This window comes from Macrosteles quadrilineatus, unplaced genomic scaffold (genome assembly GCF_028750875.1).
Source record: "Macrosteles quadrilineatus isolate MER2022 unplaced genomic scaffold, UCM_ALF_1.0 Scaffold_9__3_contigs__length_116548681, whole genome shotgun sequence".
NCBI lineage: Eukaryota > Metazoa > Arthropoda > Insecta > Hemiptera > Cicadellidae > Macrosteles > Macrosteles quadrilineatus.
In genome coordinates this window covers 52,123,484-52,195,572 of record NW_026542602.1, presented here as the reverse complement: position 1 = coordinate 52,195,572, position 72,089 = coordinate 52,123,484, and the positions used below count along the sequence as shown (strand labels likewise).

The 72,089-nt window shown below is 35.4% G+C and overlaps 3 protein-coding genes and 1 long non-coding RNA gene across 4 annotated transcripts in view; 3 read left to right on the top strand and 1 right to left on the bottom strand.

Moving 5' to 3' along the window:
* The window catches only part of LOC129003440 (uncharacterized protein DDB_G0271670-like), a 12,694-nt gene extending 9,169 nt beyond the window's left edge, over nt 1–3,525 (top strand). Inside the window, exons 3-4 of the mRNA XM_054431735.1 lie at nt 432–1,706; nt 3,512–3,525. Of these exons, the coding sequence (XP_054287710.1) occupies nt 432–1,706; nt 3,512–3,525 (1,289 nt within the window). The remainder of the gene's footprint in view (nt 1–431; nt 1,707–3,511) is intronic.
* Nucleotides 3,526–36,858: 33,333 nt separating this feature from the next.
* Nucleotides 36,859–64,640, top strand: LOC129003439 (uncharacterized). Its single transcript, XM_054431734.1, has 4 exons — nt 36,859–37,157; nt 54,471–54,553; nt 63,497–63,567; nt 64,375–64,640. Exons 1-4 carry the CDS (start codon nt 37,098–37,100, stop codon nt 64,638–64,640), a joined length of 480 nt encoding a protein of 159 aa, XP_054287709.1. The 5' UTR covers nt 36,859–37,097.
* On the top strand, nt 40,197–53,089 carry LOC129004290 (uncharacterized). Its single transcript, XR_008491693.1, has 4 exons — nt 40,197–40,389; nt 41,242–41,407; nt 42,583–42,693; nt 52,961–53,089. It is a non-coding gene; the product is annotated as an uncharacterized LOC129004290 (long non-coding RNA).
* A 5,622-nt stretch (nt 64,641–70,262) lies between the features above and the next one.
* On the bottom strand, nt 70,263–70,922 carry LOC129002737 (uncharacterized protein DDB_G0271670; the record flags this gene model as incomplete). The annotated part of the gene is made up of 1 exon (XM_054430762.1): nt 70,263–70,922. A coding segment is annotated over one exon (660 nt), but the record flags the coding sequence as incomplete, so codon positions are not given.
* Between the last annotated feature and the right edge of the window lie 1,167 nt (nt 70,923–72,089).

The window sequence follows — 72,089 nt, the reverse complement described above, 5'->3', positions numbered from 1 at the left end:
TCCTTCTTAAACGTGCAAACTGGAAAAACCATTTGCATTTCCTTAACACGCAGCAGTGGTAAACCCAAGCTGCCCCTTTCAAGCCCTTGCCTATGTTATATGTCTAAAGGTTCTTCATGCATGTACTGTTTAGTCTTTCTTGCTAGATAATTTGCTTTAGTAGTTGTGACTTGGTGTTAGTGGTTTGAATCTTTGCATGTTTTTTTTAAATAACTAATGACCTTGACCTACTTGTATTATTGGTTATTTGAAACTTTATCTTTAAAATAGTTTCTCTGCCCACATGCAACTCCTCCTTTTAGATGTACTTATTCCCCCCACCTCTTTACCACACCCATATCTTCCCCCACTCTGTCTATCTATATCCCCCACCACTTAGGGTGGGTATAAATGAGAGAGCATATTGGTTAATAACATCATTCTGTTGCCAGCCTGCAGAAAAGCCATGGACCCCTGCCTAAGAAAGACTACTAAGCCAATGAAGCCAGTGGCAGGCATCAAAAGATCGAAACTTCAGGAGGCGTTGACTGGAGGTATTAAGAAGACGAAATCATCAACTCCTTTTGAAACCCTTGTCAACAAGACTCTCTCGCAGCCGGGATCCTCTTCTTCTGCTTTGTCTGACGATGCAAAGAAAACAACTACAATATCTACTCAATCTTCCCAAGAGCCTGGATCTTCCCTTGCCACCAAGACTCAGTCGCAGCCGGGATCCTCTTCTTCTGCTTTGTCTGACGATGCAAAGAAAACAACTACAATATCAACTCAATCTTCCCAAGAGCCTGGATCTTCCCTTGCTGCCAAGACTCTTTCGCAGCCAGGATCTTCTTCTGCTTTGCTTGAAGATACCATAAAGAAATCTTCTTCTGGTAACACTTCATTGAAGCAACGGTCTGATTCATCGTCTTCCTCTTCTTCTTCTTCGTCATCGTCTTCTTCATCGTCCTCGTCCTCTTCTTCTACGTCATCGTCCAAAAATCAAACAATTAAGTCCCCTCTATCCATGCTTCTCTCTCCCATAATTCTCTCCTTGCTATCTCCTATTAAATCTCCAGAAAAGCCATCCACTCCCAAACGTAAGCCATCTCCAAAACCTCAACCACATAGCCTAACTCTTCCTAATTTAAATTCCTCCTCGAACCAAATGCCTGACATAGATTCTCCTGAAATTACCATTCCAAAACCCCCACCCAAATCCCTTCCTGCTGCACCCACCGTTGTTAGAAAACTCTTTACTAAAACTGAATCCTCAAAAGAATCCCTTCCCTCCCATTCAAACCCTTCTGAAAAATTGGAAAAACTCATGGCCAAAAGACGAGCTGCATTTAAGCCCAAGCCAAAATGTTCTTATATTTTCCAAAAAGGGGTGAAAAAAGGTGAGCGTTGTGAAAAGTCCTGCTTTTCTGATGCTAATGTGTGCAGCCTCCACACTAAGGGGAAAAGCAGGATGGTACCCACTCAACCTACAATTATTAGCAGCAAACCTGTCGCTACCAATCCTCAGTCATTTGAAAGACCATCAATAATTGTCAAAAGCCAGGCTCAGGAAAAATCTTGTACATCTGATCCAACACCGAGCACCTCACGTGTTGTTGTGATGGACAAGATTTTACCTAGCCAACCACGAACGTCAGGCTTTGCTCGACCCTGTCGTCCACCACAAATTCAAGCTAAAAAAACCAGAATTGATAGGCTACCCAAAAACCGTAAATTCGAAATTTTACTGATGACACCAAACGGTGAAGTCATTTTAAGAGAAGGAAATGACAGGTTCCGACTTAAATTACCCAGAGGCATGACCATCCCGAATACAACCCACCGATACTATATAATTCGTGATCGGTCTTCGGGATGGGCATCTGTAACATTATAAATTGGTTTAGTTTCAAATTGATCTTAATTATCCTCTAAATTCTCCTTTAGTATGCAAAAATTGGGAACGCATTTGTTATAGCCTAACAAATGCGTTCCCAATTTTTGCATTTAAAGAGTGACCTTGAGATTTTAGAAATAGATTATTTTAATCAGAGATTTCTATCTAATTTACTCATAAAACATTAGAATCAAATTTGTTATATCCTAACAATGTGTTCCCAAAGTTTCGTGTATAATATTTTGACAAAGTTATTTTAGAAAACATATTGATTGTTCAGGTTTTCCAATATTACATCAACATTTTTCTATATTGTAAAATTAACTATTCTAAGGACATTTAAAAGATATATTATGTTTATCTCGTGTTTTGCAAAGATCTTCATTGCCATTCTGTATAAATTAAGTGTAACACTTTATGATGTAACTCAATATATTTGCATAATCCTCAAAGGCATCTTGGTAAACAAACACAAAATTTATTTGCATTAACTTTTTAAGGTTAATTCCTTTACATTTAATCTTCGTTAACAGGTTTACTTGAATAGTAGTTGTACATTTTATACTTAAGTAGTGTTGAACTTTACAAGACATAGAAAACAAATATATAAATGGTTAGCAACCATAATACTTTGTCACCATTCGTTTTTTTAGCATGGAAATAAATATGATAGAAGTTTCTATGTTTGGTTTTTCTTATTACAAGTACTTGGGAGTGATATTGGATAGTAGGTTAAGATGGGAACCCCATATTGAATATTTGAAGACAAAACTTAGAAAATTAATTTATGTTTTTAGAAACGTATGCGACATTTTAAACATTGATGAGATAAAAACTGTGTACTATGCATTTGTCCAATCAATACTTCAATATGGAATTATAGTATGGGGAGGAGCTAGTAATAATATTTTAAATCCATTGTTCGTCATACAAAAACTAATTATTAAAATAGCTTTCCAATTCAACAGGCGTTTCTCTACAAATTTATTGTTCAAAAATACTCAATTACTTTCGGTGCGTCAACTTTTTATAAAAACTTTACTTATATATACCTATTCCAATCAAGATTTGATAGTGACGCCAATCACGCATAATTATCCCACCAGAGGAGCTGTTAATGTAGGTATGCAGGTACCCAGAGTTTTCAAATCTGCAAACCTCACCAATGCCTTTTATATTGCGAATTTTTTGTATAGGAATATACCATCAGAGATTAGAGATCTACAGGTATCTCTTCCAGTTTACAAACGTTCGATAAGCAGTTGGATTGGAAGAGGATCTGGGTGGTCTTTGTTAAGCGTAGACAGCTTAGATATACGTGTACATAAACATGGGTATGGTGATAGAGGTAGTAGTTTCATCCCACTGCCCAAAAAGATTGCTAATACAAGAACTTGCATAAATGTTCAAAATGAGGACAATGAGTGTTTTAAGTATGCTGTTTTAGCAAAGTTTGTTGAAGACAGGCATGCCTATAGACCAAGCCGTTATTATAGTGAAGTGGCTCATAAATATAATTTTACAGGTTTGGCTTACCCAGTGTCTTTAAAAGATATCAAGAAATTCGAAAAACAAAATCTTAATTCATCCGTTAATGTGTATGGATTGGATGAGTCTAATAATGTGTTTCCTATTCAGATTACATCTCATGAACGTAGAGACCATACAGATCTTTTACTTCTTACAAATGGTAAAATCTCACATTATGTTTACATAAAAAACTTTTACGCACTTTTATCAAGACAGTTATCCAAAAGGAAGATGAGTCTCACCATTTGCAAACGGTGTTTTTGCTACGCTGCCAAACCATTTCATTTGGGGGGTAAGGAATGGTTACTTGACCACCAACGTCTCTGCAATAGTAAGGACAAAGTAAGGGTTAAATTACCTCACCCTAATAGAGCTTTTATTAAATTCAACAAAACGGCTCAACAATATCGAATACCAATTGTTATATATGCAGACTTTAAGTCATCGTTAGTTCCTTTAGTTTTAGATGAGTGTGATCAAAGTAAAATTAAAAAAATTCAATTTCATGAACCAAACAGCTTTTGTTTAATGCTTAAATCAACTTTGGATGAAGATCATTTACGTCAGTACGGGTTAACAACCCAACCACTTGTATATCGCGGTGAAAATGCTGCTAAGTCATTTGTAGATAACTTTTATGATATAGCTAATAAGGTGGAAAAACTGTATAGTTATGTAGTTCCAATGATTAATCTTACACATGATGAATTGACATTCCATGAAAGTGCGGATAGATGTTACCTTTGTGACTGTAGTTTTACAGAAGACAACAGGCGTGTTCGGGATCATGATCACCTGACTGGTTTTTACAAAGGCCCTGCTTGCAACAGTTGTAACATTAATTTTAAATTACCAAAGTTTATCCCAATAGTGTTCCACAATTTAAGTGGATATGACTCTCATTTCATAATTCCTGAATTAGGTAGGGACAAAGGGGCGATTGATGTTTTAGCTACAAGTACGGAGAAATTTATTAGTTTTTCGAAAAAAGTGGGTAAAATAAAATTAAGGTTTGTAGACTCTTTCAGATTCATGGCTTCTAGTTTAGAGAAATTGACAGCTAATTTGCAAAGAGAACATTTTATTGAAACTCAAAAGATTGTCGCATCTGATCACATGGATTTGGTTCTTCGTAAAGGAGTGTACCCTTATGATTATATTGATAATCCTGAAAGATTTAACGAGACCTCACTACCACCCATTGAGGCATTTTACAGTCAGTTAAATGATTCTAATATTGACCCTGAAGACTATCAACATGCTTGTCAGGTATGGAGTGAGTTAAACATGAACACCTTAGGCGAGTATAGTGACTTTTATGTGAAGTTAGATGTAACACTTCTTTGTGATATAATGGAGGAATTCCGTAACACCTGTATAGCGGCCTACGGATTAGACCCTCTACATTCATACACCTCGCCTGGATTAGCTTGGCAAGCTATGTTAAAAGAAACAAAATGTACATTACAGCTGTTAACAGACATTGATATGGTGCTTATGATTGAATCTAGTATCCGTGGGGGACTTACCCAGAGTGTAACAAGGCATGTCAAAGCAAATAATAAACACATTCCAAACTTCAAGAAGGAGGACCCATCAGTTTATTTAGGGTATTTTGACGCCAATAACTTATATGGGTGGGCAATGTCAAACCCACTTCCATATGGTAATTTTCAATGGATTGATCCAATAATATTAGGTGATGTAACAAGTATCCCAAAAAATGGAGACACCGGATTCATAATGGAGTGTGATTTTGAATACCCATCCACACTTCATGATCATCACTATGATTTACCTCTATTAGCTAAATCTGAAATACCACCAGACGGAAAACATCCTAAGCTGATGATGACGCTTAACGACAAGGAACGCTATGTTGCACATTTTTGGGTTGTCCAACAAGCCATCGAACTTGGTCTAAAATTAAAAAAGGTTCACCGTGTTTTACAGTTTAATCAATCATGTTGGTTAAAAACATACATTGACTCAAACACAAAAAGAAGAGCTGCAGCATCATCGGCTTTCCAAAAAGACTTTTTAAAGCTGATGAATAATGCAATAGGCTATTTGGAAAGACCCTAGAAAATAAAAGAAAACATAAAAATGTTAAGTTAGTGTTGGATCCCAAAAAGGTAGAAAAACTTGTAAGACAACCAAATTTTAAATCATCTATTATCATAAATGAAAATCTTGTTTGTGTGTCAATGGACAAAACTACTATTAAAATGGATAGACCTATGTATGTTGGTATGTGTATACTTGACATTTCAAAAACACACATGTACGACTTTCATTATAACAAGATGGTTTCATTTTACGGAAGAGACAATATTGGAATTATATATATGGATACCGACGCATATCTTTATTGGATCAAAACTCATGATATGTATGAAGATTTACGAACATTTATGTATAAAGACGATTTCGATTTTTCTGACTACCCGGTAGATCACCCTAACTATGACAATGGTAAACACAAAAAGGTGTTAGGAAAATTTAAAGACGAAACAAACGGAATCCCATTAGAAGAAGTAGTAGCACTAATGTCAAAACTATACTCATTAAAATTATACACTGAAAGTACCGACAGCGATATTGGTGTAATAAAAAAGGCGAAAGGAATTAAAAGTTTATATTTGAAGAAGAAACTCAAGTTTGAACATTTTAAAAAGTGTTTATTTGAAAACCAAGTTCATATTGCAACTTTCAAAACCATTAGAAGCTTCAACCATAGACTATATACGATTGTGCAAGAGAAGATTGCAATAACATCCAATGATAACAAAAGATACATACTGGAAAATGGTATTGACACACTTCCTTTTGGACATTATTCAATTGTAACTAATTAACCTAATAAATCCAAGCTGTTTCTTAGCTTATCCTATCTATCACCTTTCTCTGTCTCAATATCCTCCCCGTAAAGAAGAGGGGGGGGGGATAACCCCCCCCTCTTTTTTACACATTTTAAAATGACCTTGACCTATATAAATAATTGATAAATATCAGAGATATCCATTACTCCGACTGAGCCGTACAACGGATGTTATGATTGAATATGGTTTCTAAATGGCAAATTGTATCTGAAATTCATAAACCTGCAAGGAAAAACTTTCCAAGGAGGAATACAATTCTAAAAGGAAACCAAGCAGATCTAATTGAAATGATACCTTACAGTAAATTTAATAAGGGATTTAAATATATACTGACCGTGATAAACTGCTTCACAAAAGTTGCTGATGCCATGCCTTTGAAGGATAAAACCGGAAGAAGTGTGACCAAGGCTATGGAGACTGTTATCCGGAGGGATAATAACGTTATCAAACATTTGCAAACTGACGATGGAAAAGAATATTTCAATAAGGACTTTTCAGTGTTAATGAAAAATATAATATAAATCATTATTCAACAAAATCTGAAAAACACTTTTTCAACTGAAACTTTTTTTTTTTTGAAACTTTTTTTCAAAAAGGCCGCAATTATCGAAAGATTTAATAGAACGATAAAAGGAGATTTGTTTAAGGAATTTTCAAATAGAGGTTCTTACGTGTGGATTGATATTCTTGGAAAATTGTTGAACAACTACAACAATAGGTTTCACAGAACGATAGGTATGACCCCAAGTGAAGTAAATGAAAATAATTCAGAACAAGTTTTGAACAACATTAAAAGAAGCACACGTCCAAAGGTTGAAAAGATTTTACCACATAAATTTGTTGAAGGTGACAAAGTCCGTATAAGTAAATATAAGGGGATATTTAGTAAAAAATACCTACCTAACTGGACGAACGAAGTTTTCACTGTTTATAAGAGTGCAACCAACGTACCCAGAAACATATATTTTGAAGGACAATAAAGGCCAAATTTTACATGGAGGTTTTTATGGTCATGAGATGTTAAAATCTTCTACAGGAGATATTTACCTTGTTGAAAAAGTTTTAAAACGTAAAAAAGATAAGGTTTTGGTTCGTTGGCTTGGTTTTGATAAAAGTGAAGACTCTTGGGTGTATAAAGAAAATATTATATAAAAAACGTCATTTATGAAACAACCTTCACAGAGTGATGTCATGGACATTATACACAATGGATATTCTTTTGAAATTGAAAATATAGACAATTTAACTGTGGATAATGTAAAACTCAAAGAAGGTAAACATGGTAAATTATTACCAGACAGTGTAAGGTCTATAGTAAGTGGGCCGTCCAATTGTGGGAAAACTAATGTTGTATTTAACTTGTTAACAAACCCACATGGTTTGCGGTTTAATAATGTGTATATATTTTCCAAATCATTGGGTCAACCTAAATACCAGCTACTAGATAAAATAATATCGGACGTTAAAGAGGTATCTTTATTCAAATTCGATGCAAGCAGTGAAATACTACAACCTGGTGAAGCTAAACCTCATTCAGTATTCATATTCGATGATGTGTCATGTGAAAACCATGACACGATAAGAAACTATTTTTCCATGGGGAGACACAACAGTATAGACTGTATATATATTGGTCAAACATATAGCAAAATTCCAAAACAATTAATAAGGGATAATGCAAATGTAATTATAATTTTTAAACAAGATGAGATGAATTTAAAACATATATATAATGACCATGTTGGTGTTGATATGTCATTTGAAATGTTTAAAAAAATATGTTGTAAGGCTTGGGATGAAAAATATGGATTTGTTGTAATTGATAAGGATGAAAGTATTAAAAACGGGCGATATCGAATAGGGTTTGATAGGTTCGTTATAATACACCAACAGTAATACATTTTATCTATTAGTAGATTGAATTTCATGTTGAGAACATGGGTAGCCAAGAAAAGCTCGTAAAGGAAATAAAAACACTAAGTGATTCCATTAGAAGAAAAAACAGGGCTCTAGGAATGGGTATAAGTGAAAGAGATAGGTATTTAGAAACAACATTTAAACCTATCATTGAACCCATAAAAGACCTGTCACACACGTTTTCAAAATCAATTCAACCTACAGATAGTGAAATGTTACTACCTGTATCGAAATCAGAAGTACAAGATGGTTTAGAACCATTAACGACCTATAATGACTACGAAGATTCAGAAGAATTTGAGGACGCTGAGGAGACTGATGAATCAGATCAAGATTCCAGAGAAGGGGACAAAACTTTGAAAATTCCTCAAGAATATGAAAGTATTAAGAATGCGGATATTAATTTATCTGAAATAAGTAAATTGGGAGAAGATATGACTTCAAAATCTGTGCTTGGAAGGAAGTACTTATTAAAAATGTTACATTCTACAAATGCTAACAGAAAATACCATGTTTATGGTGCTAGACTTGAAGACAACGGGCTAATGATTGGAAATAGTAAGCTAGACATTGATGAAAATGATGTTATACACGTAGGAAACAAAAAATATAAGGGGACACCTGGTTTATTCGAACTTATATTTAAAAACAAGCCTGGTAAATATAATAAAAAAGATTTAGTTTTATTTAAAAACATTTGTGCTAAAACAAACCTTCATAGAAAAAGTTACAACTCAAATTTACCAATACATAGAAACCAATCTGTTAAATACACAACTATCATTTCAGAACTATTCCCGTCACAAGTCAGAAGAGTTAAAAGAAGGGCAATGTCATCAATCGACATTGATACAATTCATAAGAGAAAACGGAAAGATGATATATCAACTTATTCTGGAGAAGGACTATTTAAAGACTGCTCCAACACTAACGTAATATATTACAACAATGCAAACAAATTAATCGATAGAATGAAATTGATACGTGAGGCTATTGAAGCTGGTCATTCAGGTTTAGAAAACGAATGGGTAGCTTTGGTTGATGAACTGCGCAATCGAGGGATAATTGAGTAATACTAATAAATGCTATATATTTATTAAAATAACAAAGAAGTAATTGTTGTGTTAATACACTGTATTGTTTGTGTAAAAAGCGTACATAGACAATTACCAGTGTTTATTAAACAAATCGTATAAATTAAAAGAAAAACTATTTATTAATCATTCGTTGAAACATATTTATAGAGTGCACTCTTCATTTGTGATTTTACTATAAAAACAAATGTTAAACCACAACCGTGCCATTCGCAATCGAGAGACCTTCAAGAGAGGAAGGGGAATAACATCGACGGCACTTTCTATATTGACTAAACCAGTTGGAGCATTAGTAAACAAAGCGATTGATTTACTGCCTGTGGAATTGCATTTAATTGGTGGTTATCAGTACTGTGGTCCTGGAACAAAATTAAAAAAAGCCTTGCTAGAGGAGATCCGGGAATAAATAAGCTCGATCAAGCTTGTAAAGAGCACGATATAGCGTATTCAAAATTTGGTAATTTAAAAGACCGATCAGTAGCAGACAAAATACTTGCTGAGAAAGCTTGGCAACGTGTAAAAGCAAGTGATAGTAGCATTGGAGAGAAAGCAGCAGCGTTAGCAGTAACGGCAGCAATGAAAGGAAAAACAGCTTTTGGTGGAGGAAAAGGAGAAAAGGAAGACATAGTAATGTTAAGAAACGTGGAGGAAATATAAGAAGGAAAAAAAACAGAACTTCTCATAGAAAAAAAAGAACAAACCTACAATTTGGTCTATGATAAAGAACGGAGGAGGGTTATACCTAAAGCCATACCGTGTTTATTAAACAAGAGGAATAAGTTGATAATTCCAGATAAAGCCTTAAGCAATATTGAACTTTTACGATACGCTAGCTGTTTACGCATACCTTTCTTCAGAGGTGTTTTTATGAAGGATGAACTACCATCTGTAGTAAAAAATAACGAGACTGGTATAGTGAATCTTGATAATGCTAACGGTCCTGGCACTCATTGGGTTTGTTACAAAAACTCGGTGAAATAGTTTACTACTTTGACAGTTTTGGAAACTTACCACCTCCGAAGGAACTTCTTGAATACTATCTTCAAAAATTGTATACTATAACTATGATGGACAACAACCAGAAGATACATCAATATGTGGCCATTTGTGTTTAGAATTTTTAAAGAAAAGCATTAGTTGTCTATAAATAATTGGTAATTAACCTATGAGCATTCAGTTATGTCTCAGACCCTAACACTATCAGGTAGGAGCTCTGTGCTCTCTATCGATTATTTCCCGCCTATTGAGTTGAGTTCTCTTGATGAGTATGAAATCGGTCTTCTCAGTTTTGAATCGTACAACTCAATACCAAACGTTGATGAAACAAACAACCTGTTTCATTTCGATAAAGATAAAGTAATAACTATTCCAAAAGGTGCGTATGAGGTGCAGGACATAAGAGACTATATACAAGAAAAATTCCAAAAAATAACAACAAAGGAAAAGAAATACTATATCCAACTAGGAACCAACAACAATACTTTAAAATCTATGTTAAAGTGTACTGTGGAAGTAGATTTTTCTAAGCCTAATTCCATCGGAAAACTTTTAGGATTCGGTAGTATTAAAGCTGAACCTGGAATCAGTTATTACTCAGAAAACGTTGTAGACATTTTTAAAGTAAACACAGTAAGAATAGATTGTAATATAGCCACCGGATCATTCATTAACAACAAACAAGGTCATATGATTTTCCAATTCTTTCCCGCTCTACCACCTGGTTATAAACTGGTAGAGATACCTAATCCTGTAATTTACTTGCCAATCACTACCCGGACAATCAGCAACATTATCTAAAAATCATGGACCAAGACAATAGACTGGTAGATTTCAGAAATGAAAGAATTACAGTTTGTTTACACTTAAAAAAAATAAGTAGTGTGAAAAAACCCTTTTTCAATTGTGTTTTAATATATAAGTGAATTTCTTTTGGAAAATCATTATTCTGTTTGTACACGTTGAAAGTTGAATACCTGAAATGATAAGGCATCACATTATTGATAAATTCGGCCACTCTTTGTATACACAAAAACGTGAGAGACGAGTAGAGCTGGAAGATGATAACGATGAAGATGATGAAGATACTAAAAGGTTTAGGGTTGCATCTGATTATGAAACAGCTAGTCAACCGGCAACAAAAGGTTATTTAAACCGTTACTATGTTAATAAACTAGATTTAAAAAGTGTAGAAGAAAAACTTGTTAACATAGATGAAAAGTTGGACAAATTGAATGAATTAAGCGATCAATTTTCCACATTAACACAAAACTTGAAATCTTCTAATGATGGTCTTGAGGAAGCAGTAGAAGAAGTAAAAAAGTCAATTTCTCCTCCTGAAGGATGTTGCTTTGATGCTAAAAATAGGAGAATCACTAATGTTGCTAAAGGAATCAACAAAGATGATGTAAGCACTGTAAGCCAAACATTGACATACGACCAGGAAAAAGACATATTTAAATGTGGTGATAAGGAATTCGACTTGGTTGTAAATAATCCATTAAATCCTGTAATAATAGCTAAAGATAGTAGTATAAGTGGATTTGCAACTTATCGTGGTGGAGAATACAAATTTCACACACATGTATATCGGGTAAGAAATCGGCTTATAACATACAAGGGATCAAAGTTTGTTTGGAATGAACAAGAACGCATTATCAAACCTGAATATGATGGTCATCAACCTAATAATTTATCTAAATATCATTCTGAACCCTCGATATCAAATTAGGGAAATTCTTGACATATCCTGTTAATAAGTAGAAAAAATCAGATACTTTACAGAATGAATAGTAGTTATATTATATCAAACATCTTCATTTATATTTTAGATGAAACCGGGACCCCTTTGATTCTAGAGGGTAAGAAAAACTTCTGTTCATTTTCTTATGTTAACCCAGTTTATGAATAATGGGACTATCGTTTAAAAAGAAGAGCACTGGTGATTTAAGAGTTAGTAGACCACCTGCATCAGAAGAGTTAACAGTTGAAAACATAAAATTTCTACAGGATATTGGTCTGCATGTAAAAAATAATGGATATACTGGATATAACGCACGGTCCAACTTTCGACGAGACTCTATGGGAAAAGGAGTATCACACCCACAACCCCTACGCTTCATCGAAATTAAACAATAACGATGAAATTTAGAATTCCAATCCAACAGCAAGATGTGTACACCCTTCCTTCTGAGAGTTGTTTGTACATCGAAGGAACAGTAACTAAAAAGGATGGAACTATTGGGACAACCATTCCTTTCGTTAATAACCCTATGACGTTTCTTTTTGATGAAATAAGGTATGAAATTTCAGGAGTTACCATAGACTCTACAAAAAGGGTAGGGATATCTAGTACACTGAAAGGACTATGCTCATTATCACCAAACGCAAGAAATTTACTAGAGGTTGCTGGGTGGGTTAACCCCAGTTCAGATTCCATAAAACCTAATGCAAATGGTAATTTTGATTTTTCTGTGCCGTTAAGGCTGTTACTAGGTTTTGCTGAGGATTACAATAAGATATTGATTAACGTAAAACAAGAATTGGTTTTGTTACGATCTTCAAATGACAAAGACCTTATTATAGCACCTCAATCAACGACTGAAGAAGCTTTGGAATGGAAATTATACTTGAATAAGATTGTTTGGAGAGTCCCACGCCTGAAACTGGCAGATGAACACAGGATTACACTTTTAAGGCAGTTGAAAGCTGATCGTGATATCGTTCTACCATTCAGAAGCTGGGAATTGCATGAATACCCTATTCTACCGGAGACAGAAAGACATACATGGACTGTAAAGACTTCTAATCATTTGGAAAAACCTAGATATGTGATAGTTGGGCTGCAAACGGACAGAAGGAGTAAAATAACTGCTGATGCAACATTATTCGATCATTGTAAACTTAAAAACTGTAAACTGTACCTTAACTCTCAATTCTTCCCATACGACAATTTAAATGTTTCTTTTGAAAAGAAGCGGTATAGTATTTTATACGATATGTATGCAAGATTTCAATCTTCATATTATGGCAAGGCGAACACACCTTTACTATCACCAACTGAATTTAGTTCAAAAGCTCCTATCGTGGTTATTGATTGTTCAAAACAAAATGAATCCGTTAAATCTTCTAGCGTGGATATAAAATTAGAAATGGAGTTTGAATCCAACATACCTTCTAATACAAGTGCGTACTGTTTGATTCTTCATGACAAAATTGTAACATACACACCTTTAACCGGTATAGTAAAGATGGTTTTATAAGCCTCAGCAAGACAAGGTATAAATAGCAGGCACTTAAGCAAGGATTCAGTTTATATTTGTCAGTTGTTGAAGCAACATATAATACGGTATACATGAATTCTGTAACGGACAAAGATAAAAGCAGTACCAAAGTGGAAGAAGAGGTGGTTGTTAGAGAAGAAGAACATGACGCAAATGTTAAGCTTTGCGAAGATGAATTATCAGAGTTTCTAAAATTCCATACTCAAGATAACAATGATATGGACAATTGTGAAAACAGTGTTTTTGTAACCAACTCAGCGCTAAAGAGGAAGAAACCCCCCGAAGACGACCTTCCTCTTAATATGTTGACGGATATTTTCCTCCGTATATTTTACCCCATTTCAAGATGTATGACTAAAGGCATTGCAATCGGATTAGTGAAGGATCTGTCATACGCACCTAACGCAATTTTAAATCATGGAGCAAAAATGTTGTTTTTTTCGGAGCATGCTTGGGACTCATTCATAAAACATTTGCACTTAATCGAATGTTATTTGGCTAAAAACATGTTTGGTAAAAAGACGGCTATTCGGTTATTGGATTGTGACATAGAAATAGATATTTATAAGTATCGTGGAGGACAGCAAATACGTTTCAGAGACCTATCAAAACACGATATTAAGATTCAACTAACAAAAGAAGAATTTTATGTTTTGAGTTGTGCCGCTTCACCTGTAACTAGATACATGAAACAACTAACATTCTCAAGCTCTGTAATAAAAGAATATTTAGTGGATGCTATGGATCAATACCCTGACTCCCAGATTCTACACGGACCGATCGATACATCAATTTTTAATCGAATCCCCTATGAGGTTGAAATGTGGCGGAGTATAAAAGACTACGTGATTAATAAGACTACAACGGATGATGTAAAAGAAAATATTGAAGAAACACAACCAATCTAAGTGTGTTATAGTTTGAAATAAAAAACTAATTTAAACTCGTGGGGTAGGCCTACTTGGGGATGATGCCCACGTTAAATATACATCAACGCGCCTTAACTGTACGGCCTGGTATAAATATAAAACCTACCGTGGTGTGGAAATCAGATACTTGACATTCTTACCATGAAGCAGAGGGTATGGTTCTCAGACAAAGTTAAAACAATAGAAGAGAAACCCTGTGTGATTGAGTTCCAAGCTTTTCGTGGAAATACAAATGAATATGTTGTTAAGGAGCTAGTAATTTTAGATTTATTAACGTACGTTGCATATCCCTTTATGTTTAAACCACCACATCCTTTTAAAAAACTAAATTCTAAAGCCAAGTTAACTAATAAGTGGGTTACTAGGAATTTTCATCACATTGCATGGAATGAAGGATTTTTAGATTACAACACTGTCGATGATGTAATGTATCACTTTTGTGCGAAATTCAACCGTATTTACACTAAAGGTTTGGAAAAACGAAGCTGGATTCAAAAATATACGATTGGTAACGTGATTGATGTAACGATTGACTCACATTTTAAAGTGTGTTATGACGGTATTTGTCTTGCAGGCAAAAACAAATGTCATCGTCAAGGTCAATGTGCTTTAAAAAATGCATACCGTTTAGCATCATTCCTAACCCAAAAGGAGAGCTGCGGTAGTGGGGGAATCGATGGGTATAAATATGAGGAAAGTGTGCAGACAACACATCAGTATTGTTCCAATCTAGGACAGGAAAACACCTACAGCTTGACCAATAAAGATGGCATCTCAACTGCAGAACCTTGTTGATCAGTTCAACACTCATTCAAAGTCAAGTGTTTTAATTACTAAAAAGTGTTCAGAACTTAAGGAACTAAAACATTATATTGTGCATAGAATGAAGAAAATGGAAACATCTATTGGGGACGCTATTCTAGTCTCCTTAAGCGATGCACCTTTTACTCCAGGAGATGAGCCAAAGTTCCAAATGTTTCTTCCAAAACGGTTTGTCAGCATGTTACAAAATGAGGATCTACGCAGCATCGAACCGGGCTCTCTCTATTTGGTATCTCATGGAGTTAGTGGGAACAACTCTACAGAACTCTCTTTGCACTGTTGTTAGAATAAGAATATTGTACATATGATTGTATATAAATAAAATATTATAAATTATCATGTTAGTATTTTGTCTAAAATACTAACATGATATTTTTTAAAAACTAATATGGATGACCTTGACCTAAATCAGAAACAAAATTTTTACAAACGATTACAAACGAGCTAACCCCCACCCCTCTTCTTTGCGTATAAAACGTTGCTAACAGTTGGGTTTTAATCATTTGGATTGCAGCGAGCCATCTACTCTCTTAATATGTCCGCAACCATTTTGAAGATTAAAATTGCCTTTCCGAACTATACTCACTTTCAAACTAGGCTAAATTCTTTTGAAAAAAGTTTACATAACTCTGTCGTAAACAATTCCAAATGGGAATTATCCGAAGCAGGGTTTTTTTACACGGGGAAGAATGATGAAACTATATGTTACTACTGTGGAGGAGGATTAAAGGATTGGCAAGAAGAAGATGATCCGTGGCAAGAACATGCACGATGGTTTCCAAGATGCCCCTTTGTGATTGTTAACAAGGGGCAAGACTTTGTGAACAAATATTCCAAGCGAATAAATAAAAATGTGATAGTTAAAAAGAGAAGCTCAACCAAAGGCGTAGGAACAAACGAACCGGTGCAAAAACAAGGATCGGATTGCATAGTATGTTTGTCCGCAGAGAGGGAAATTGTGTTTTTACCTTGCAAGCATTTTTGCAGCTGCATCATGTGCGGCCTAAGTGTTGACAATTGTGTTTATTGTAGAACCCCTATTATTTCTGTGATGAAAATATTTATGGTGTAATACGAGGCCCCTTTAAAAAGATTAGTGGTGGGGGTAGCTAGGAGGGGGGATGGACTTTACCTATAAATACAAGAAGATAGTCCTATGCCTTCAATCGTTCTTCGGACTTCCTAGAGGCAACTTCAGCTCAATACAACAATTATGTCTCTCAAGGTGAAGTTTGTCCAGCACGACGATGTTCAACTTTCAACCTACCATGATATAGATGTTTTTGCTGAAGAGTTGAGAGTTCTACTTGCAAGTGGGTATGCAGTTACAGTAACAACAACAGCCAACAGCACTCTGCTTCCAGACTACGGAGCTTACAAACCACCATGCCCCAATCGAAGAAAATTTGAAACCGACCATTCAGCATTCAACATATATGGAAGCAGCAGCTCTACGACGAAGAACGATTCCAACACTTCTTAGATTTAACTTAGATTTAACTACTGTACATTGTTATTACTATTGCTGATTGTAAAAAAATAAATGAATAAATAAAATAAAAAATATTCTGCACTATTTATCCATTAGTGCAGAATATTTTTTAAAAACAGATTCAGATGACCTTGACCTAATAACAATACCAACCAATCTACAACATACATTGCCAGAGTCGCTGCGTAATCCACGCTGCTCTACAATCTCAAAATACTTTCCAATTACCTAATTATGACGTCACGGGATCACCCCCGCGAAACAACCTACTCAGTTGTGATTTTTTACTTTGCACTTTACACAACTAACTGTTCTTGAAGCGCCGTCAATGAGTGGAAACCTTTGTAAGCTACGGTATTGGTGACGATGATTAAAAAAATGTAAGTTTCCTTGCACTAATACAACACTGATTCACGGTTGTTGGCTCACTGAGTTCACATTGTACTGTATCCAAGGTAGCAGCTGTGGACAAATCTTCCTGGATTTTTGTATCTCGTTTGGCTTTAACAGTCACCAAAGAAGACATAGACGAACACATTAAATCAATCTGTGGCGAAATACCTTTGGAAAATGTAGAACTGAAAACAAAGTTCCCAGGCTAACGGTCCTACAAGATTAAAGTGCCCTTTAAGAGTAAGGAAGACATTCTGAAGGCAGAAGTTTGGTCCAGTGGTATTCTAGTGAGCAATTTTCTGTTCCCAAGACTGAAGGAAGGTGATCGGCTACCAGCAGCTTCTTTCGGTAAGGAGTCTTTTTTAGAAATATCTCCCAGTCAGATAGAAACAAGGTAGGCCTAGGACTAGACCCAGCTCAGGTGCAACCCCCTAGTTTTAAGATATCTTTTATTAATGTACAATGTATATGGACAAAATGGGACCTTCTAGAAATGTTTAACGATTTGACAAAACCAGACATCTTATGTTTGAGTGAACACTGGATGACTAGCTCAAATGTTCAATCTTTTAGTGTGATTGGTGACAAAACCATGGCAAATGTTTTCACTAGGTCTGAAAAAAAGAATGGGGGCGTTGTCATATATGTAAATAACAACCTTAGCTGCAAGAAACTTGACCTTGAACAATTCTGTGTGGAACTTGTCTTTGAAGTAACTGGTATTGAGCTATGTAATCAATCCATCTCGATTCTTGCTGTTTACCACTCACCATCTGCTAATACCAGTCAATATTTTGAACTCTTGGAAAAGTGTCTAGCCTATGTTAGTAAGCGCAACATGCGAGTTATAATTGGAGGTGATTTTAACGTCCATTTGAACACTAACGCAACTGAAACCCTGCTTTTTACTAATATCCTCAGGTCCTATGGTTTTTACCTTACCAACCTGCAGCCAACCAGGGGGCTTGCCTGCCTTGACAGCACTGCGATCAATTTTGACCCTGAAGACTGCCTCACACTTGTTGAAGACCCTGTGATTGCGGATCACTCAGCAGTTACGGTGACTATACGAGGACATCAAGTAATTAAGCCCACCTCTCCATCTTGGCATAAGGATTATGTCTTTAATTATAGGACTGTAGATGTAGGTAATTTCTCTATTTTAAGTAACGAGCTCAAGGATGCCTCTTGGTACAATCTTTTGGTTCAGACTGATCCTGGTGGTGTTTTTCAGGCCTTTTTTGATCTTTTTATTAACGCTTTTGATAAAATTTTCCCTTTAAAACAAAGGAAAAGTTCTGGAATAAAATGTAGGCCTAATTCTGGTTCTATGAAGCCATCCAGCAGACCTGTTTTAAAGGACTGGTATACTCCCCCCCCCCCCACTCCAACATCATCGCAATATTGTGATCACTTTGAATGGTAGGTATAAGAGTGCGGCTACTGTAGACGAAAGGGAATTTTTCTACGGTATGTACCTAAGAGCCAAGAGGATTTACAGGCAAATGGTCGGTAATGCCAAGAATGCTGCAAATGAAAAATTTATCTCTGAAGCTCATAACCCCTGCAAAGCCGCATGGAGTATTGCAAATGGCCTGCGTAAAAAGACAGTTGACTTTTGTTGCGAGGACAGTCCTGATGAAATAAACAACTATTTCATCGATGTTGTATCACAGGTAGTAAGAAGTATGCCACAAACGGAAGCCGCAATCACTAACATAGCTGGTCTAACTGTCGGACTACCACTCAACTTATGGAGGCCAGTGACGGCAGAAAAGGTGAGGCACATTGTTTCCAGTCTTCGTTCTTCCACCAGTGTGGACATCTATGGAATGAGCTCTCAAGTCTTGAAGGGTGTGATTAATGATATTGCTGACCCCTTAACCCTGGTTATTAACACCTGTCTGGCTCATGGGATTTTCCCTGAAGAATTGAAGACCGCAAGAGTCGTGCCAGTCTATAAGAAAGGTGACAGGGCCTCTATCGCCAGCTATCGTCCAATTGCTATTCTTCCTGTGATATCTAAGGTTTTTGAGAGGGTCATGTACGATCAACTGGTTGAACATCTGGACCAGAATGAACTCTTCTCGGATTCTCAGCACGGTTTTAGGAGGGGCCGCTCGACTTCAACTGCCTTGCTTCGAGTTGCTGAAAGGATATCTGAGGCGTTTGAGAATCAAGAGTCAATTAGTCTGACACTCCTAGATCTGAGTAAGGCTTTCGATATTGTCTCACATGACATCCTTTTAGGAAAGCTTGAATGTTATGGAGCAACTGGTGTCGTACTGGAAACCTTAAAGTCGTATTTGAGAGGTAGGAAGCAGGTTGTTGTGATTAGGGGTGCTTCCTCTGGTGAACTTTTGGTCGAACATGGGGTCCCCCAAGGATCAATTCTGGGTCCTCTGCTCTTTCTCCTAATGATAAACGACTTCAGTGGTGGGGAGGAAGCTCTCCTTTATGCAGACGACACCACACTGATTAGGGGAGGAGCGAGCTTGGACGGAATCAGAGATGCGGCAGCTGCTGACCTCGCTTTGGCGGAGATATGGTTTAGAAACAACAAATTTCAAGTTAATGCCGATAAAACACAACAGATTGTCTGCAGTTTAAGTCAAGATTTGGCCGTATCACAACACCACCAACCCCAACAAGTTAAACTTCTAGGCTTCACCATAGACAGGAAATTAAGTTGGCAACCTCAAATTGACGAAACATGCAAAAAGTTATCTAGAGTTGTCTTTCTGCTGCGTAGGCTAAAGAGTAGCCTAAGTGATGCCTTTCTTATAAACATCTACCACGGACTGTTTCATAGTCACATCACTTACGGCATACTTCTCTGGGGCCATGCTTCAGGGTGTGATGAAGTGCTCAGACTACAAAAATCTGCCTTGAGAGCCATAACATCTAGCGCTCCTTTGGAACACTGTAAGCCAATCTTTAGAAGGCTAAAGGTGCATACTGTTATTGGTCAGTATATATTCTCCTCCCTTGTACACGTCAGGTCGAACATTGAGCTACCTACTAAAGACCAGAGGAGATGTTCACAGCTATAATACACGTAGCAGATGCAAAATTGACATCCCTAGATTCCGCCTCACGGGAACACAGCGCCGTTTTCCTGCCTTTTCTTGGAAGTTATTCAACAAGCTCCCCCCAGAGATCAGCAGTCTTCCAGAAAAAAAGTTTGCCAGGGTTGTGCGAGATAGGCTTCTTCAAGGAGCATACTCCCCTGAACCGGGTGAAGGGGATGTAGTCGTGTTTGCTGCTGGTAGACCTTGTTGCCAGTGGCCAACGCATCTGTTAGGCTGGTGCGGTCAGGACAAAGTCTCCTTTACATAACTAATATGCATTTGTTTATTGATACTATCATTATTATAGTATTTAAATGGGATAAGAGTAAGACTAATACAAAAGTAACCCGTGCTATATATTTGTATAGCATTTTTGCTACTAAGATAAATAAATCTGGTTTCTGCTTATTTTCTTAGAATAAAAAAATCCTTTTGTATTTTTTGAGGTTAATTACCCTTTTCGAAACCCTCCTACAGTAGGTGAATAATTTACTTTAAACTTTGCAATGTTAAATAAATATTTTAAAATCAGAACGATAATTAAACTTTTGGCCAGAAGATATCATAATAAGTTTTATTTTAAAAAAGGCAACTTAAATTTTTGGGGAATGCTATTATTGTATTAATTGTAATAATAGATGAGTGAACGAATCTTCTTACTACACTTATATTAACAATTGAGTTATTTGATTTTACAAGGAAATCATTGTAAAAATAAAGCTTGTTATACATAGCCGGCACTTATTGTATATGTATGGCTGAGTACCATACGAAACAACGCCTGCAAAAACTAGTATACCTTTTGCAAACTCCGCTGTATTGTGGGATGACAGGAACGCCTTTTCCATTCATTTAATCAATGGATTGTTAATCTTTGTTGCTTTTAATAATATTTTATTTATGCGCTGCTATGTTGTAGTTTTGTAAAATTTCTCAAAATGACATCATATTTTCAATTATTGTATTGTACTTATTAGAAACTAATTTTAAATATCTCTATTTGCGTCGTCAAGGCTCACTTACATTGCCGGTATTTATGCTCTCAGTTTTAACTGATGACTTCTAATGAATGCTAAACGATCTGCTTCAATTCGAGGTAACATGCTGCAACAAAGTGTTTCCAGAATCGAGAACTTAAGAAAACCTTATATGCCTTACTGATAACTTATGTTAAGTAATTTAAGTCGAGTCATTTTATTTCTTTGATTTGAGACATACACCAACCTACTCAAACGAATTTTCTCCGTAGAGAATCCTGAAAAATGGGTGATATCAACCATTTCATGTGCTACATGTTTTAACACAGAATACAGTACCTAATACAAAAAAAAACACACTTATTTTAATAAGGAAATAAATTGAAAGAATAACAAACAAATAAGTACAGCTAAGGTATTTTTAACATTAGGTATATCGAAAGTTCGCTTTAGAAATGAATTATGACCTTAAAGGGCAATTTACGAAATAATGGATAGTTTGGATAGTTAGTAATGGAAGTTTGACAGTTTAACAGTTTGCTACAAACACTTGGTTGAAACGAAACATTTTACTACAAGTGTACATGTTGCTCGAAATCGAGCAATTGCGAAAGAGTAAAGTACGGTAGTTGTTTAAAAACAAATAGCTTATTTAAAACCTAATAAAAGTCATAATTTCCGATGAGTTTAAAAGACTCAACTCATAGATCACGTACCTAACAGTACCATATAATCAACATTACTTGTAAATATGTTATAATTTTTCAAAAGCTGATCTAGTTTTTTAGTGTATTCTACAAATATTTCCCACTTATAGCCGCATTAGGTTGTCCATGTTGATCTTCGTCAATGATAATGTAGTCTGCATGGTACTACCCATTGTTGCCAGTACGTTTACAAATTTCTGTAATTTTTTTACAACGATAACATTTTGTTTACATTACTTAAGAACTGCCTGATTTTCTGCATAACCTCTCTATCACAATTGTATTTGCTTCAATTGGCAATAATTTGGCTAGTTACTGTTATAACGTATGTTATATAATTGAGTACACGTATATTCAATTATATACGTGTATACTCAATGGATAAATTTACCTGAAAAAATGCAGGATTGAAAGGCCTAATATTGTTTAGATGGTTTTTTGTTTCCCTTAAATGTGAATAATGCAAATCCTTCAATTAAAGTTTTATTAAAGTTTTTTGGATGTAGTCATATTATTTTAAATCTCTTGACTTTTAATAAAACATATATTTAATGTCCTTGCCGTAACAGTTTAATTCAGCCTTAGAGTGTTTTCCTCTGCCAATAATCATAAAGTTAAGTCCGTGTTTCCTACAAAATAGTAACACTTCGACTAACATCCTTGTTCATTTTTTGTGGGAATATTCATACTGTAGGTGTTCTTCATTATATAGGAGGTAAAATATATCAAATTGCCCAAGGCTTTTTCGATGATTTAAATTGTAAATTAAAGTAGTACATTTATTTCATTTCTATTCAGCCAAAATCAGTAAATGAACCCAATGCGTTTCGTTGAATTGAAAGATAAATAACAGCAATTAAATTATACAGCTGATCAAAATGTAAACAATTATGTTCTTCATAAGGAAAACATGGGAACCTTTAAAGCCACTGGGGCAGAGCTTAAGGGACTTTTTCATAAATGTAAGGCCAGTTTGCAGATCTACTCGACACGCTCTTTCCAATGAGACGTCAATGGATAAAATCGGTTAAGAAATGGCGGAGGAGTTCAACCGACAAAGTTTCATGTAGCGTATTAATTATAAAGATTTGAATTTGGGTTGGCGCAAATATTACAATAGAAAAAAGAGAGAGAGCCTGGATGAATTGATATACTAAAAAGAAAACAGCAACAGGGACACTATAACAGTATATCTATCTATTACTTATTTAATACGCAAGCAGGTTTTTTGTGACAATTACTCCTCCGAAACTACTGAACCGATTGGCATGTTTTTGGTATCATTGGAAAGAGCGTAACGTGAAGTTGTGCAGGAAACCTTCTGCTTAGGGAAATAATTAGAGAATGAGGCCCAGAGGTCCTTTAAAGTTTCGTATTTCTCCATAAGATTAACATGGGAAACAAACACTGTTATGAAATTCCAACCACTGTTGGCAGAAACTAAAAGTGAGAAGAAGAACATATGTTAATTGTAAACAGTCAATACGTTTGCTAAGAAACTATTTCCTATAGGGAAATTTGCTAAAAAAACCAAGTGTTGCACGTGGTAGGGACTTAAACGTGAAATCTGTCCATAAAGCACATTTGTCTGATATAAGGTTTTTGCGTAAAAATTGAGCTCTTAATTAGGACATTGAACTATGATAATTATTATAATTCATTTTTATTTTAACAATATATATCCACCACCGTCAATGCGTCGATGATATTATTTAGCTACAACTGCAGTGACCCTTGTCGCGGCTGTAGCTACCAGCTACCTGCCCTGCCGCCGAGAGAAAGTTCGCACCCCAACACATCAGTCTTTGTTTGGGTTTCAAGGAACGCAAACTCTTTGTTCTCTTGCTCGCAAAACTGGACGCTCTGGTCATCGAACCGCCGCGCCGCTCCGCTTCTGCGGTGTTATGCAGCCCACGAGGCTTTGCACCCCCTGTGGCCACCCCGTGTTTTGTAGTAGGTGTTTGGTGTTTGAGGGCATTTGTCTCTCAACAGTTATTCTCTATTAATGGAGATGGTACTCAAGTAAGAGTACCGATAACGTGCCCGGCATGTCATTCCATTGTGGACCGAATAATTAGGGGTTGTTATTTAAATTAAATGAATTGTTGTTTTTACATATTTTATTTTACCCAATCTGGCTGCTTCCATAATTTATGTTACTTCAATTATACATACACTCACTCACATTTACGTACGGAAAACACTTTAATCTGTCATATTATTCGTTATTATAATATGTCGTATTATTATTATATTAAGAATCTACACGCTGAAGAAACACTCTTTTTCCATTTTGAAATTCATAATCTCATATGTAATAATTTATTTATCTTAGGAAGGTGGCTAAGGGATGAATGCGTCCTAAAAATAGCCTACTATTATGGAGGGCCCACCACGAAAAGCAGTTTTCTTTTAATTAAAAAAGTTTGCTTATTGACACTGGGGACATTGGGTCACTTATTCTTGCCCCATAAGGAAGCCAATGGGCCCCATTTTTAGGTAAATCTTCTTCTAATTAAATAAAAAATACTTATCATTCTATTTTCACTCACAATTTAATAACTCTTTATAGGTGTATTTAATCTTTTAACCGTGATTGAAGGGGTATACTGTAAGACATAATAAGTGGGCCTACAACGTATGAAATCACTTTATAATGCAATGTAATCATTTTCGAATTAAATAATGCCAGAGAGGAGATAGGATTATTAAAAAAACTAGCTGAAGCCGGCAGACGTTGTCTTGCCTTTGGCTATTTATATAATTTAAGTATCGAGTAATAAAACCCCAAACTAATTCCAGGAATATTACAAAAATGTGTACGTTATCTTATATATTAAAACGTAACAGGTTTTTTTATTTCACGGTTCTGAATCAACCACTTGACTGATTTTCATCATTTTTGCGTTGAAAGAAAGATTTGAAAGAAGCCAATTTTGGGAACTAGGGAATGTCGAAGCCACAATTAATTTTAGTTTAGGGTTTCAGTTTTTTTTTAATTAAGTTTAAAATTTTAAAAAGTCCAGCAGCCGACGCTATCATTCTACTCTAGGTTTTGGTATAATACAATTTGCTTAACGTAACAGCTGTAAACAATCAGCGTTTTCGACACAAATTCAGCATTTGGATGAAAATGAAATGACATACGTAGGGTTGACTTTCTATACTATGTGTAATGCTTTAATAATTGATACGTTTAATTATTCGGTTAGAGGACGAGAGATAATTTAAATATCTATATGGGGCGATGTCTACTTGTACCGGCGTCTAGTTGTACCTGCTGCATTTTGGTGACAGGCGTCTAGTTGTACCCCGTCCAAAGCTGTAGAGACAACTTGACGATGGTGCGGACGTCTAGTTGTCTCTACGTCTAGTTGTACCTCTTAAAAATCTACAGGTACAACTAGTCGGGAACGTCACCGTCTACTTGTACCTCATACGTCTGCGTCTACTTGTACCTACGACTACTTGTACCTACGACTACTTGTACCTACGACTAGTTGTACCTACGCCTACTTGTACCTACGTCTAGTTGTACCTGCGGCTAGTTGTATCTCCCCTTCAACTTGTCACCGGTTTAAGAGATTTATTTTATTTCTTAAAAAATCATACAATCTTACAACAATTTATTATAAACAACTTGCTACAAAAGCCAGGAAAATTTTGCTTGTCTGCAGCTCATTGAGAAACCCCTGTTCTTGACAACAACGTACTTGTGTCCCTTGGTCAGTCCTTATCCATATTACACTTTGGTTTTCCTTATTTCTTGTCAAGATCTGCTATCATTGTTTTTTCCACTTAAACTCTACCTTTCTATAGAAAACTAACATTAATTAGCTTAAACAACAACTTTAAACAATTATCTTAAATAAATAAATTCAGAGTTTACAAAAACAAGTAATTGAGTATAATAAAGTGTTTTTGTACGGTATTAGTCACGGAGAATATTACAACAAGTTCAAATTAAAAATGTATATGTTATTCTTATGGATATTACGTAAACTGGCGTAGTTTGGTAGTTGATGCATATACTTTGACAAATTAGTTTATTTCACACTTAACTACTAACTTTTCTCAAAAAAACATCTTAATTACCTTCTACGCAAACGTAATTAAAGCTCAGTATTGAAATACCATTTAAAAAAATAACCCAGATATGACTTTTTTTGCGCGCGCTTATTAGTTCTTAGTAAAACTAATCTTGGTTTAGTTGCAGACTACATAGCCAGTGTACACATACCTAGCTCAGTATAAAATTTAGTTTATATAGTTTAAATGTAATGAAGAAATATATAAAAAGAACAAAATAATTATGAATGTAAAAAATAATTTACATATAATTGAATTTAACAAGAACATGTATTCAAAGGGAAAAATATACTATAATAGAAATTAAAATCCAGTTAAGTTTAATCACTACGAGCTGTTGGCCCTTCCTACGTAGGCTAATAGCTATTAAAAGGTTCAGTTAAAACTTAAGGATAAATAAAGAAGCTTACTAATCCGTTTGGGAAATAATTATTTTTTCATTTCTGGTAATAATTTCAAGATTCAAAACAGACTTATTATAAAAATAAAATAAAATATATTATATTGTTAGAAATATACAGTATAAGGAAAATACAATTGAATGAACTCTATCAAACACTTATTGAAATTAAAAATGAAATAAAAATTTATAGAATATTGTAAAACCTAACGATTTGCCCAATTATGGCACCGCAGCTTGGGCAGGTCAGTGGGAGGCGTGTTTGGGTCTCCATAATGTTGCCATCAACAGTGGTGACGGAGTAGTACACCTCTTGGCGCACGAAACGTGTGACACAGTCACAACACAGCACGTTGTGGCCACAAGGGATGCACACTCTCGTTGGTCGATTTGTGGAGCACACGAGGCATGCTTGCTGACCCTCTGATGCAAGCTCAGGTGTCTCATCCATTGCGGCGACGAGCACTCTTTCAATTTCCATTAGTTGTTGAAGGATGGTTCCAATAGCCATGAAAACCTCGTCCTGTAGGTAGGTTGCTTCCCACCTGTAGTCTTGGTATCCTCTTAAGTTATGAGCCATTTAATCACCGATTTGACCGTCTCTGTGATATGTTTTGTTGTCAAGAAAAAAACATCGCCACACATCTATGTAAAATTTCCATGATATTACAAAATTAGGCCTAACATAATATGTGATAATACACCCGCCGCAGCAAACCTGCCGACTAAGCGAATTTATATTTGTCTGAATTAATATTCTAAAAAATCTATTTAAATAACATTAGGTTTAACGAGTGCCTAGCTTTGCTGCTACAATTAAACTTATAAAGTGTGTTTTGGTTAAATATTAATAGCTTCGTATAAAATAAATTAAATTGCCAAGTTTGTCAAAATACGGGGTGTTTCAAAATGACTCACTCGGTTTCAACCATAATACCCATAATAAAGTTGTAATGGCTTTATAACTTTTATACTATTAAACTTACCGCTATAAAATATGCATCAAACGAAAAAGCAACTCAAAGAGTTTATGCCTACCAAAGACACATTATTTAATAAAAATCGATCCAGCAGAACTGTAGATTTAATTGTACAAAGTTAAAAAGTAATCTCAAACTTTTTTTAACACTAGAAATTTGGAGGTTACTTGACGTGTTTGCAAATAACTTTTAAATGGTGAGGAAATCGACCAAAGTGGAAGGTAATATTCCGAAAGAGAATAAAATTTCCTACAATCTACTAGGGTTTGTTAAGACCAAAAGAACTGACTAATGTAAATAGTTTTAATTTAGAAACTCTACTATTGTAGATTACTAATAACGTTAATTGTAATAGTAGCCGCTAAGTATTTACATAATCAGAACTGTAAATATGAATAAAACCGTCAAGACCGAAAGACTACGTGACAATTCTGTCTAGTGTATGAGCGGCTGTTACATCCAACAATCACATAAGACCAAGTTACATATACATTTATTTATCTAGATAGTAATTTAAAGGCGGTATATTTTTATTACTACTTAATATAGTAAGTTTTATTTGATCAGTGAGAACTGATTGGTTGCTTTAGTCAAATGTTAGTCAAATAGTCAACACCTAGCCGTGGTTCTTGGTGGTGTACGCAAACTTCGCTTGTCAAAATTCCACTGACACAAGGGTCAGGCCTTGTCTCACCCTCGTCAAACATCAACCTGGCGGGTTGTACGCAGTCTTCGCTAAATTCCAGCTGTACGCAAATTTCGCTGTACGCAAACTTCGCAACACCACTTGGTAGAGGTGTCCAAAGAAAGGTATGTATTGGTCTGTAGATGAGTTATCAAAAGAAAAACTAAGCAAAATCCCTTAGGACTCTGCCCTAGAAGCCTTTAAAGATCCCACCACAGAGTTTTTTACATTTTGGCCATGTGAATAATACTTTTTAATGAAACAGCTGTTTATTTTTAAATTGTATTTCAAACAACGGAGTTAATGTTATTTTCTTATTTTAAAATTGTTTTTCTTATTTTTCAGCCATGTTTTGCAATGTAACATTCCATTACGAAATCAGTGCAAAATCCTTTTATCACAGCAATTCATAAATTATTTCTTATTGAACTATCTTATATCTATTGTACTGGATGGTGTCTGCCTTTTTCACCACTTTTGCCTACATTTTATCATATTATTCTACACATATCAAATATTTATGTACAAATATCTGCTCTTATCATGTCCAATAAAATCCAAACATAGAAACATTGCCTAAAATGGTACCTATCTTGACAAATTATTTGCACCTGCCTATATTACGAACTTTGGCGCACTGGGTTGGTAACATTATTGAAAATAACACGACATGTTGGCTGTAAGATATGGTACAGAGAGAAAATACTATTTATGCAGCTACTGTCATGACAGAAAGGTCATATTCCATTTAAACTAGATCACATAATCCTTTATAAAATACGTTGATTAACAATATTTAAACGTCAATGTATACGTAACAGTCAATTTACAGTTTTTTTTTGTTTTTTTTTGGAAATGTCCCATTGCTATGTCATTTGCATTATTTGCTGCCAATAAAGTCAGAGTAGCTGGTAGCCGAGAGGGTAGCAGTAAGCTAGGCGGCAAGCTAGAAGAATTGCCAAGTCGATTGTTTGGGAGCTTCAAGCGGGGAAGGCTCGACTGGGGCATGCGCAAATAGCAGAACTTGACAGCCACGTGTTCTCGAGTTCGCAAGTTCCACGCGGGATCTTTCACTGCGCATTCTTTGTATACGGAGTGTTGTTTGTTTTAGTTTATTTATTTGGAAGTTGTTTTGTTTTTGTTTACATGAAATAAAATAATGCTCGTAGGCAAATTAATATCAGAGGTTATAATCCGTGTGCCATTGTGGAAACAAGCCCATACGGACCACCACAAACGTCACGTACTCGACGATCTGTAGAATGAAATAGCGAATGAACTAGGATTCAAACAAAAAGTTTATCCTATACCACTAATTTTATAAGTGATAATATTAGTATCGGCGGCTGACAAGCGACTGTACTGAGCGCCACTGTGTGTATGTCCCAGCTACCCTCCAGGTAACCAGCAGTAAGCGAGTAAGCGACCAGCCAGGCTACCAGCTACCTGCCCTGCTCCACTGTGTTTTTACCCTAAATGAACTGACGCGACGTGACGAAGGAAAAATCAAACTTACACTGTAACGGATATACCTCCCTTTGAATATGTCTTCCCAAAAAAAGTTTTCTTTTCAAATAAAATCATATTACACTGATGAAATCACGGAAATGGTTAACTACAAAAGATCCACCAATACGATTTTAATACTATTTAAAGGTTCTTCCTTTCTCAGAAATAGCTGTTCATGGCGTGTTCCTGAATCAAAAATAAGGTATATTGTGTTATTGTCCAAATAAACACGAGAGACATTCGCCTATCTTTATGGTCGTATTATATAAATAACATTGAACTGATTAATTTAACAAATGATCATTGTTAATTTATTGTAACAATTAGGCTATTTATGTACTGTACATTTATGTTTTATGTTTTACATTTATGTTTTATATGTTTGTTTTGTGCTGTATTTATGTTTTAGTATATATATATACTGTTTAAATATTTATTTATTCAATCAATGTCCTGACTAATCAATACACAACCTACACGATATTAAATAGAGATTTGATCATATTGTCATAGCATCTCTTTATAAGAAATCTGTCCGGAGTATGTGCAATTTTGGTTTATTAAACTTATTGGTAAATTGGTGTAAGATTGTTTTAGGTTTATTCGTAATCCGGACGCATACGAAGTTGAAGCTTTTGCTTTGGTATTAACAGTCAAGTAAAATAAATAAATAATTAAAATAAATAAATAATTAAATAATCTTATAAATTTAAGAAAATGGGTTATTCGTTTGGCTCTGCTACCCGACCATTTTTATTATTGAGGTCTCAAATTAAAGGTATGCACGCACAGATTTGCCATCAAGCATCGGCGTATATTTTTCTATTATCTCACTCGGCTTATACGTAAACGAAATTGCCCCCCATGTTTTTCTTATGGGAGTTAAATTTGGTTTTCATGATTTTCTTCGTTAGGCTAAACAAATCATGTTAACAATTTAATTTTTGAGTTGTTCTAATTCTTATAACGTAGTTTTCTAAAGTTCTCTGTTGTGGCTGCCTAGAAATAATCGGACGTTTGTTTCTCCTTTGAAAATGTATTGATAATTATAGTAGTGGTAGTTAATTATGTTACAAGACTATGACAAATTGCCAATTATTGAGTCAACTTGGTCCCCACGCACAGGCTTCGCATATGTGGGCCCTGTCGATTATCAGAAATTACGTTCATTCTGTATCTATTATTCTTTTGTTATGAATTGCTTTTGAGTTTATTTATTTGATTTAATTTTACTATGGTACTATGGTATTTTTCCGGACAAACTCCATTAAACATATAGCACGGGTCGAGGTTAATTTAACAACTTAAAACTAATTCATTCAACAATAGTTTACATGAAAACTATTTTACTAATATTTGTTTAAAGTTTTACAGAATACACTTACACATGATGCTGTTGTATGTTTTTATTTATACATGATATAGGTACTTACAACAAAACTTGTGAATTTTTGTGTTTATTTATACATTTATTGTATGGCAACAACGTAAACTTAAAGATAGGAGCGAGTGTATGCAATTCCAAGATAGAGTTTAGTATTCACAGATCCTACGATAGTTTAAGAGTATATTTCGTACCTAGGGCCGAAAATGACTTTTTTTCAGCTCGGGATCATTTTTAAGTTCGAGACGAAGATGAAATCGGTCCGTGGTACGATTGCTGTTTTTCACCAAACTATACAAAACTGAGAAAATATATCAATAATGTAGGCAAGCATGTTTCTTTACAACCTTTTTATCAGCTCGTGAACATCACAGAGAAAATATCCGCATATCGGTGGAAATGTATTTTCCTGTCGATCTACAGAATGCCTTTATAAATTAAAATAGGCTAAAAAGACATAAAAAAGAATTACAAGTGTTTAAAACTAACATGGGTTTAACGGGTTGCTATGCTGGTGACGAAATAACAACTAATTATGAAAATAAAATCAAAACAAATGGAACATATTCGAATCACATTTATTATTTACAGTGTATGTTAAATGGAGAAGTATGTGTAGTACATTGCATAGTTTTTGTCGAGTTTTCAACTCTGGACCTCAACTTCATTGTACACTTCATTGTTCATTGATCACTGGGAAATCCATTGTAAACTATAAGATATACACACTAATCAATGCAAATACTTTAAGGTTATGTGAAAAAATATTTAAAGGAATCAGCAAAAATAGAAATACATAATTGCTGGGCAGCGGTCTATTGCAATTCATTAGGGATATACTGCTTGTATATTTAATGATATATATAAATGTTTTAATTAAACAAGCGATTTTCGGTACTAGGGCTGGAAAATTTTAATCACAACTATAGCTGCTATTTCGACCCTGGACAGCAATGCGTAGCTTTCAGCCTCCAATTAACGTCTGTAAAACTACTAAAACATCGTATGGCGGTGAAAAATATTTGCCAATCATACTCAATCGACTCGGAACACTGCAGTTCCTGATTTAATTAAGGGTATTATTAAAAAGTACTCGTGCAGTAATCAATTAAACAGGGTAACGAATTGAAGGATAGATACAACTAGACTATAAGGACGCAAAATACGCGTAGGTACAACTAGACGTAGGGACTACTAGACGGAGGGACCACTAGTCGTAGAGACTACTAGTCGTAGGGACTACTAGTCGTAGGGACAACTGGTCGCATCCGTACAAGCTAGGTGATACTACTTGTCGGTGGGATACACGTCTAGTTGTACCTACGTCTACTTGTACCTACGTCCAGTTGTACCTCCTAAAAATCTGCAGGTACAACTAGTCGGGTGAGCCACCGTCTACTTGTACCTACGTCTTGTTGTACCTACGACTAGTTGTCCCTAGGCCTCGAGGTACAAGTAGACGGAGGGACAACGAGACGGAGGGACAACGAGACGCGGTCCCATCTATATAAATAAAATTACAGTTTTGTCTGTACATTTCTTAGAATCATGCAGTTTTTGGTTATTTTTACGTTTCATAGGCTAAGAAAGCCGAAACGAGTCTTATCTCAATTTCTGTCTGTATGTCTGTTTATCTGTTTGTCTGTCCATTCTGTGGTTGCGTCTGTAACGCCAAAATGTCATTTTACGCGGCCTACTCCTAGAAAACTAGAGTACCGATCAAGGTTCTAATCATTTGTCTGTATTTACTGGATTGGTGAGAGTGTCTTTGGCTATATCTTTGGATATCGGTACTTTTCCTACTTAGGAAGTAAAACTACAAACGTCCAAAACCCCAGATTTGTGCGTTTTTTGTCACATTTCCTCCGAATGTTTGCTAGATATATGTACCAATTATCGTTTAGAGAGAGATTACGTAATATTTTACATAAGAAACCTTTGTTTGGATAAAGGTGGTTTCTTCAAACTGTCATTAATATGTTAACATTGAAAGTTGCTTACAATTAATGCTATTATTGGGAAATAACTTTGATTCTCGAAAACTTAAAAGACATTTAAAACCAAGGGAGATTAATAACTTCGGTACTGCACCACATCAAGTGAAAGTTTTTTTTTAGCAAACCATAGTGAGTTTTAAAGCTTTACGTTGTTAATGTTACATGTTACATGTTTTGTGGCCTGTGTATTTATTTATTTATTTATTTGCCAACGGATTAAAACCTATATAAAACAGTTTGATTAGAATGACAGTTTGAATTGGTTGCAACTACTATAGTTCTTTTCTTAAATGTAAACGTTGGTTTATGGTACTGCTACTTTTCCTTAGAACCGGTGGTAGCAGTAAGAATCATTTTTATGTAGAAACACATCACTATTTACAACTATAGTTATCGTTAGTGCTGCACCTTATTTCTTATTAAATTTAATTGATGTCCTACTGTATAATTTTTGCGTTTTCTGTCTGGACTCCAAAATGTTAGTTTATGCTATGAAATGATAAAACATTATTGAAAGATTTTTTAGCAAACCATCATGAATTTTTAAAGCTTGGCGTTGTTAACGAATAAATTTTTTGTGGACTGTGTATTTATTTACTTATTTATATATTTACCAACGGATTTACACAAATTTTACAGTTTGATTAGGCCTAAAAACGATTATCATAATATTTGATGACACTATCAAAACTTTCAAATAATTATTTTGTTTGTAATTTGCTTTGGTTAAAGCGTAGCAAATCCCCTAACTGCTATTGTGTGTGTATGTCTGTTGGTAGCGCATTAATGTCCTTATTTCTCAGTGTTTCTTGGAAAAGACAAGAGCACCTTTGTTATTGAAAATTTCAACCCGAATAAAGTGTGCAGTAGTTTTTGGTTGAGGTAGTTTTTTTAACTTTTTTTAATCAGTGTGAAAAGTAACTTTCAATTACAGGTCTACCTTATAGGGCTATAGATCTATAAAGCAATTCCTTTTATCATTAGATATAAAATATGGACTAACACGATCGGGTGACATTTAATTGCGAAGCATTCGTTCTGGCTTTGAAACTGTCAGATATTGTATTTGCGAAGGATTATATGTATTCCTATACAGTAATAGTTTTGCTAGCATATCTGGAAAAATGCACACTAAATATGCAGACCAACTCCTGTTCTGAATATAAGGTTTCAACTTACTACAAGATTCCCGTACGTAGAACAGCTAGTACAAAGTAAAATTAAAATAATAGATGTTCTAATTTATTTTTTCAACAGTCTATAAAATCTTTAGTTTGTTTTAGTGCAATATAATTTGTTATAACTAACAGCTGGTTGAATATACAAATATTCTAAGAACTATGAGGTTAGTTTATGAACGAGTTAGTTTATGAGTTTTGCATAACTCGAAATATACGTCAATAAAAATGAATGCCGATTCTTGATTGCAAATCTGTAGTGCGTCCATACCTTTAGTTTGAGGCCAAAATTATGAAAATCGGCCGAGTAGAAGAGCTAACCCGACTCGGAAAAGAAAACCCAAATAAATATTATTATAGATGACCATAGGTGGTTTATCAGTATGCATAATCTAATCATACGAAACCTTTTGTGTTAGTAATTAAACGGCTTATTGTTATTTGATTGATTTGTCTTTAATGAATAAATGTAATAATGTTGTCGTTAACAATTTGCATTTGTGTTTAAAGTGAATTATTATTCTAATGTTATGTGCTTAATCTGTACCATTAATATTAGTGAGTAAAGTGGTGTATGGATTTCAAAACCATTAATAATCGTGGAATAGATATGACAATTGAATAATTATTTTCTCGTAGCCAAGCAAGTGTACGGTAATTTGTACAATTACTACTTTACAGAAAACGGTCTCATTAGTCAGCCCGCAATACAGCAGTGCTTTGGTAAAGTATCCTACATTTTGCAGGCGTAGTTACGAGTGAAGTAGTCTCCAGTTGGTCTCCAGTTGTCCGCCGCACCGTTTGGTTTGGTCGGCCAAACCAAACTGTGCGACTCAGAGGCAAGTGGGAGGGATTGTTGGTCTCATGCTCCGCCGGCCGCAGACCTTGCGGAAACTAGCGCGGGGGAGATTGACCGCGGTGGACCTAGGTATGACTCCCTACTCCGTGAGAGAGTATTTTGAGGACAAATGGTAGAGTGCACAATCACCTCCGTAGTCACCCGCCAAGTTTTTATTTTTATTTTTGAAACTTTCAAATTTATTTTCTTGAAAGATAAAAGTTTTATTTGTTGTAAATAATTAATATTTATATTTTAAAAAAAAATTGACGCAGTTTATCCAGCTATGCTGGTCAACAACGCAGCTTTGGTAATAAGGCAATAAGGTAATAAGGTATTTTCCCCGGTTATCAAAACTCAAGAACAATCGTTGCATTTGCGATTAATTAAACCGGTTAAGGCACAACGTTTTTAATCTCACTTGGTTTGGATGTGCTGACAAAACTTGATCGGAAATGGTTGCGGTATTTGGTAATAGTATATTACGTTACTAGTCCTGAAAATAAGTGTTTACCGGACGAGTGTGGTTGTTCCCGTGCGAGACGAAGTCGAGTACGGGATTACCATACTAGTCCGGTATACACATTTTGGACGAGTTACGTACGATAGTTTACGCCATACTACTAAATCTGTACAAATCCTTATATATTTCCACCAACTAAAGGACTAAAAACCACTAGTCAATGAGAGGTTATGTTTTTGTTTATAACCACTCATTGCCACCTAAATACTAAATACAGTACAATCAGCTGATTGGTGTCCGGCAAAACTCATTACAGTACAGTAGTACGCAATGAAACCCCATTTGAATAACCTGGCGGCAAACAGCTGTTTTCAGGACTAAATACTTGCGTGGGAAGTTCGTCAAAATAATATAGTGTGGCGTAAAAACTTTTAATGTAAACATATCAGTGACAGCTAGAAGTGAGAACTAATCCAAACAGCTGATCGTTATTTCATAAAATGCAATAGTAAACATTGGGAACAAATTTGACAAAAATCGAACAAAATTGGGTTTTTGGTGGTTCGTTATTTTGTTTTCAAAGAAGCGAGGCCATGTTTTTATAGCCAAAGACACTCTCACCAATCCAGTAAATACAGAAAAATGATTAGAACCTTGACCGGTACTCTAGCTTTCTAGGAGTAGGCCACGTAAAATGACATTTTGGCGTTACAGACGGAGTCACAGAATGGACAAACAGACAAACAGACAGAAATTGAGATAAGACTCGTTTCGGCTTTCTTAGGCTATGAAACGTAAAAATAACCAAAAACTGCATGATTCTAAGCAATGTACAGACAAAACTGTAATTTTATTTATATAGATGTGATATAATATCCCTTTTATTGACGTTCCTGCTTAATTGATGTTCCTCGCCTAGAGAGGGTTTACCGATAAAACTGACATTTTTGGGGATTTTCAAACCAACCCTTTCATTCAGTATGGGTTGATATGTGTACGGCTTTCAGTTTCCTCAAAAGTTCAAATACATCCTAGCTTTATATAGATGATAAAATAAACAAATAAAACACAACATGTTTTTAATACTATTAATATTAAACATTAGATTGCCTTATAATCAATGACATGACAAGAGTGTATTCTAAATCCCTTTCTGAATTTCCTCTTTGCTGCAAACAGATAGGCCTACCAGACTTTTTATGGCTTTCTCAATTATTAATTGTTGTAATTCTAATTTAATTTCATTCTTCCATGGACATGGAACATCAACAATAAAATAATTTGAATTTAAATCTATTGTTGACCGACAGAACAGAAAACAGAAACAAGAAATATTGTTTTCGTGTGATTCGTTGTGTGTCGTAGGATACTGTTGTGTTTTAGCGTTCGGTGGTCGCATTTATTAACTTAGGCCTACTATAACATTTTTTATTTGGTTTGAGTTAAAATAATTTAATGACAGAGTAGGCCTAATCCGTGTCGTGTTATTTGTGCAGGAGGCCTAATGCTTAATTGCGTCAAATGTTTACAATATATATGACTTAAAAATTTAAATCGTAAAGCTAAATAGCCTAGTAGCATAGGCCTAAGCGTAAGTTATTATTACAATGACAAGTGCGAAATCAAATGGTGCTACGGTTCTCTGGCCATCCATATGTTTATCATGGGTAAGAATTATGACTAACTAAGTTAAGTTAAGTTATATGCCTAGGCCTAGCCTACGTTTTATGTTAATTTTTTGAGACTAGTCTAGTTAAAAACAAGGCTTGTTCAGACATCTTTGATGTTCCAGAATTTGCCTAAGCTACACTTTCATGCCTAGTTAGTACTTTAGGCTAAGTTACTGGTACTTAGGTTAAGCTTAACTTACCACCTAATTTCTTCTTATATTGGCCAACCCACTGTATTCCTGGAATGATTTTTTTTAATATACCAGCAGCATCCGTAAGTACCTATTTTTAAGTTTTGACTCTTGACATGTGATATTTATTTGACCTGCATGTGTAATTATTAGACCTTGCATCTTTTAGTTTTAGTTGTGAACATAAAGTGATTATTTATTATTATATATTTATTTATTTATTGTAGAAATTTTGATAGTGTTGTAGAAGCATGTTAATTGTTGAATTTGCCTTGTGATTATTATGACGATTCCAAATGCATGTACTTGTCTAAAGGAAAATAAATATTCTTATTCTTATTCTTATTCAACTTAGACCTAGGCCTACCGACCGTAGTAGGAATCGAACTATAGCCTACTACTTCTACCACACTCTGGTTAGTCTAGCCTACTTCCCATTCATTCTGCACTTAGCCTTAAAAGAACCAACCCACATAGCACAGAATATTTATTTGATATCAAATAAACGTTCAATATATCAAACTATGTCAAATCAAAAATTTGATATTTATTTGATATTCATTTAATGTTCAAAATGTCAAAGTCAAACAATGTCAAACTTTGAATATTTATTGTATCTTCAAAATATCAAAGTCAAATAACATCAAATTTAGAATATTATCTAAATATTCTTAATGTTAAAAATTTGATTTTCTCTTTGAAAATTTCCAAATATACTAGTTTTAAAAATTTTTAGATTTAACTTTTTAAATTTTTTAGAGTAAAGAATTTGTCCCCAGCCTCAGTTTGTAACATGGAGGTCGGAGGTCAATTATCTCAAAATAATTAATAATAGGAAGGAACACTGAACACTGTAATTTTTAATTAATTGATGATGGATTTTGACTTTTCGCGGGGGGGGGGGAGTTGTTGGAGTTGGAACATCTGATATTTTTCTGAATCTAGGCTTACTACACATTTCAAGAAGAGTGAATAGGAAACACAGTTTTTTTTTAAAAGTTTTGTTTATTAATAAAAAAGTCAAACTCTTAACGATTGGCCTTATCATTTTATTTTTACTAGTAAATTAAACCAAACGTAAATTTAAATTTTTTTAAGTGTAATATAACTCTAAAAATATGTTAAGTATCTAGTTTGAGCTTGACTTGGCCCATCCATTCGTATGAAAGGAAGAGAGGAAGACTGAAGACAAAACACCAACTTAATTCTAACCTAACTCAGCAAACGAAACAGAACAGAACATTACAATACATAACAAATTACAAAATCCGTCGCGCGACCAGTGGTGGCCAGTTTACTCACGGTGTGGATTTATTTATTTATTAACCAACAAATTGCCCATTTTGAGGGAAAGTACACGATTTATGTAAAATGTACCTATGACAACTAACTTGTTGAGTAGGCTACACAAGTCTAGGAGGATTAAACATTAAGGAGAGGACACGCTGTAGTTTCGTTGAAGCCAGCGTACTGGGGAGGGGGGGAGGCAGCGCTACTCTCCCGCCCCCCTCTCATACTGCGTTGTATGCGTTACTGGAAGATTTGGTAACATAAATAACAATTAACAATTTAAAAATTAGACTTCATCATGCTACGAAAATTAAAAAGTTAAATTCTAACCGTAATATTAGGAACCTATTAAGAGGAAAGTCGTATTTATGAACCAATAACCAATAGTACGTTCAATGGTGAGTAATTTACACAAGGATGACTTTTTTTTGGAATTCGTTGCCCTTGTTTTTATTTTTTGCCATACTTGTATTGTGTATTATTTATAATACTCTAACCAGAGCGCGGGACTCCGGTTCATGGGGTCCCGGGTTCAAATCCCGCCATATCACCAATGGATTTTACTGTTCATAAATTAAAACTTAAATCATGAGTAGTACTGTGTATGTGTATTTCAACATTTTCTTAAAGAGAAATAAAATAAGTTTTGATCGTTTAAAAGAATGATAAACGCACTTTGGCGGTCAGAAGACGCGAGATTGTTGAACATTTACTTTTTTTACTCGAATTTTCTTTGGGCAAACAGATCAAATATAGTTCAATATGATATTTAAAAAATCTAGAATTTGATTGCCAAGAAATTGTTTTACTTTTTATGATTGTAATTTAATTGTAACGGCTGTTGGTGTAAAAAAAGTTAGAGCGGCTTTGCATTTTTTCTTAACTTTGGCTATTTAAAATCACCTGCCTAGCACATAAATGACTTAAAACTAGTAAAAAATGATATCAACAAATCGAGAAAACTATGAAAAATGCAAATTTAAAAAGTATTTCACCACCCGAATTAAAATTTTCATTTTAACCTATTATTAGTAAGATTGTTTTATAAACTGGAAAAATAAAAAATAAACTTTATTGTAATTATTTTTCTAAATATCACTTTTAAATATAGGTAAATATATATTTTTTATTTCGAGAAACTCTTAAGGAACACGAATAAATTGTTAATTTGTGTAGATACATCGTATTTTTTTCAAAAACGTAATTAAAGTAATCATATGTTCAAAATCCAGGTCAATTCTTTCAACTTTGATCTTCAATAATAAATAATAAATAATAGTTTTTATAGGAATGATTGACACCGTTCGATAGGAAATTTAATTTACTTTAAGAATGCCATCGGTGAATAACACAGGTGTTTTAGTTTAGCGGCAATTTTAATTCGAAACAGCGCGCGTCGCGTTTTTCCCTATCTCTCCCATGTTATAGCCGAGGCTTTTTGCCACTCTACGGCTCCGCGTGCCCCTCTAGTGTTCTGCTAAAGCTGGCTTCACCGCAACACGTGTATTCCTATTCGCGTGCCCTCTCCTTAATGTTTAATCCTCCTAGACACAAGTAGTGAAAATAAACTATGGAAGCAACAAGAGTATCAAGATTCAAGAACAAGACATAACCTCAAATCAGTTAACTTAAGTGTGCTGATATTTTGTTTAGTGTGTGTCACTGTTAGTTTAGAGTTGTTATTTTTGTGACTGGGTATTGGCATAACCTACACCGAACATCTTTTCACGTTTTGATCCTTGGAGTATGTAAGTATAAGTCACTATACCTAGTAACATAGACGTATTTTAGGCCTTGGCCTTACCTAGACCTAAGTTAAGCTACTGTAAAAAATAAAATTGGCTTATCATTCCTAATGCCTTAACTTAAGTATAAATAGATAAATCTGAAACCTCAAAATAGGCAATCTGTTTTAGAGGAAGTATTTTTCTGCATACTAATTAGGCCTAGGCGTAAGCTACTAAGTTAGGCGGCTTGCTTAGTTCTTACTGAACCAGTAGTTTATTTAGCTTCAAAGGGCAACTTCCGGATGAAAATAGTGTTCAATATATAGGCTAGTAAGTAGGACTAAGTAACTTACTGGTTTACAAGGCAAATGGAATACCATACTGTGTTGTAATACCTTGTTAGGCTAATTTTGAAATATTACTAAGTTATGTGGGTTATATTTTACGTCAGTCACTAACTTAAGTTTATGTAAATTCACCATCAAGAATAAGTTAACTTAATTTAGGCTAGCCTAGGCCTAACATATTCTACCTCAACCAGGTTACAATTTACCGGTATTATAAAAGAAATAGCCTAGCCTATTTGAAATCCATTTTCCTTTTAAACTGAATTGGGGTACACTTCCGTATCTGTTGTCAAAAACAACTGAATGAACATAGGCTATAACGATCGATATTTTCATTCGGTTGTTTTTGACAACAGATACGAAAGTCTACCCCTGTGTTGTCTCTTAGTCTTTTGTATTTTAGTTGTTGTCTGCTTCCTTTACCAACCAATGATTAGGCCTAACTAATCTTGATACATATTTAGGCCAGAGAAAGGTAGGCTATGTATGAATTTAACTAAAAGTAGTTTTCTCTCCATTGTTTCAGTTGATAACTCTGCAGCTTTGGTGGAAGTTATTATTTGGTAGCAGTGAATAATTTGCCTACGGTACCAATTCTCCCGAGTGACAAAGTGGCTGTCTAGCAGCCTGTAGGCTGGGAAGGAGGAATAAATTTTTCTTTTGCAATCTGCATCTGAAGCCAGCTATCTTGCGTAAGTTTTTTTTTTTTATTTACAATCAGACATTATTAATAGGTAGACATACATATATTTCAATTAGGTTTTCTCAAAGTTAAAATAAGTTAAAATAAAGTTTCAATCTTAGGTGTTTTTATTTCAATTTTTCTGTTTGATTCGCCATGACTGTGTATGTCTTTTTTGCCATAACGGGTACAGTTCCGCAGAGAACCTGCGATATATTATCGGATGAATAACATTATATATCAATAATTATCCGATTCAATAAGTTTACATCGTTCCCTATGTTTTTTCACTATGTAAACATCAAATTGAGTTATGATTTGCAGATTTGGTGAATTGGTTTTGCAATATTAATATCAAATCAGATATATATACCGTCCGATAATATATCGCAGGTTCTCTTAGGAACTGTAGATAAGTTAGGCTCTACCACCAAAACACAACCTAATTCATGAAATGAAATGAAATGAAATGAAATGAAATGAAATGATTTATTTGCCGTTGATCATGTACATGAAATGGGCATTGTCACATATGATTAATGAAATTAATTAAAACAGATTGTCATATATCTATAAAGACTAACTAAAATCTAATTTCTATACATGTATTAAGATATTCATATGTATTGTAAAAGGGATTGTCTAAAAGCCAAGCAGTTACCTTTTTTTTGAAGACTTTGGGTGTGCAGGTCCTTGATGATAGGTAGGCCTACCTATTGGGTAATAACGTAGCCTAAGGTTCATCACACAATTAAGAGAGTTTCTCTTTTTTGTGACCCACTTATATAGGAAGTCTTTGATTTACACTATATAAATATTCTGGCAGTGCTAACTTGTGTAAAAGAAAACTGTATTAGTTGAATTTTTTTAAACGCACACATAGGCCTATACACACACCAAACTACATCCGACCGTTGCACTCATTTCAGTCAGTGCTCACCCCAATATTTGTCCGTTCAAGTGACTGAGGATTACTTTTACCACTACCTAGGTCAAAATTTTCAATTTTCAGATTTAGATTTAGCTTTAACAAGGCTACTCAAAAGAAGCAAATGCCATCAAAATATAAAATAGATTTCACTAACAATTTAATATGTGTACCTAGTTGTAGGCTATCCTGGGTGTTGATCAGGAAAATTAAAATATATACAAATTCTAGTGCTAATACTAATCTCTTTTATACAGAGGCAGAACCGGTACGCAAGAACACTAGGATCGTGGTGTAATGGAAATATATGTTGTTGCTACTATAATCAAGAATTGGCTTCGCCCAGCAAAGTTTAGGATTGATGCAAGGTAAATTTATTGTGTTATTTATAATTTAGGTTAAAGAAAAGATTGCTTATCTAATTACCTAATATAGAACTTAAATTTTATTATAATTAACAGATTAGGCCGACATCTAACTACTGTGATGTTTTCTTTTCAAATTGTGAATTTTCAGTGACAGGCTATGCAAATGAGCAAAACTTAATCTGCGGTTTTATCGGATCATCTTCAAATGGTCCAAAGCCGTTTGGTCCACAGTTTATATTGCCGTTCGTTTGGTCCAAAATCGTTTGGTCCAACAGTTAAAAACTCGTTCGTTTGGTCCAAAATCGTTTTATCCAATTTCATTTGGTCCAAAATCGTTTGGTCCACAGTTTATATTGCCGTTCGTTTGGTCCAAAATCGTTTGGTCCAACAGTTATAAACTCGTTCGTTTGGTCCAAAATCGTTTGGTCCAACAGTTAAAAACACGTTCGTTTGGTCCAAAATCGTTTGGTCCAAAAGTACAGGCCAAACTAGAAGTAAAATGTTGCATTGTAGAGTAAACTTATGAAATATACTGTACGTTTATATTGCCGTTCATTTGGTCCAAAATCGTTTGGTCCAACAGTTGTAAAACAGTTCGTTTGGTCCAACACATTAATACGAGTTCGTTTGGTCCAAAGTATAAACTATTGCGTCCCTCACATTGAAGGCGTTCAAATATCCGCCGTCGTATACAATAATAATATTAATACAATTTTTGCTTTAAACATGTTGACTTTCTATGTTTTTAACGTTAAAGACGCCATGTTTTGTTGTATTCAAACCACTAAAGCGTACATAAACAAACTTAAAGCTCAATATGTAGTGTATCACACGGTTGGAAATCTTATAAATGAACAGTTTTTATCACATTTGGCGACCTTTTAATATACAGAGTGTATAGAAATTCAGTGGACCAACGTGTTTTAAATATTTATAATACACCTTAATTTGTATTGTTGTACCGGTACCTATTTACAATGGAGTGTTTACTATTGATCCTCCATCGTTGTTTATAATTCTTAATCAAAAGGTTAAAATAGAACATGAAAATTACATTAATTAGCCTACTCATACTTTCTGGACGTCCACAATTTCCTGGTAAAAATCTTGTCTTACAGAATTATATATAAGGATCTTATTTTCTTATTTTAAAATTGATGTTCTTCTGTATAATGTCATGTTTAGCAATATAACGTTCCATTACGAACAATTATATAATCTTAATATTACAGTAACTCTTTCAATCATTTCTTATTGCATTATGTTATATATCTATTGTAGGCCTACTGGTTGGTGTCTGCCTTTTTGACTACTTTTGCCGATATTTTTTCTTATTATTCAAGACTGACAGATCATCACGAGATTATTGTTATACATGTGTATTTAATCATTGGACAATTTCCCATTATGTAATACGATACAGAATAATAAAAGTGCAGAAGGCTTTTACAGTCTATGAAAATGAATGTTAAATAGGCTACTTTTATTTATCATAGACATATCATTAAGGTACATCAATTATAGGACTACTCTTTGTGATATGCATAATTGTCTGAGACAAACATTCAGGCACGTTGACCATATTTTTTTTTAAATAATAGTGGTTTTCAGTTACTGGATTAAATTTTTAATAATTTTATGAATAAATGCATGATAAGTTATAGAAAGTTATTAATCCTAAATTTCAGTTTCATTGCGAAGTTCTCATTGCGAATCACAGTTTTTTGTTGCTGCTTAGTTCAAATTAGCTGTTTTCATAAATGCAAAAAAATATAGTGCTGCACCCTGTTGGTAAATCTTATAACTTTTTAATGCTTTTCCATATCATAGAACTAACTTTTTTAGTTGAAACAGCTGACTAAATTCTTTAATTCCCTTTAAATATGAATACTCAAAAGGTTAACATGGGGAATTACAGAGCCACTGGGGCGGAACCCGAAAGGATTTTTGAGATAAGAATATGCCTATATGTTAATCGGGAATGTAAGCTATCATCATGCCAAATTTCAGCCCAATCCGTCCAGTAGTTAATGCGTGATTGAACTTCAAACAAACAAACAAACAAACAAACAAACAAATAAACAAACAAACACACAAACTTTCACATTTATAATATTAGTAAGATAGTAAGATAAGATAAGATATAAATATTTAAAAATATAATATAACTAGCTGACCCGGCGAACTTCGTATCGCCTAAGTTATAGGTTTCCCCTAAGACAGACCGATGGAAAGAAAGTACCGTTACGTTTAATTTTCAAGATGATCTCGTTCGCATCGCTCAATCTTGCGTTGGTTGAAGTTCGTTCGCTACGCTCACTCACCTTTGGGTTGGAGCTCGTTCGCTACGCTCACTCACCTTTTAGGTTGGAGCTCGTTCGCTGCGCTCACTTGCCTTCAGGTTAGCTCGTTCGCTACGCTAACTCGCCTCCAGGTTGAAGTTCGTTCGCTACGCTCACTCACCTTTGGGTTGGAGCTCGTTCGCTACGCTCACTCACCTTTAGGTTGGAGCTCGTTCGCTGCGCTCACTTGCCTTCAGGTTAGCTCGTTCGCTACGCTAACTCGCCTCAAGGTTGAAGTTCGTTCGCTACGCTCACTCTCCTTTTGGTTGCAAATTAGCTGTTGTCATAAATGTAAAAGAAATAATAGTGCTGCACCCTGTTGGTAATCCTTGTAACTTTAATGCTATTGAACATCATAGAACAGAACCAACTTGTTTAATTGAAACAGCTGTTAAGATTCATTAATTCCATTTCTCATAAGGTTAACATGGGAAACTCCAGAGCCACTGGGGCGGAGCCCTTTTAAGAATTTCGAAACGGGTTATAGTTTACGTCCGATTCGCATACCTACAGAATTTACACACCAAATTTCATAACGATCGGTGAAGTCGTTCCGGAGGAGTTTGCAGACAAACACTGTGACACGAGAATTTTATATATTAGATTTTTTATAAAGGTACAACAATGACAAACTCTGTTCTTTTCAATAATTTATTCACGGTTCTCATGGGGAGTAAACATAACATATTGGGAAGTTTTACAAATAGGATATATCTTCGATGAGAAATTAACATTATATATTTGTATTATTAACTACATAATTGTTACAAATACCACGACAAACATACAACAAACACAGATTGAATTTTAATATATAGATAAATTAAATAAACCATCTGTTTAACATTAAATGCAACCTCAAAGCAAAGTTAATATTTATCCACAAATCTAGGGAATTAAAACGCGTTGTTTTAAGATTGACTGGGGATACTTACTTACTTACTTACTTGCATACTTGAAGGTATCCCACTTGTAGCATTTCAGCCGTGGTCGTCATTTTGGTTTATATAGAGTAGTAGGCCTATATAATATCTTCATCACTCAGGTATTCATCAATAGAGTAATAGGCCTTTTCCATTAAATAATTCTTCAATTTTTTCTTGAATTCGGTTGGTACAGAGCAACTTCTTAATTCAACCGGTAACCTATTAAAAACTTTACTGGCCAGTCCTTGAACTCCTGATTGGATCAAAGTTGTTCTATGGCTTTTAAGGTGCACGTTGTGTTTGCCTCTTGTGTTGTAACTATGAACTTCTTCGTTCCTCTTAAATATTTCAGGAAATTTCAAAACCAGCAAGGAAGATTCCAGAATTACGACAGATGAAAGAGTCAATATTTTTAGATCTCGGAATAAAGGCTTACAATGCTCCAGGTAATGAACCTTGCATATAATTCTTATAATTCTTTTTTGCAACAGAAAAACTCTGTTGGCCTCACTACATCCTCCCCAAAATGCAACTCCATAACTTAAAATGCTATGGAAACACCCATAGTAAATCTTCATCAGAACCTCTAATTCGACCACATTTCTCAGTCTACGAGCCAGGCAGCAGACCACGGTCAGTCTCTCTATTACATTGTCAATATGGTCATTCCATCTCAGATTATCGCAAATGTTAATGCCGAGATATTTAAAACTATTTTGAGGTTTGATATTAACTTGGTCCATTTTAATCAAAGGGCTGTAATCTGGTTTTTTCCTGTTATAAAAATGTAGAAATCCAGTTTTTCCTTGATTTAATACCAAATTATTATTATGGCACCAATTAGCCACGCTATTTACACCGGATTGAGTCTTCTTAATTGATTCATATGTATTTGAGTCGGACACCATATGACAGACGTCATCAGCATAAAGCCATACCTCACCCTGCTGCACAACTTCTGGTAGATCATTAACAAATAGTAAGAAAATAACAGGACCCAAGTTAGAACCCTGCGGAACTCCGGTATTCACATCATGTTGTATCTCTGACTTGTATCCTCTTATTACATGATCCTCACCAAGGTGTTTGACTACTACCACTTGTGACCTGTCCCTTAGAAATGACATGATCCAATCTAATGGTTGGTTCTTAATACCAAACTTTGACAATTTATTTTTTAGTAGGCTATGATTAATGCAATCAAATGCTTTAGTCATGTCGTAAAACAAAGCATACACATCTTCCATGCCATCAATCCTGTCATGAACTGAGGTCAATAATGAGAATATAGCATCTGTGGTAGATTTCTTTTTCCGGAATCCAAATTGATTTTGCAGTAAGATTTTGTTTTGTTCAAGGTAAGGCAGTAGTCTATTTAGAAAGGCCACTTCAAATATTTTAGAAAAGACTGACTGAACCGCAACTGGTCTATAATTACTAATTACATTTTTCCCGTTCTTTTTGTGAATCGGTATTATTTTGGAAGTTTTGATTCTGTCTGGGAATTTCCCTTCCTTGAAAGATTTATTTATTATTGTCATGAGGGGTTTAGCCACCAAGTGAGCACAAGACTTCACAATAGTACATGGAATGTCATCTATACCAGAACTAGGTTTACTACATGTTGATTCAATAATCTTCAAGATTTCTTTCTCATCGGTAGGCCTAAGACTCATCAAGTTGAAATTTGTCTCCTCCACCATAACATCTTCCTGTGAAACATCAACGTTATGGCCACCACCCACAACATTAATAACCTCCTCATAAAAGAATTTATTAAAAGTATTGGCAATCTTCACTGGATCATCAAGGGAATTATCATTTACTTTTAAGCAGATATTTTCATTGACAAAAGTATCTTTAGTAAGGCTATGTACAACTCTCCATGATTCCTTACTAACATTCTTGGATTTAGTAATTTTATTGCCAAAATAATTCTTCTTACAAGAGCTAACCAATTGAGCATGATGTTTCTTTGCTTCGATGTATCTCGCCTTTACCTCCGTGCTATCCGAACGTCTAGTCATCCAGTAAAGATCAGTCAGTTTCGCACGAGATCCTCTCACCTCTTCGTTTTTCCAGTTTACATCACAATTACTATTTATTTTAATCAAAGATTTAGGGAAACATACAGCAAAATAATAGGTAAAAGTATAATAAAAAACATCAAATAAATTATCAGTGCCTCTACTATCATCGTCTAAAGGCCAACACTCGTGACTCAAATAATATTGAAATTCCTCCATTCCAGTTTTTAAAATTCTTGGTTTCTCAATCTTATATCTAACATTACAGATCATCTCCCACACTAAATCAATGTGCAACCAGCTATGATCAGACATTGGAGTGACCATATTTATACAATTTATGTATTGAATATCATCGCTAACAAATATATAGTCAATTAAGGTAGCTGTGTTCTGTGTAACCCTAGTATTCTTCTTGACTGTATTAACTAATTTATGGGACCTAATAACATCCATAAAGCATCTCCTATGCAAGGTATCTTCGTTGTTGTTGATGTTGAAATCTCCGCAAATAATGATGGGAAGATTAAGATCCTTTATTTGATTTAGAATGTCCTCAAAAGTCTCAATAAACTGATAGAAGTTAAGATCATATGGAGGTCTGTATGTAACAAGCAAAATAAACTTAAACTTATCGGAAGTAGTAATCACACAAGCACTACTTTCACATACATCTTCAACCATGATATTTGTAATATTTTCATTTAGTGAGTAGGATTTTACATTAGTATTCTCTTTTTTCAATATGGACACCCCTCCGCCATTTCCATCCGATCTAAATACACTGACTACTTTATTGTAACCATTTATTCTAAAAGATTGATTTTTTACATCATTTAACCAAGTCTCCGCAAAACATAAGATATCCGGAGAGCTATCCTCTATTTCTACTTCAATCTCCTCAACCTTGTTGAAAATTGACCTTATATTTAAAAAACTAATTCTTAATGATGGACTATTCACATTATGTACAAAAGACTCCATCTCCATTTCTTGATGGATGTCTAAACCAAGTTTTTTTTAGACAAGCCTATGTCTGTTTGACTAGGCAAAGGCCTAGGCCTAACAGTACCCTCTTCTGTATGATCAATTCTAGCACCAGACCGGTTTCCATTATTTAGCCTAGATGGTACATAACGACATAGCAAAATTCCTTCAGGCCATGCATCTTCATTAAGTATTCTATTAAAATAATCAGAGCTGCAACCTACCTTGAAAGATGCATAACTGTCATACTTGGTTCTCAGTTTTTCACAAATCACCTCACATCCATCTCCACATAGGCTCATAACATGCAACTTTACTGATTCAGCATCAACTGTGGGTTTAAGTCTTGATATGAATAACCATGAATGCTTAGTCGCTACTTCGAGCCCCTCACTAGGTTTCTGTTTCCCAAAAATAGGTTTATTCAACCTAGGCCTATTGCGTGGTCCACTTTGAGTCTTGCCTTTTCCATCTGTATTTCCCCGCTTATACTCTTCAGTGTTGCTATTACTTGCGTTTTTCAAGATGGCGGATTGACTAAGCTTTTCTTTAATGTGCGGTAGTTGAAAAAGTACGAATTATTGTATTTTTAGTCATTGCGTAGTTGGAAAATTATTGAAATCAAATTAAAAAATGAAAACTGAAAAGCGGAAGAAAAAAAAGGAGAACGAAATCAATATGATGCAAGAATTGGAGACCGAAAGTGGTGCAGTCACAGTCGAAGTCGACAACGAGAATGATGAGTCATGTGCACCGTGTGCGGTTTGTGAATCAGTTATACCGGGAGATGGTTGTGGATTGTTTTGTGAAGGATTTTGTGGACAATGGTTTCACCCAAATTGCATAAAAATTGATTTGGACATGTATAATGGTATTACTATGGTATCCAAGCATGTCAAATGGTATTGTGAGGAATGCTCCATTCGAGTTGATAAATTGGTGAACAAGGCAGGTGATATTGATGAGTATATTTCACTGCACGATTCAGTAAGTAGATTATTGACAATGGTTACTAAACTGGCTAAAGATAATGATTTGACTAATTGTCGAATTGACAATGTTGAAAGTTTGGTTAAGACTAGGCCTAGGCCTATCAATTCTCAGACTATGGCTGAGAAGTTGCAGATGACAAACTCAGTTCAATTGAGTGAAGTTAACCAGAATAACAAGACAAGTAATGGAAATGGTAAAAGGAGTACAAATGGTTTAGGCCTACATGGTAGCAATCGTGAAATGAAAAATAACTCCGATCATACATTGTCGGTTGAGAAACCTACAAATGAGAATGTTGTAGCAAGAGTGGGGGATACTGACAAATCTAGTCACGAAAATCCTAGTTTCGAACTTAGTCCTGGCAGTGTAAATTACAGCAAGAGTCCAATTCAAACTAACAATCCCAATGATTTATGTACAAATTATGAGGAGGATTATCCAAGTTTAAGTGACAACAAGACATGGAAGGTGTACCAAAGCAAAAGGTCTAGACATAGTAATAGCAACACTGAAGAGTATAAGCGGGGAAATACAGATGGAAAAGGCAAGACTCAAAGTGGACCACGCAATAGGCCTAGGTTGAATAAACCTATTTTTGGGAAACAGAAACCTAGTGAGGGGCTCGAAGTAGCGACTAAGCATTCATGGTTATTCATATCAAGACTTAAACCCACAGTTGATGCTGAATCAGTAAAGTTGCATGTTATGAGCCTATGTGGAGATGGATGTGAGGTGATTTGTGAAAAACTGAGAACCAAGTATGACAGTTATGCATCTTTCAAGGTAGGTTGCAGCTCTGATTATTTTAATAGAATACTTAATGAAGATGCATGGCCTGAAGGAATTTTGCTATGTCGTTATGTACCATCTAGGCTAAATAATAAAAATTATTTTAAAAACGGATAAAAAGTAAACATTACACAAACACATTATATATAAATAAATATATGTATATGTACGTGTATATAAATGCAAACATATCAATTATTTAGAAACGTGACACAAAACAACAAATAGGCCTCGGAAGGCAGGCGGTTGGGCTGACGACGTGACGGCGATTATTTGAACGCCTTCTATGTGAGGGACGCAATAGTTCATACTTTTGGACCAAACGAACTCGTATTAGAGTTTTGGATAAAACGACCCGATCGAATGGTCCACAGTGAAACGTACAGTCTATTTCATAAGTTTACTCCACAATGCACAATTGTAATTCTGGTTTTGCCTGTACTTTTGGACCAAACGATTTTGGACCAAACGAACTGTTTTACAACTTGTGGACCAAACGATTTTGGACCAAACGAACTGTTTTACAACTTGTGGACCAAACGATTTTGGACCAAACGAACTGTTTTACAACTTGTGGACCAAACGATTTTGGACCAAATGAAATACTCCACAACTGGATGATAAAACGATTTTGGACCAAACGAACTGTTTTACAAGTGTTGGACCAAACGATTTTGGACCAAACGAACTGTTTTACAACTTGTGGACCAAACGATTTTGGACCAAATGAAATACTCCCGTTTTATCCATCTCTTTTTTCTTTATTGTCAAGAACTCAATGCCTTATCGACAAATTTAATTATAAAGTACAGGTATAGTAAAAAAATAGGTCTTAAAAATGCCTAACGAAGGGGTCTCCAACCTACAGCCTGTGGGCTACATCCGGCCCTCGTGCAGTTTTATTCCAGCCAGCAGAAAGCCAGCATACGTTTTTGAAAATTATTATTTTTTATAGCAAACACCAATTATATTCTCCCACGATTGCGTAAACACATGTGGTCAGGTGGTCTCAGCTATATCGTGATCATCTCCCGTGATCTCGCCAAGACTCACGAGCATATTATACTGCAGTCTCGACGGTGCCGTGATTGTCTTTTGCAATCCCAGCAACACCCTTCATTGTTGACCGTGATTTCCTTGAGGTGTAAAAAGAGAACTTTGTCAATGAATGCAGGCTCAGCCATGGGATATTTATTTACCTCGCGGCTCATACCATAATTAAGAGCAATTAACTGTCTTTTCCCCATTCAACAAAATTTGTGTACAATACCCTGTCTCCAAGTTGGCAGGTTAACGTATTTAAATAGGAACATAGTAAATGTCTCTCACTTGCTAATTGTTTCTCAATAGGCCTAGGGGAATATTAGTAGTAGTCAAGTAGCGGCAGAATTGTTTAAATATATATATTTTTAATTGATCCTAATTGGTAGAACTAAAAATTGAAATCTTAAACTAGCTGACATTTTAAGTGTCAAATTTTATAGCCTATTCTCACTAAAAAATCATTGAACTTTTTGTCAAAGATTTAGCTTAGAATGTGATTACTTCTTAATTGCACATCTTTCGTTAGAATTAGAGGCATTTATAATTTTATTTTATGAACAGAACTATATTTTAGATTATTAAAAAAGGAAACTATGTAGTTTATTTGTTTATGGATAGATTTTGATAAAATTTGGCAAACTTATTTACTTTATCCTATACTATTGACGTATGCTCAAAAAAACTTTTTACCTTCTCCATGGCTGCAAACCTAACCTTGTTAAATCTAATCTTCATTCAATTTGTATCTTGTATATTTTTTTATATTATCAGCAAGTTAGGTTAGCTTATGACAGTTTAATTTTATAATAGAATGCTCTCATTTTGTCCGTAGTAAACCTTAATTCAATTTTTTCACAATCAGCAAGTTTGGTTAATTTGGTTAGGTTACGACATTTTAATTTTATAATAGAATGCTCTCATTTCGTCCGTATCACAAAAAGCCTTTACCTTGTGACAAACGACAACTACAATCGCATCGATAGTAGATGATGTTGTGATTCGATAGAGTAGCGAACAATTAACGTTAGTCGCTAAATCGGTGGCGTTTTTAGACAAAAAAGTGCTCACCGAGGAAAAAGGGTTGGAGACCCCTTGTCTAACATATTATATTTTATCTATAGCTGTCTTAGAAAATAACTCTGTGGAACCTCTTTTACAGGAACAATAGAAAACTCAAGAAGGCCATTTGGGAGATGAAGAAGACCAGAATTATTTTTTTTGTAAATTGTACATATCTTTTTTATATTTGTGTTTAAATAATTTTTAATTAAACTTATTTTATCATACAAACAAAGTTTTTTCTTTAAAATATTTTCCTTGAATGCAATTTTGTTTTAAACAAATATGTTTTGTGATACTTTTGTTAATGTTTTGTCAAATAAGAAATATATATATATATTTACATTTTTGGGTCACCCAAGAACTTTAACAAACTACCTATAACTTCAGAATAATAAGTCAAATCAAGGTAAGAACAGTAAAGAAGTCTGAACTGATATTATTTTAATCGCCATGAAATTTGAAATGTGAAAAAATGCAACCTAATTCTTCTAAACATATTTTACCAATAAATGTATGAGACATTTATTTGATATTCAATTTAATATTTATTTAATGTCAAATTAAGTGAGGTTGAACCTAAATTGACCATTTATTTGATATCAAATGAATGTTCGCGAATATTAATTTAATATTCGAATGTCAAAAATGTTATATCAATATTTATCACCATCATATTTAAAATGTGAATGTAAATTCAATCATATTCTCTTTATTATATTTTACCAATAAATTTATGAATATCAAATTTGATATTTATTTTATATTCAATTTGAATATTTATTTGATGTAAAATTGAGTGACGTTTGAACCTAAATTGAACGTTTATTTGATATCAAACGAATGTTCGTGAATATCAATTTGATATTCAAATGTCAAAAATTTGATAGCTATTTGATATCAAATAAATATTCGGTGCTATGTGGGAATGATCCAACTGGCCATTTTTTAGTTCTATATATCACCAGAGAATAAGTTGCCCATTAAGGAACGTTGTTAATCTGATAAGAAACAAGATTTGATCAATTTAAATTTATGTTGGTTTTTAGGCCTAACGTTTAGCAGGCTAAACTTGAAATTAAGTCAGTGGACATTTCATTGTTCATGTAGCCACCATAGGCTAATAACATGGGCTGCTTAAACTTACAGTTTTTATGTAAAACTCTCCTTTCAATACAGGTCTCTGAAGCCAGATTAGGCCTAGAGTTCTTGCTCTATGCTATAGTTTGGATGAGGTCTAGGCCTAGGCCTAGTACATGCAAATAGAGGCTAAGCAATAAGCATTGTAGCCAGGTCTATCGTCTACCTAGGCTTGCTTTTGTTGACATTGGCTCTGAGTTTAAAATGGCTACGCTAATTTATCAGGCTATGATGGTTGTACAAATTCCTTTCAACTACCGGTACTTACAGGGTTAACAATCACAATAGACTTTAAACAATTAACAAAATTGAAGAAAACAAAAATAGACGATATAGAAGTTATTAACAGATTTAGATGTAAAGTTACAGACTTATCACAGGTTGTTCCAGGAACTCTTCAATAGTTAGTGAGCCTTCCTCTTGCTTCAGCATGGCAGGCATAATTTTCTTAATTTCTTTTGGTGTTGCAGGTGAATTTATTTGAAATAGAAACACTATCCAACATATCATCAATCAGGAATACAAGTTTTGTTGTGGAAACAATCCTAACCATGTAAGTTAGAAGTTACTTTGATTCTGAAAAAAAGAAACCTTTACTTAGACTGCATGGTACTTTAAACCAGGGTATAGGCTGGGATGAAATTTGTTTTAGCAGTTAAATGCTACAAACTCTCAGACAACTATGGCAAACATTTTATTCTCTAAGTCAAGCATTTTTTTATTAAAATGTCAGCATTAGGTTAGGCCTACATTTGATTGAACATAGGCTACATCTTCAATTTTATTTGTAACAAATTTGCTATAGCCTGCAAAAACAGTGTAGATAGCCTAACTTAGCATTTTTAAGTTGTGTACGGCATTATAGCTATAAAAAAATACCCCCGCCGCAGCAAACCTGCAGACTAAACTTAAGCAAATTTCAACTTGTCTGATAATAAATATACTGATAAATAAACTCACAAAATTTGAACACAAACCAGATTACATGGGAATGAAATTGTACCAGGCCCTACCGAAAAAATTACTTGAAATTCAGAGCTTAACAAAATTCAAATCAGAATTAAAAAAATATCTAGTAGAGTTAAGATAAGTTTAGAGGACATAGACAGTTACCTAGACAGTGACAAAAATTATTAGGCCTATTAAGTTGGTTATTCTTTGTATTAACCCTGACCTGTCCAATTCCTTAAGGCAAAGGACTATGGACAGAGAGATCATGTATCATGTATGATTACATTTTTACTAAAATATTACTATAAATAAGACATATTTATTCCATATTTAAATAATATTAGATTTAACGAGTGCTTAGGTTTGCTGCTACGGGGAAGGTAAAAAGTGTTTTTTGACCATAGGCCTACGTCAATAGTATAGGATGAAATAAATAAATTTGCCAAATTTTATCAATATATATCGATAAACAAGTAAACTACAACAATTTTCATTTTCTCCTTAAGAATAACATGGGAATTTTTTAAATTACATTATTTTTGAATTTTCTCCGTGACCGTAAGGCATACCATAACGCCTTAATATACTAAATTAACTTATTTCTTTTTTTAAGCTCTACAAAACGGTTTAAAAAGAAATTGCAAAATGTTTTGTTTTTAGGGTAAAAAATGGGTTAAACCCTATTTTTACCCCATAAAATCCCCCATAAACCCCCATTCCCATGGTCCGATTATGCTGGATCGTGAACTTGTTGGAATAAACGTAGGTTTACACCTAATTTCATGAAAATCGGATCATTTTTGCTCGAGTTATCGTGCTAACAGACACATATATAGCCACTACGCAGCGCCACTTGTTATTTAATCATTATTTTTCACCCTTTTTGTTTCTTCTTACTTTTATAATGTTTATAAAATATATCTTGCTTCTTGTTTTACATATTTACTAATTTAGTTTTGTGAATAACAAACAATGCTGTGCTGCCATGGAAACCAGATATCACCCAAAATCAGGTGCGGTAGAGTATTGGTAAAAACAAACATAGGTAGCCTATTTCTCTATGTTATCACACTTAAAAGTAAACAACTTGTGGTTTTTCTACGTAGGGAATAAATTGAACTTTATAACAGTATGGTAGTGTCATTTGGTGTCTGAATTAATCTTGGAATTTTAAAATCAGGTTTATTTTAAAATTATTTTATAAAATTTTTAATTTTATCTAGTCTTTACAGGGTGGAACTAAATTAGTGTTAAAAATTTTTATGTGTTTAACTACTAATTATTGGTGACAAAATGGCACCAATTTAAGTTTCCATACCCTCGCAGGTAGGGAATAACGGACAATTTAAGATTTTTTCAAAATATTTGTACTTGCTTACATAAAATGGCCATAAGTGCACTAAATATTGTTTTTATTCCAAATGCAGTGTCATTTTTAGAATCCTCGTTAAATTTCCAATATTAATTGTACAAATTCATTGAGATGAAACATCTGCATAAGCCCTGATTTGGCAATGGAAATTTGAATTTGTGATTTTTAGGAAAAAGTTATAACTTTTTGTAAAGTTTTTCTATACTACACTGGTCTCTTAGTGCGGGGTGGTTTGTAAGTATTCAGACTCTGGCTCGATTGGAGTGTTAAAATTGATTTGTTGATTTTCCATGCTTAACAATACGTTTGTTAGTAATAATCGCCCTGTTGCCATTTTTTATCACCTCTTTTTACTTTCCAAATCTAATAAGGGGTATAACCTTAACCTTGCCTCATAAAACCGCTACCTACCTTCTTTAACATTGCTACCTTCAGTAGCAAAATATAATAATTTATTGAATAGAAAATACCATAAAACTATTATTTTCTTAAAGAGGAGATTCTAACCTTCATTTTCATTATAAAATACCCCCACTGCAGCAAACCTGCCGACTAAGCGAATTTCCATTTGTGTGAATTAATTTTTAATGAAACCTAATAAAAATCCCATTATATTTAATGAGTAGGCCTATGGTACCTAGGTTTGCTTCTACAAGGAAACTAATAAAGTGTATTTTTTATAGTAATTTATTCATAGCTAAGCATAAAATACCCCCGCCGCAGCAAACCTGCAGACTAAGCGAATTTCCAATTCCCTGAATGGATTTACACTAAAATGTCTCCTTAAAAATATCACATTTATTCCCCATTGAAAAAGAATCAGTTTAAAACATACTTAGGTTTGCTGCAACAGGGAGGGTAAAAGTGTTTTTTATGTAAAATGGTAATAGTTGGTAAGAAATAAAAACATTTTCCAAATTTGGGCAAAATATGTTAATAAACAAGCAAACTACAACAGTTTACTTATTCTCCATAAGAATAACATGGAAATTTTAAATTTACAATTTTTTGGAATTTTCTCCGTAACTATTAGGCGCATTATAACGCTTCATTATACTAAATTATTTGTTTTTTTAAGCTCTACAAAATAGTTTAGAAAGAAATTGCAAAATTTTATGTTTTTTGGGTCAAAAATGGGAAAAACCCATTTTTACCTCATAAAAGCCCCCATAAACCCCCGTTCCCATGGTCCGATCATGCTGGTTCGCGAACTCGTTCGAATAAACCTAGGTTTACACGTTTGTACCAAATTTCATCAAAATCGGATCATTTTTGCTCGAGTTATCGCGCTAACGGACACATATAAATATATATATATATATATATATATATATATATGAATTTGAACGGATGGTGTTTTTGGCCTCTAGGGACCTCAAAACGAAAAAAAAATCGGTCCCGGGTCCAGGTCTTACCATGAGTACTACGGTAATAGCTTATTCCCTATATGGGAAATTCGCTAATAAATAAATTTGTCAAGTTTGATCAAAATATATCCATAAACAATCAAACTACAATATTCTCTATAAGAACAACATTGGAATTTTAAGTTTATGATTTTTTTAACTTTCTCCGTTACCAATAACCGTACAATATCTAAACTATATGTTTTTTAAGCTCTTTAAAATATCTAGAGAGAAATTGGAGAATTGTGTGTTTTGAGGGTCAAAAATGAGAAAAACTATTTTTTACTCCATAAAACCCCTAGTAAAACCCCGTTCCCATGGTCCGATCATTCTGGTTCGCTAACTCATTCAAGTTTGCCCTGCCTTGCACTTTTAACCAAATTTGATCGAAATCGGACAAAAATTACCCAAGTTATCACCGACAATTATTGCAAAAAGTAGTTATGACTATCTGTACCTTTTATTGGTTCCCCCTGGACCAAAGAAAGTGGTTTTCGAAGTGATGCCTGTGTGTGTGCGTGTGTGTGAGTATGTTTGTCCGGATGTGTACATAGCTACATATACGACACCTTTGGTCCGATTTAGATGAAATTTGATTAGTATGATCCATGGTATCTCTAGGAGTTATTTAATGTTTTTGAAATTTAGATTTTTAATGGTCATTGTACCATCAAAACCCATAAGATAGCAGAAAAATCTAATTTTTTTAAATAGCCTGAACGATTTTAATAGCTATTCATTAAATTTTAAACAAAATGGTAGAACTCCCATTCCTGTAAAAATTACGGTTTAAATTTATCGTGTTATTTTCCCCTACAAACCCCAGGAAGTAAAATAAAATAGGAATTTCAAATGGAAACCAGTTTTGATTGAAATTATTATTTTTGATGGTCCTTATAATTCTTAACAAAATAGTGCAATCTCTCATTCCTGTAAAGATTAAGGTTCAAACGTTAATGCAACTGTTGTGACTTTACCTATTAAATATCATATTCTCTCTCATCGCTAACCCATGCTAACGGTTGTTGACAAGCTAATCGGAGAAGGTATGTGTCAAATGATAATGTTATTTTAGTAATAGATCCTGTGCCTTTCACGGCACAGTCTCCTGATCATGGGATTGAGCATGAAAACCGGAACCTGAAAGTAATTGGTGGAATAGTGGGATTGACAGAGAATTACATTGTCTTTGACAGGTTCTTTATGATAGCACCTAGCACCAGAAATGTCACGATTATATGATGAGTTTGAAAATCGGTACAATGTTAACATGGATCCCATAAGGACTATGTACCACGAAATTTGGGGAAGCAAGCTAAACACAATACAGACGAATATGTAACTCTCTCACATTGTAATCCTTTTGATGAAAGTCAAACCAAGGTACAATACCTTGCTTCTGAACAAGTTATGACCGAAAAGGAAGCAAATGATCAACCGTGGTACCATAGGACAACAATGTTTTGAAAAGTTTGTCCATCAGCACTTGGGTAAAGGTGAGATATGCGTTTGGGATCGTATGAGTAAAGTAAAACTGAAGACGTTCATGTCATCAAATGTGACAAAGGCAATATCTGTTAGCGATAAGGTAATTAAGGTGAAGGAAGAAAGAAGCCTCCTGCATATGTTCATTATAGCAGCTAGAAATCACCGAGCATGTTCGTGACGGTGTTGGTGGCAAACATGCTCGCCCGTGTGTGGGGTCTGCGAGCCTTCGTACCGGCGGCTGAATTTTTATTTCAGGACTAATTTTGCCAACAGTGTCATTTGGAGGCTTCAGATTGACTGAGGGAACGCCATTACCGGAACGATACAGTTTGCCGACATCGGCCTCGGAGGCATAGTAGGATAGAGTGCTGGGAACATACTCGCCAGTGTATGGGGGGCAAGTCGGCATATTGTTCTTGCTTTGGGGAAAATATGTTATGCACTGAATTGTGTGGATGTGCTGAGTGTAACAAAATCCCATTAGAACGAGCAACAGATTTTGATGGTGAAAACAATGACTGTTTAGTTTATACATTTAGAGATTTAATATCTGTATCTTATAATATGTTTAGTATGCGACGTAAGTTTTGTTATTAAATATTTTAACTTCCGAGTCACTATTGTACACAGTAATCTATTACACAATTAGTTTGTAGTATCAATAAATACCATAGCCAGCTTTCATTTTTAAACTGTCGTTCCATAAAAACGTTTCACCGTTTTGTAAAATTTTTGGTAATTTTCACACGAATTAGCACAAATACCAGTGGCCGTTATACTCACAATAGTTTAAAAATTTATCTTACAACTGGTTTTGTTCCTACAATGCCTAAACACAAAAAATATAGGTATATAATTATCATTGTAAAGAAAATGTATAAAAATGCCCCCGCCGCAGCAAACCTCCAGACTAAGCGAATTGCCACTAACCTGATTCGATTACTCTAAAATGCCTCCATAAAAATATCTCATTTATTTCCTATTCAAATAGAATTAGTTTAACACTTAGGTTTGCTGCAACAGCGAGGGTAAAAGAGTTTTTTCTTTTTTTTTGTAAAATGTTAATATTTTAGTAAGAAATGGAAGTATTTTCCAAATCCGATCCAAATATGTTCATAAACAAGCAAACTACAAAAGTTGACTTATTCTCCATAAGAATAACATAGAAATTTTAATTTTATATTTTTAGGAATTTTCTCCGTAACCATTAGGCACACAACAACGCTTAAATATACTAAATTATTTGTTTTTTTAAGCTCTACAAAATGGTTTGGAAAGAAATGGTAAAAATTGGGAAATTCGCTAATAACCCTTATATCTTAATTTACTGTCACGTTTTAGCGACGTTTGGTAGCCATCTTGGATTGGCACTGTATTTAATAAAGAAAAAAATGGCAACAAGTAATTTTTTCATCCTAAGGTACACATTAACAGTTTTCAAAAGTTATTTCAATTTTAACAGGCCAGTCTAGCGAATGATACACACCAGCCCACACTATCTAGGGAGTGTCAAATATTACTAAAAACTTCTGCAGTTAATAACCTTCAAAATTATGTATAAACATCTAGTGTTCGTTTGATTTGTCGATCTCAAATTTAAGAGTTTCTCTTGAAAAACACGGAACTGTTAATGTTTAATTTCCTGTAAAAAAACATGTATTGGCTTCAATGATATGGCAGCAGCTGCTTTAAAAATCATGTTTAAATGGGTATTATTGCAATTTTCAGAATCCTTGTAAAATTCCTAATATATTGAGTAATTGTTAGGATTAACACTTTATGTACCTATGTTTTGTGATGTATCTGTAATACATTAAAAAATGTTTCTTCATTTAGGTTTTTTTTCTTATTTATTGGCATAACTTAAATGTCTTTTACGGTGTTACCTAAAGGTGAGTGAGCGTAGCGAACGAGCTCCAACCTAAAGGTGAGTGAGCGTAGCGAACAAACTTCAACCAGGACGTGATTGAGCCATGCGAACGAGATAATCTTGAAAATTAAGAAGTTAAACGGGGCAAAGCCCGCGGGTTACAGCTAGTATATATAGATATTTAGGTATTTTAATTACAGGCCTATTATATATTTTTTTAAAATTTTCATTTTTCTTTTCCGAGTTTGTTTGGTTCTGCTTCCCAACCGATTTTCATGATTGAATTTTCAAATTGAAGGTATGCACGCACATATTTGCCATCAAGCATTGGCATATATTTATCTATAGTTCCAAACGGCTTATACGTAAACAAAATTTGCTCCCCATGTATTTCTTATGGAAGTTAAATTTGGTTTCTTTTTTCCAAGTTCGTTTGGTTCTTCTGCCTGACCGATTTTCGTGATTGAGGTCTCAAATTGAAGGTATGCACACACAGATTGGCCATCAAGCATCGGCATATATTAATCTATAACTCCACTTGGCTATGCGCATAGCCGAGTATTTCTTATGGGAGTTAAATTTGGTTTCTCTTTTCCGAGTTCGTTTGGCTCTTCTACCCGACCGATTTTCATGATTGAGGTATCAAATTGAAGACATGCACACAAAGATTTTACATCAAGCATCAGCATATAATACATGCTGATGCTTGATGTAAAATCTTTGTGTGCATATCTTCAATTTGCAATTATAATAAATTGCATATTATGCAATACCTAGGTAGTGTATTACTATAAAAAAACATAATTTGATTCATTTTTGAATTCTTCCTAATGTATTTAACCAGTTATAATTATATAGCCTAATCCTCTATATTTTGGTCTAAGAACCTTCATCAGTTAAATACCGGCTTTCATTTAAGCTATTAGTTATTCAAATCGGACGAGATTAAAGAAAACACAAGGTGAACAACCAACATAAATTATTTTTCGTAAAGTTTTTCTATGATTAAAAGTCAATAGCTCCAGTATTGTTAATGATTTTTATATGTCTTAGACTCAAAATAATCAGTAAATTATAGGCTTTTATTTGAGCTATTGATCGTTTGAATCAGTTAGCTCAAGATAGGTTTACTCTATTACTCAATTAAAAATCATAAATTTGATTATTTCTTAGATATTATATTTATTTTAACGCTTTGGAGCAGCATGGGTCCTCTAGTTAACTTAATATTTTTACAATTGTCATGAAAATCGGAGGACTCCGTCCCAGAGTCTTATGTAGACCCTGCCGCCACTGAATAAGTTAAATCTTTACATTTAAAAAATCAAAATTTCACTTAACTTATTTTCTTTTGATGGTAGCCTAAATCACATAGGTTTATGAAGTTAACATTATAGTTTTCAGCTGATATTTTTAATTCATTCGATAAATATCAGATCAGATGTTGACTGTCAACACAATATCTGTCAAATAAGTAAATGCAGCATTTAGTGATTTGTATAGGTTATATTCAACATGCCACAGTTTGGGTGCAGATCCCTAAATGCATTATTTACCGTCTCATGGCTACAAAAACATTTGCTCATGTTCAACTTGGCTCCCTCTCCGATTTTTACAAAAACTCAATATTCAAATTCAAATAATCTTTATTTGTTTGTAGCATAGAATATGTATATAAATAGTGTCAAATACAGATATTGAAAAACTATAAAGTTAGTAGGCCTACTTACTATTTTATATAAGATATATAAAAAATATATATATATATATATATATATATACAGGGTAATCAACTCAAGGAGGCCACTAGCCCACTATTAGTATTGGAATATCGGAAACAGTAAGAATTAGTCGAACATTTTAAATGGGGGACCATTATTTTTTGTGGCAGTTAAAAGTATGAATTTAGTTTTTTGAAATTCAACCGCCATTTTCCAATATGGCGGCCAACTTGGAAATTTCTTATGGAACACTCTATATTTGATCATGTTTTCCCATGATGCAATTTAAAAACTTTTATTCTTGAAATTTTTTCTATAAACGACTCGATTAGGAGTTACAGCCTATGAAAAAATTACTTCCGGTGTACATTTTGCATCATGTAGCTCCTAAACAAATAGTTTTTTAGCAAAAATGCAAAGGGTAAATAAATCTTAAAATTGCTCCCTTCCCTATTCAAAAAAAAAAAACATAAAATGGTACACAGTTTCCACTTTCAAGTTTGCTGCCATTTTATAAAATGGCCGTCATTTTTGAAATAATATAATTAATATTTTTTACTTATTTTATGGTACTTTTGGAATGTGGATGCAATTTTAAGACTTATTTAGTCCTTCGCCCGATGGAAGGTTAGTTCTAATTGTATCCATTTTGAAAAAGGATAAAACTTATTACGTTACTTTGTTTCAGATTTAAATCCTGTAGAACGGAAGAAGTCTCCTTTAAATCTGTTGACTACTTGGCTTTGAAATATATAAAGGGTAGGCCCTAGTTATATTATTTTTTGACAAAAGTAAGGTGGTCCAAACATTACTCAAATCTCTTAAAAAAGCTATTAAAAATCAATTATTGAGGATAAATATTATTACGGCGTCTGGTAATTTATTGCTGTCAGACTGTTGCAATAGATTTTTGAAAAACTAATTTGTTGGTGAATAATATTTTTTTGTAACTTGTGTAGACTTGTCTAATACAATGCTATTATCAATTTGGCCAAGCTGAATTAGTTATTTGTTATTATTGTAAGTAGTTATTGGCGAGTTAGCTAAAACCTGAAGGCAAATGAGTGCAGCCAACGAGCTCCAAGCTAAAGGTGAGTAAGCGTAGCAAACAAACTTCAAACATGACGTGATTGAGCAATGCGAACGAGCTCATCTTGAAAATGAACGAGCATTTGATATAAGCATTAGGACAGGACGCGAGGTCTGTCGGGCCAGCTAGTATTTTATACAGGTTAAAATATTCCAAACTTCTGCCAAAATCCTACTATCCAAATTTTATTCTTCCGAATGGAGTAACGTACAGTCAATTGATTTGGATGGCTGGAGTTATAATGTAGGCACAGTTTGTAACCCAGTCTACCCAAATTGTATATTGATTATATTTTGGTTGTCCATTTAAAAAAAGTAATCAAATGTATAAATAGTAACTTATCAATCTGTTCTAGATTATATTAATTAAAATGCAGTTCTGTTAAAAAGATAAACATTTTTGTAATAAATGTTTTATCTTAAAATACTAATAATTACTACTTACAGATTATATTGTGTTGTTCTTGTTCATTTTAGAATTCTTCCCAGAAATAATCAAGGAGAAGAAATTCTATTTAAAAAATGAAGATGATGCCCTGATTTTAATCTCCCTTCTTATGTACTCAATATGTATCAAGTTAAAGATTGACGAATTTGTCACAAAAACCTGTGCAATCAAGTTGAAAAATAATCATGAAGAGATACTTAAGCGATTTTTTGAGTTGATGCTCAAAATTGAAAACGGAAATTTTACAAGAAAAACCATAATGAATACCATCCAGCAGTGCTTTGGTGAGAATTAATCTTTGTCACAGGTGTACGAGGCTGCTGGGCTGGCCAATGCTGACAGTTTTATCCGACAGTTCCCTGATGGCTACAGTACCATTCTGGGGGAGAGAGGAGTTACCGTGTCTGGGGGCCAGAAACAGAGGATAGCTATCGCCCGCGCTCTACTGAAAATCCCAACCATCCTCATACTAGACGAGGCTACCAGGTCAGTTGCAAGGGAATGTCTTGATCGTAAAACATGTTAAAATGTAACATGTAAAAATGTAACATGTGGAAATATAAGAAGTTAAAATGTAACATGTTAAAATGTAACGTGTTAAAATGTAACATTTTAAAATGTAACATGCTTAAATGTAACGTGTTAAAATGTAACATATTAAAATGTAACATGTAAAAATGTAACATGTAAAATTGTAACCTTTTAAAATGTAACATGCTTAAAGGTAACTTGTTAAAATGTAACATATTAAAAACGTTATGAGTACTGGTATGAGTAAAAGTTTTTATCAGCTTGGTGGTTGAGTGACGACGACGACGACGACGACGACGACGACGACGACGACGGCGGCGGCGGCGGCGGCGGCGGCGGCGGCGGCGGCGGCGGCGGCGGCGGCGGCGGCGACGACGACGACGACGACGACGACGACGACGACGACGACGACGACGACGACGACGACGACGACGACGACGACGACGACGACGACGACGACGACGACGACGACGACGACGACGACGACGACGACGACGACGACGACGACGACGACGACGACGACGACGACGACGACGACGACGACGACGACGACGACGACGACGACGACGACGACGACGACGACGACGACGGTTTTTATGTCAGCTTGGTGGTTGAGTGATTATAGTACTGCTGTACTCGCCTTGTAATCAGAAGGTAGCTGGTTTGATTCTATGTTACTTTGTTTGTATTACCTGTCACTAGTTTGGTATTACTAATTTAATTAATCTTTGTCACAGGTGTACGAGGCTGCTGGGCTGGCCAATGCTGACAGTTTTATCCGACAGTTCCCTGATGGCTACAGTACCATTCTGGGGGAGAGAGGAGTTACCGTGTCTGGGGGCCAGAAACAGAGGATAGCTATCGCCGCTACAAGCGCTCTTAGCACTCTACTGAAAATCCCATCCATCATCATACTAGACGAGGCTACCAGGTCAGTTGCAAGGGAATAACTTGATCGTAAAACATGTTAAAATGTAACATGTAAAAATGTAACATGTGGAAATATAAGAAGTTAAAATGTAACATGTTAAAATGTAACGTGTTAAAATGTAACATTTTAAAATGTAACTTGCTTAAATGTAACGTGTTAAAATGTAACATATTAAAATGTAACATGTAAAAATGTAACATGTAAAATTGTAACCTTTTAAAATGTAACATGCTTAAAGGTAACTTGTTAAAATGTAACATATTAAAAACGTTATGAGTACTGGTATGAGTAAAAGTTTTTATGTCAGCTTGGTGGTTGAGTGATTATAGTACTGCTGTAATCAGAAGGTAGCTGGTTTGATTCTATGTTACTTTGTTTGTATTACCTGTCACTAGTTTGGTATTACTAATTTAATTAATCTTTGTCACAGGTGTACGAGGCTGCTGGGCTGGCCAATGCTGACAGTTTTATCCGACAGTTCCCTGATGGCTACAGTACCATTCTGGGGGAGAGAGGAGTTACCGTGTCTGGGGGCCAGAAACAGAGGATAGCTATCGCCCGCGCTCTACTGAAAATCCCAACCATCCTCATACTAGACGAGGCTACCAGGTCAGTTGCAAGGGAATGTCTTGATCGTAAAACATGTTAAAATGTAACATGTAAAAATGTAACATGTGGAAATATAAGAAGTTAAAATGTAACATGTTAAAATGTAACGTGTTAAAATGTAACATTTTAAAATGTAACATGCTTAAATGTAACGTGTTAAAATGTAACATATTAAAATGTAACATGTAAAAATGTAACATGTAAAATTGTAACCTTTTAAAATGTAACATGCTTAAAGGTAACTTGTTAAAATGTAACATATTAAAAACGTTATGAGTACTGGTATGAGTAAAAGTTTTTATCAGCTTGGTGGTTGAGTGACGACGACGACGACGACGACGACGACGACGACGACGACGACGACGACGACGACGACGACGACGACGACGACGACGACGACGACGACGACGACGACGACGACGACGACGACGACGACGACGACGACGACGGTTTTTATGTCAGCTTGGTGGTTGAGTGATTATAGTACTGCTGTACTCGCCTTGTAATCAGAAGGTAGCTGGTTTGATTCTATGTTACTTTGTTTGTATTACCTGTCACTAGTTTGGTATTACTAATTTAATTAATCTTTGTCACAGGTGTACGAGGCTGCTGGGCTGGCCAATGCTGACAGTTTTATCCGACAGTTCCCTAATGGCTACAGTACCATTCTGGGGGAGAGAGGAGTTACCGTGTCTGGGGGCCAGAAACAGAGGATAGCTATCGCCGCTACAAGCGCTCTTAGCACTCTACTGAAAATCCCATCCATCATCATACTAGACGAGGCTACCAGGTCAGTTGCAAGGGAATAACTTGATCGTAAAACATGTTAAAATGTAACATGTAAAAATGTAACATGTGGAAATATAAGAAGTTAAAATGTAACATGTTAAAATGTAACGTGTTAAAATGTAACATTTTAAAATGTAACTTGCTTAAATGTAACGTGTTAAAATGTAACATATTAAAATGTAACATGTAAAAATGTAACATGTAAAATTGTAACCTTTTAAAATGTAACATGCTTAAAGGTAACTTGTTAAAATGTAACATATTAAAAACGTTATGAGTACTGGTATGAGTAAAAGTTTTTATGTCAGCTTGGTGGTTGAGTGATTATAGTACTGCTGTAATCAGAAGGTAGCTGGTTTGATTCTATGTTACTTTGTTTGTATTACCTGTCACTAGTTTGGTATTACTAATTTAATTAATCTTTGTCACAGGTGTACGAGGCTGCTGGGCTGGCCAATGCTGACAGTTTTATCCGACAGTTCCCTGATGGCTACAGTACCATTCTGGGGGAGAGAGGAGTTACCGTGTCTGGGGGCCAGAAACAGAGGATAGCTATCGCCCGCGCTCTACTGAAAATCCCAACCATCCTCATACTAGACGAGGCTACCAGGTCAGTTGCAAGGGAATGTCTTGATCGTAAAACATGTTAAAATGTAACATGTAAAAATGTAACATGTGGAAATATAAGAAGTTAAAATGTAACATGTTAAAATGTAACGTGTTAAAATGTAACATTTTAAAATGTAACATGCTTAAATGTAACGTGTTAAAATGTAACATATTAAAATGTAACATGTAAAAATGTAACATGTAAAATTGTAACCTTTTAAAATGTAACATGCTTAAAGGTAACTTGTTAAAATGTAACATATTAAAAACGTTATGAGTACTGGTATGAGTAAAAGTTTTTATCAGCTTGGTGGTTGAGTGACGACGACGACGACGACGACGACGACGACGACGACGACGACGACGACGACGACGACGACGACGACGACGACGACGACGACGACGACGACGACGACGACGACGACGACGACGACGACGACGACGCCGGCGCCGCCGCCGGTCGCCGCCGCCGCCGCCGCCGCCGCCGCCGCCGCCGCCGCCGCCGCCGCCGCCGCCGCCGCCGCCGCCGCCGCCGCCGCCGCCGCCGCCGCCGCCGACGACGACGACGACGACGACGACGACGACGACGACGACGACGACGACGACGACGACGACGACGACGACGACGACGACGACGACGACGACGACGACGACGACGACGACGACGACGACGACGACGACGACGACGACGACGACGACGACGACGACGACGACGACGACGACGACGACGACGACGACGACGACGACGACGACGACGACGACGACGACGACGACGACGACGACGACGACGACGACGACGACGACGACGACGACGACGACGACGACGACGACGACGACGACGACGACGACGACGACGACGACGACGACGACGACGACGACGACGACGACGACGACGACGACGACGACGACGACGACGACGACGACGACGACGACGACGACGACGACGACGACGACGACGACGACGACGACGACGACGACGACGACGACGACGACGACGACGACGACGACGACGACGACGACGACGACGACGGTTTTTATGTCAGCTTGGTGGTTGAGTGATTATAGTACTGCTGTACTCGCCTTGTAATCAGAAGGTAGCTGGTTTGATTCTATGTTACTTTGTTTGTATTACCTGTCACTAGTTTGGTATTACTAATTTAATTAATCTTTGTCACAGGTGTACGAGGCTGCTGGGCTGGCCAATGCTGACAGTTTTATCCGACAGTTCCCTGATGGCTACAGTACCATTCTGGGGGAGAGAGGAGTTACCGTGTCTGGGGGCCAGAAACAGAGGATAGCTATCGCCGCTACAAGCGCTCTTAGCACTCTACTGAAAATCCCATCCATCATCATACTAGACGAGGCTACCAGGTCAGTTGCAAGGGAATAACTTGATCGTAAAACATGTTAAAATGTAACATGTAAAAATGTAACATGTGGAAATATAAGAAGTTAAAATGTAACATGTTAAAATGTAACGTGTTAAAATGTAACATTTTAAAATGTAACTTGCTTAAATGTAACGTGTTAAAATGTAACATATTAAAATGTAACATGTAAAAATGTAACATGTAAAATTGTAACCTTTTAAAATGTAACATGCTTAAAGGTAACTTGTTAAAATGTAACATATTAAAAACGTTATGAGTACTGGTATGAGTAAAAGTTTTTATGTCAGCTTGGTGGTTGAGTGATTATAGTACTGCTGTAATCAGAAGGTAGCTGGTTTGATTCTATGTTACTTTGTTTGTATTACCTGTCACTAGTTTGGTATTACTAATTTAATTAATCTTTGTCACAGGTGTACGAGGCTGCTGGGCTGGCCAATGCTGACAGTTTTATCCGACAGTTCCCTGATGGCTACAGTACCATTCTGGGGGAGAGAGGAGTTACCGTGTCTGGGGGCCAGAAACAGAGGATAGCTATCGCCCGCGCTCTACTGAAAATCCCAACCATCCTCATACTAGACGAGGCTACCAGGTCAGTTGCAAGGGAATGTCTTGATCGTAAAACATGTTAAAATGTAACATGTAAAAATGTAACATGTGGAAATATAAGAAGTTAAAATGTAACATGTTAAAATGTAACGTGTTAAAATGTAACATTTTAAAATGTAACATGCTTAAATGTAACGTGTTAAAATGTAACATATTAAAATGTAACATGTAAAAATGTAACATGTAAAATTGTAACCTTTTAAAATGTAACATGCTTAAAGGTAACTTGAAATGTAACATATTAAAAACGTTATGAGTACTGGTATGAGTAAAAGTTTTTATCAGCTTGGTGGTTGAGTGACGACGACGACGACGACGACGACGACGACGACGACGACGACGACGACGACGACGACGACGACGACGACGACGACGACGACGACGACGACGACGACGACGACGACGACGACGACGACGACGACGACGACGACGACGACGACGACGACGACGACGACGACGACGACGACGACGACGACGACGACGACGACGACGACGACGACGACGACGACGACGACGACGACGACGACGACGACGACGACGACGACGACGACGACGACGACGACGACGACGACGACGACGACGACGACGACGACGACGACGACGACGACGACGACGACGACGACGACGACGACGACGACGACGACGACGACGACGACGACGACGACGACGACGACGACGACGACGACGACGACGACGACGACGACGACGACGACGACGACGACGACGACGACGACGACGACGACGACGACGACGACGACGACGACGACGACGACGACGACGACGACGACGACGACGACGACGACGACGACGACGACGACGACGACGACGACGACGACGACGACGACGACGACGACGACGACGACGACGACGACGACGACGACGACGACGACGACGACGACGACGACGACGACGACGACGACGACGACGACGACGACGACGACGACGACGACGACGACGACGACGACGACGACGACGACGACGACGACGACGACGACGACGACGACGACGACGACGACGACGACGACGACGACGACGACGACGACGACGACGACGACGACGACGACGACGACGACGACGACGACGACGACGACGACGACGACGACGACGACGACGACGACGACGACGACGACGACGACGACGACGACGACGACGACGACGACGACGACGACGACGACGGTTTTTATGTCAGCTTGGTAGTTGAGTGATTATAGTACTGCTGTACTCGCCTTGTAATCAGAAGGTAGCTGGTTTGATTCTATGTTACTTTGTTTGTATTACCTGTCACTAGTTTGGTATTACTAATTTAATTAATCTTTGTCACAGGTGTACGAGGCTGCTGGGCTGGCCAATGCTGACAGTTTTATCCGACAGTTCCCTAATGGCTACAGTACCATTCTGGGGGAGAGAGGAGTTACCGTGTCTGGGGGCCAGAAACAGAGGATAGCTATCGCCGCTACAAGCGCTCTTAGCACTCTACTGAAAATCCCATCCATCATCATACTAGACGAGGCTACCAGGTCAGTTGCAAGGGAATAACTTGATCGTAAAACATGTTAAAATGTAACATGTAAAAATGTAACATGTGGAAATAATATAAGAAGTTAAAATGTAACATGTTAAAATGTAACGTGTTAAAATGTAACATTTTAAAATGTAACTTGCTTAAATGTAACGTGTTAAAATGTAACATATTAAAATGTAACATGTAAAAATGTAACATGTAAAATTGTAACCTTTTAAAATGTAACATGCTTAAAGGTAACTTGTTAAAATGTAACATATTAAAAACGTTATGAGTACTGGTATGAGTAAAAGTTTTTATGTCAGCTTGGTGGTTGAGTGATTATAGTACTGCTGTAATCAGAAGGTAGCTGGTTTGATTCTATGTTACTTTGTTTGTATTACCTGTCACTAGTTTGGTATTACTAATTTAATTAATCTTTGTCACAGGTGTACGAGGCTGCTGGGCTGGCCAATGCTGACAGTTTTATCCGACAGTTCCCTGATGGCTACAGTACCATTCTGGGGGAGAGAGGAGTTACCGTGTCTGGGGGCCAGAAACAGAGGATAGCTATCGCCCGCGCTCTACTGAAAATCCCAACCATCCTCATACTAGACGAGGCTACCAGGTCAGTTGCAAGGGAATGTCTTGATCGTAAAACATGTTAAAATGTAACATGTAAAAATGTAACATGTGGAAATATAAGAAGTTAAAATGTAACATGTTAAAATGTAACGTGTTAAAATGTAACATTTTAAAATGTAACATGCTTAAATG

What these genes read in the sequence shown, in the direction of transcription:
- LOC129003439 (XM_054431734.1), top strand. Translation starts at nt 37,098, where the DNA reads ATGACAAGTGCGAAATCAAATGGTGCTACGGTTCTCTGGCCATCCATA. An exon ending in CATCCATATGTTTATCATGG is followed by an intron (nt 37,158 to 54,470) that starts GTAAGAATTATG and finishes TTGGTGTTGCAG; the next exon opens with GTGAATTTATTTGAAATAGA. An exon ending in GGCTTTGAAATATATAAAGG is followed by an intron (nt 63,568 to 64,374) that starts GTAGGCCCTAGT and finishes TGTTCATTTTAG; the next exon opens with AATTCTTCCCAGAAATAATC.